Here is a 72089-nt window from a genome sequence, read left to right on the forward strand (position 1 = left end):
GCAATTGAAGCAGCCGGACCAAAACATCAGCATTTCCTTAACTCTTAATGATCTCATCATATGTGCGATTACATACGAAGAGGAGTGAGTCATCTACAAGTTTTTGCCTATCACTTGGCTCACAAAATTACGTTGAACTTAGAAACCCTTTTTCTTATTCTTATATAACAACCAGCAAAGGAGTTTACACTTTTATGATGTATTATAATAACAACTACCTCCCCTGCATGTCAAATGCAGCATACATCTATCACAACATGGCAAAATCATGCTATAATCAAGCTTTTCAGTACCGTTGAATATTCAATAGAATGGAGAGCGAAGTTACAAGAACAAAACCATAAATTAATGAAGAACTTCCTTTATGTGCTGTAGATGAAGTTGAAGACATTGCTGTTGTATTACCTGTCACAGTTTTGTTATTGCCTCTGCACACAGAGAGAAAACCCAAATGCCGCATTAGAATTTGAATAATAACTAGCAATTACATACACAATTTTCTGAGTGTTAGTAAGAAACATGTATCTAACTTACCCAGCTCTCATGTAGATGCAGTTGTCATAGCCTGCAGAATTGAACACAAGTACTTGTTCATAACTTCAATGACAAAGGAAAAATAGAGTATGCCAGACAATTTGACAAAGCACAGCTTTCGGCAAGATATATAATTTAATCAACCACGCTTTCATTCAACAACTCGCACATAAAGCATACCCATCTAGAAAGTACACTTCCTCAACTAAAATGATTTTCATGTTTATAAGCTTTTTTCAAAGCATACCTAGCTTGTTCAGAGTCGGTCACAGTTAACATGAATAACTTTGAACATCCAGGATTACTACCAAAACAGTTTCAACTACTAAGGTCCTAATTTTTTTTTTCCGATTTGAGATCTTTCAATTAATTCGCAATCAATGGTTATGTATCCAATAGTTAATGAATAAACTAGTATATATGATAAGAGAAAAGGCAAATAAAAATAAAACCGATGATGAGTTGTAACGAACATACTTGGATCCTTATCAACCTTAACACCTGTCCCTCCAAAGCTACAGGCAACATCAGAAGCCCCATTTTGCTGGTAATAGCTATTAAAAGCGTATGAAGCATGCGAGACAAGGTTATCTGGCTCATAACAAGGTTGGCTAGGCTGAATGGCCGTACAATCCACATTGCCAGGACCACAAGCCCAATCTACAGCATTCTGCAAGTCCATTTGTGAGGCTTTACTTGAAGCAATGCACCATGTTGTTCCATTTGATCTGGTTATATTAGCCGAGGTAGTCATGTCAACAGCACCTCTTCCAGTGAAATCCAGGTTATACACACTTGTCTGGTCTGGATAAAATAATCCCCAGTTCCTTTCGGATTCTAAACCAGGCTTCCTATTTTCATTGAACAATGAAAAAATGTAGACATCTAGTTCCTGCCCAGGCTTTGCAGGGGTGCCAGTGTTGTTGATAACATGCCTTATCAGATTAGCATTATATCTCTGTGCATTATCAGGAGTTGCAGCCGTCTCCTTAGGCGACCCTTTGGAAGGCCAACCTGTTTCAGTCACCATGATCTTAATCGTTCGGAAGTTTAGGGCCGTCAGCGCAAAGTAAATAGCATCAATCTGTGCATCAAACATACTTGTGTACAGCAAACCAGTGTTTGGATCAATAACTTCAGAGGATGCCTCAAATAGTGCATAGTCTAAAGGCACTTTCTTTGGGGAATCTCGGTAAGCATAATAAGGATACATATCAATCATAAACGGTGACTGGTTTTCAGCAAGAAATTCTAGCATTGGCTTTAGGAAATATGCATGGCTGCTATTAAAAGCTCCAGCCGAAGGTGGAAACGATCGGGACAGAACTCCCAGAGAATGGGTACTGGATACCCTTATCTTTTTGTGCAGCCCAACTTTCTTGAGTGCTGTAAGGACATTGGTCATGGCAGGCACTACAAACATAGAGGCGTTATTGGGACTTTCGGTGACTTCGGCACCTACAGTAATGTATGTGATCTTTGTGGCCGGATAGTAAGGAAGGATGCTGTTTCTGAGCCAAGTATCTGCATTAGACTGGAACTGGGAGAGTGAGAGCAAATCAGAATTGGGAACCCCTACCATAAGCTCAACAGGGGTGTTTGCAAAGGCCTTGAGGACCTGTATGTTGGAATCATAAATCCTGACATATTTGATCTTATGAAGCTGAACCAACTGAGACACCTTATCAGGTGTAGGGAGGTCATCAGCATTTCTTCCATAGCAGATCCCAATAAAGCTCCCAGAGCAGCAATCTGACACAGATTTGCATCAACATTAAAAGGGAACACAGAAATGAGCAGATTGAAGCGGTTCAGTTTAAATTTGAGAAAGGAGAAAATAACAATCCATGACTTTGTTGTTCAATCTAAATGGCACAAGGTGTGTCACATTATAACATGAAGTAGGTAGATACCACCAAGTCCCCACACATTAAGTTTCAAACTAAAAACAGAGCGACATGTGATTCTAGCAACAAGTAATAACACTGGGTTTTGGAAGCTAAGAAAGAACCACCAACTGCATGCACATAAAAAATAAGGTTGAGAAGCACCGACATTCTTTGAAGCAAATTAAAGCTGGAAAAATTGAAGGTTCTGTCACTCAATTAAAAAAAAGGAAGAAAGAGAAAGAAACAGGGGGAATGGTGATGTGAGTGCAGAGTGAAGAAGAGCAAAAGACGAACCTGGAAGAAGCATAAGGAAAAGCGAAGCCGCAAAGATGATGAGAGCGAAGCGAGTGGCCGCCATGTGCAGCTGCCTCTGCGGCTCTGCCCCCAACTTTACTTGTAACTAACAACGAGAGGTGAAGCTGAAGCTGAAGCTTCTACTTCTTCTTCTTCGTTGTTGAAGCTTTGACCTCCTCACCTAACGTTCCGATGCGCAGAAAAAGTAACGACGGCTCCTTCTCTTTCTCTGTCGGAGCTAACACAGTCACATTACAGTGTGATGATTTTTTTTAAGAGCTTCAACTTCACTCAGACACACTCTACTTTACTTCTCTTACATCTCCTCACATTATTATAAAAAAAAAAAAACGAAGTATAATCTAATTTTAAAAAGTATATACCTAAAAAAATTACATGTAACCGCAACTTTATTTAATAATAATAAAAAAAAAAAAACAAATTCAGCTTTATCTACCTAGTTCAAGTAATTATTCCATAATGATCAAATTTATATAAATATGAGAATGAAATAATATAACATTAAACTGTTATATGAGAGACATGGCTACTAATCATATGTTTAAATTGATAAATGTTTTACTTGTATAAAATTCTTAGAAGTTAGAATCTTTTTGAGTACTTGATCAAATGATCAAATTTTGTGTCCATCTGAATTTGAATTTACTCTACCTGAATTATTGTAGAATTTTATTTCTAAATGATTAGTATTTAATTTATTTATTGTGTTGAATGTATAGCGGGCGAGGAGAAGACACCAACAACACATAATAAAGCCAAAAAAAAAAAAAAAACCCAACATTGCTGCCCGTTGGAGTGTGTCAGGGTAAAAGCGTGCCACTCCACTCACACCTCATTTTCATTTTACACGTCTTTCTCAATTCCCAACCTTTCTAAAAAAAATAAAAAAATATTTTTCACTTCAATCTTTATTTTCAAGTTCGTTGTAAATGTCATCAGAACTTCACCATGGGTTATGCGATCTTATGCCCTGAATAATGAAATTGGCAAAAGATAAAATGAACTTCAAACGCTATTTATAGAATTTGGTAACTTTAATTTCGTTCACTCACTCACTCACTCACTCACTCACTTGATAGCAAATTTGAGAAAGAACGTTTCCTTCCTCTAAGCCAGCAAAATTCCCACACATTCGTTCCTTTAAACTAGCGAACAAAATTGTCAGATAATACTTATAATTTATAAATATAAATAATGGTGTATTTATATATAATTATAATTTGTAAATAATGAATTTTTTTATTTATTTAAAATGGCCTATTTGTGGACCATAACCTAGATTCATTTGGGCTCGTCAACATCATTCCCATGCTTTTATGTTTGTCATTCGGCTCTTTGCCTAATTGCCCTGCATTAATAATTGACTAAGTAAACACCAAAAAATAATAATAATAATTGACTAGTAATTTTTTTATGAAAAGTAAGTTTGTGTTAACGTGATTTATATTTGATAATCGTTATATTAAAATGGATTATAGTTAAATAAATATTGTTTGGATTATATTACTCAAAATCACTTTTAGATAAAAAATTATTAAAAAAATATCAATTTAAATAATTTTTTATATTATCCTATCATTTTACTTTAGATATTTGAATAGATTCTATTTACAAATTTTATAAAGTCGAATAAAAAATGAAAAAATTTCATACAAAACGAAAATAAAATACAGTAAAAAATAGAAAAAAAACTCATACAAATAAGAAATAATAAAAATTTTATAAAATCAATAATATATATCATATGAACAAAAAAATTACCATAAAAGATAAATAAAATGTATATTAATAAAACCAAATAAAAAATTAAAAAATTTTATACATAACATAAATATAGTACAGTAAAAGATAAAAAAAAAGAATTTATATTAACAAAAAATAATAAAAATACCATAAAAATTAATAAAAATAAGAATTTATATCAACAATATTTGTTATATGAATAAAAAATACAATAAAATAAATAAAAAATCATATGAATAAAACCAAATAAAAATTAAAAAAATTATATAAAAAAATATACATATAAAAAATAGTATAGTAAATGATAAAAAAAACTCATAAACTAAAAGTAGTATAAACTCTAAAAATATAAAATAATAACACTAAAAAAGTAATATAAAAAATATTTATCATATGAATAAAAAATAATAAAAAATATAAAAATCAAAATATGAAAGAGAATACTAAAAATAATAAAAAAAATTAAAATATTTACCTTAGCAGTGATCGAAACAAATCTAAAAGATCTTGATAAAAAAAAATTAGAACGAAGAACCACAAAGAACTAATGTAAAAGTATATGGTTACTTGTATCTTTTTTATAGAAGAAAATAAAAGATAGGGTTGGTAGAAAAGAAATAAATTTCTCACATAATTTCTCAATGGTAACCAGCTACCATCAACGTGAATGCAGAAGCTACAATTTTTAGCTTCACGTGAACGTGTGTTCAGAGGTGAAAGCACTTCTGTGTTCAGAAGTTCCCAAAGTTGCCAAACATAAAAATGAAGCGTTACAGATATTCAAACGCGCTTCTCTCTTCCCCCACGTAAACCTCAAACACATCATCCTAAGTATGTGTAGTAGCAACTGAAGTCTAGTTGAAATGATATATTAGTATGCCTCTTAATATGCTATATCTAGATTCGAATCTTGGATTGGGAGCTATTCAATCCATCCGACAAAAAAAATTGTGTAATAATTTAAAGTTAATAGCGAACAATAATCTAAATTTTTTATTTAAATTAATATTTAAAATAGCTATTTGCATAAAAAGAAACAACAAAAATCATGAGCGAAGAGAGCAGTGGGAGCGGGGTTGTTCGGAGTGACAAAAGTGGGAAGCATGATGAAGTTTTCGGTGAATCTAAGTTAAGGTTATCTCATAAAAGTTTGGATCCTAACATTATTCATGATAAGGACACTAAGATGAAGTCGCTGGTAGAACCTTATATTGGATGCTATAGTGGTTAAGGTGTTAGAAAAACATTATAGCTACACTGCCTTGTACTAGAAACTTAGGGCGGTCTGAAAAATCATGGGAGGTTATGAAATACTCAACATTGGAATTGGATATTTCTTAGTAAAGTTTGATTCCATGGAAGATAGAATTATAGGAACAAAGTGATGCTTGGGGACCTTGGTTGATCAAGAGTAACTATGTAGCTGCCAAACTATGGAAATTGAAATTCGGATTATGTAAGGTTTCTTTTGGCTCCACATTGGTATGGATCCGTATATCTGGATTACCTATCTGGTGCTATCAAGAAGGAGCAATGTTGCGAGTTACGACTGCAGTTGAAATTCCTATCAAAGTAGACTTGGCTATAAAGTCGGCAGAGAAAGAAAAATATGTCCGAGCTTATATCCAAATTGATTTAAACTTATTAGATACAAAGAAGATAACAGTGGATAGTTTCGACTAAGAAGTAGAATATGAGAGCTTGCAACTCATTTGTGGGTCTTGCTCATGTTATAGTCATATGGCGAGAGAATGCAAGGAAGCGTCTATTTCGAACTGCAACCATACAGTTACCGTAAGAAATGAGGAGTTATCTCAACAAGGTATGAAAAAAGACAACGACATGGTGAAACTAAACTCCTCGGCGGTAAATTCCAATCGGGATGGAAAATTAAAAAGAGAAAATGTATAAATTTGACATAATTAATTGAGAAGATCAAGAGAAGAAATCAATCCCGAATTATGTGGACGACAAGGTGCATGAAGATCACGCAACTGATCATGCTCATGTAGAGGATATTAGTTGGACACAAGCAGTGAGAAAAGAAAAAGTAAAAAATAATTTCTTACTATTTCATTGTCCCATAAAAAAAGGCCCCAAACTCCATACAAGAAAACTCCTCAAGCCAAGAACTATATGAAAAAAGGTATTTCCATTAAGCTAATGACTAACAAAGCCAATCAATCTCATCACAGTGGCACTTCCATCCAAGGAGGACGACTAACATTCCAAAGAATCAATACACTGGGGCTTTACCTCAGCCTCTCTTTGTTGGAACAGTAAGGAAGCGTCGTTATCCAGCCTCCCTTCATGGATTGCCATTGGATAAAACAAGTAGTGTAGAACCGCTAGAGAGCTTGCAGCTCCAGGAGAACAAGTCCAAGATAAGGAAGCGGCAAGATCTTTATCCTAATGTCCTTGTCTCTCTTTTTATTCTTCTTTATTTTTATGGACAAGTTTAATATTATAGTTTAGAATGTGAGGAGTGCATCTAACAAAATGACCCGGATACACTATAAAAATCTAGTAAGAATTTATCAACCTTTTTTATTCATTCTTGTAGAAACTAACTCAATTCGAAAATTTAAAAAAAATTGGAAAAATTTAGGGTGCATTTAGTTTGCGTTTTCATTTTTTGTTTTTATTTTCAGTGTTTTTTGTTTCTTGAAATTTTTGAAGGAAAAAAGTGGAACAATAAATTCCTATTTTTAGTTTTTACCTCCTATTTTCACTATTTTCTTCACAAAATTCAAAAAATAAAAAACACTGAAAATAAAAACAAAAAATAAAAATGCAAACCAAACGCACCCTTGATATTGTTGAGGCTCTAGAACATAAATGTGGTATTTGGTTTCTTTTTTCTTTATCTAATATCAACTACAATGTTATTGAGCTCTTTGGACCGTGTGTAATTGTAAAAGTGAATATGTGATGCACTTTCTGATGCTGCAGTGCTATTTAAGACAGTCCTCAATTCAACAGAAGAATTCATCTCTGGGATCATTTATCTCAGCTTGCCTCTCAATATGACAAACCTTGGTTTATCTTTGAAAGATTTTAATAAAATTCTGAGTTCAACACATAATAATGGTTGTTCTTTCTCTACTAATAGAGCTGGATTTTTTTCTTATACTATTGATAATTGTGGTTTTTTGGAACTCAAGACCATTGAGAGAAATTACACTTGGTACAGACATATCCAGAATGGTCGAGACATAGCCAAAAAGATAGATATAGTCTTCTCTAATAAACTGTGAATTACTCAATTTCTTGAAGCATATTCTAAAAATCTAAGCAGATTACATTCTGACCACTACCATTTCCTTGTGCATGGCTATGGAACCTCTAAGAAAAAATGTAAAATTCCATAAATTAATAAATAATTAATTAATAAATTAATTATGAGTCAAGGATATTAGAAAATTAAATTTTATAATTTAAAAAATAAAAATATTTAAAAAATAAATTTTAACACTAATTTTAAAGATTTTGGCCCAAAGTTAGACTAACAGATCGAATCGATTGAACCGAACCCGTATTGGGCTCAAGGTCCAACGTATATATGATGAACTTAGTCACCCCCCTTTCTTCATTACAAATCACGCTAAAGGAGAAGAGAGAACTTAGAACCCTAACCCCTTTTTCACTCCCAACTTTATCTCCTCATAATTTTCAATCCGGAGCTCCGATTGATGAGCCGTATGTGGTCACGCGTTCGTCTAAAGACCCTCTTCAATCTTATCTGAATAAAGTGGTAAGAAACTTTGTATTTCATGCCCAGTTTTCTCTTCCTTTTTGAATTCGCGTTTTGGTTAAGGGTATTGAGTGATTTTGATGATTTTGGTGGTTTAGGTGTAATCTAGACTTGTATAATTGTTGGATTTTATCCCAATCATCAATGGGTAAAGGTAAGAACCATTAACCCTTTAAATCTTCCAATTTTATAAGATTAGGGTTTTAAAATTGTAAATGTGTATGAAATTAGATTGAATATATATAAAGTTGACATCAAATTAGTGAAGTGGAGTGTTTGAATTGGAACTCTAGGGGTTAGAAGCTTGGCAAGTGGACTTTGGAGGCTTGAAAACTGGTGGAAACGAGGTCTTGAGGTGTTTTTTGGCTTGAAAAAAATCGGTCAAGGTATGATTTCGATTTCTTGTAGTTAACATATAATGTTGCGTAAAAACATAGGCTAGTTGCCTTAGAATAGGTTTGAATAATGTGAATTTGGTTAATTTGATTGATTAGATATGGTATGTGCATGTAATGTGAATTTTTGATGTTCAAATATTGAAATTTTTGGAAGAACTGTGAAATTGAGTTGACAATATATTGGATATCGAATATTGATAATTGAATGTGTATATATGTGATGTATGAGGAGTATGATGATGAGTTGATGTTCAATATTGGTATTTATTGAATGGATTGGAGGATTTATGTGTTGATATATTTGTGGAGTGATTGAGAGGTATGTGACAATGGTTAGGAGTAATTAGCATTGATTTGGTTGTGATTTGGATGTAATTATGAATGAAATTGTTGAATATATAAATTGGTGAAGTTGGTTGACTTATGTGTGAAAATAAATTGAATGGATTGATGAATTTATGTGTTGGAATAATTATAAAATGGATAAAGAGTATGTGTTAGTGTATATGAGTAAATAGAAATGATTTTGTTATGATTTGGTTGGTTTTGGATTGAGAATTTTGGAAAACAAAATGTTTTGAATCTTTGGAAAAAAACTGATTTTTAATCAACTTTGGCGGGTCATAATTTGGCCCTTGGAATTTGGAATTGAGTGAATTTTATCTTAAATCGAATATGATTATAAGATCTTTAAAACGGTTTAAAGATAAAGAAAAATGGAGTTTTGTAGATAAAGTTATGAACATTGGAAGTTAGGTATAAAAAACTGAATTTTGAGAGTTTGCAGAAAACCAGAATTTCTGGTTTATGTGCCCACACACCCTATCGTGCACACGCACAGAACAGGACGTGTGATGAGACTCTGGTGCGTATACACGAGGGGTGTGCGTATGCACGAGGGGTGTGCGTATACACAGGCTGAAAATTCACTCTGGTGCGTGAGTACGCATAAGCCCTGTTTTTCACACAAAATTCTGTTTTAACTGTTTGACCTTTCTGACAAGCTTGTAAACTTCTACAACCCCTGTTTAAGGTCCGATAGATAGTTTTTAGATTTCGGAATAAGAGCGAACATATTGAGGGTGTTGAATTGATATTGAAGAAAAATGAATAAAGTGTAATGAGAGTTATGATGAGGTTAAATGATTTTTGATTGGGACATGATGAAAATGATTATGATGTTGAGATGTTGAGTTACGACAGAAATAATTATGATAATGAGAATGATTGATTGTGATTATGAGAATAATGTAAATGATGATGAGACTGAGATATGATAATGGCGTGATTATGATTACGAGTGGAGTTGATTAAGTGATAAGGAATTAAGGTTAACGATTGAAACACCTGGACAATACGCAAGGGTTGTGGTTCGACCTAGTTTCTCTAGGTTGAGTTTGTAAATACCCGCCTGGGTAGTACGCAGTAGTAGTGGTTCATTCCACTTGCTCTGGATTAAGCGGGTAGTATGCAAGGATTGTGGCTTAGTCCCACTTGCTCCGCGAGGTGGTGTTTCTGTCCAGGGTTCGCTACTTGATATGTAGGATTTTGGCTATATAACTGACAGATGATATCATTGCCAAAGGGTAGACATGCATCGTGTGTATTTGAATGATTTGTTTGAGTATGCATTTGTTTGGCTTGCCTAATTGCTTATTTGTAACTAACTACTATTTGATCTAATTGCTGTATCTGTTACTATAATTATATTTTCCTTATCTGTCTTGTTTGTGTTTGTTTTCTGAGAGATCCCTTATGCTGGTGGAGGAGATGCTGAGGGTCGTTCTACATGTTAAAATGGAGGTTTGTAGAGAATGAGAAGTGAGGAGTTAGATTAGATTCCTTAGATATAGTTATCATATTCTGGAACATTATTTATTATATATGTGGGCACCGTTACCATACTAAAAACCTCCGGTTCTCATTTCATACGTATTTTTTGTTTTTCAGATACAGGACGTGAGGCACCATGCTGAGCGTACTGGAGACTCTTACAGAAGCGAAGATATACTTTTGGGGTTTTCATTATATATATATATATATATATATATATATATATATATATATATATATATATATTCTAGCCAGTATATGCTTCGCAGGTCGAATCTAGAACTTGATTATACTTATCCGTTAGAGCTCTATATATATTTGTCTTTTAGTTTTCTGTATAAGCTTTCTGCCTTATCATTTTTCGTGAGCGATACATCTTCGGTTTTGTTTTGATCATACTCTTTTCTTCCAAGGCTGCTAGATATATTATCCTTGTTATATATGTATGTATTTCACTTTTAGAGGTCGTAACGCCTCACCACCTCTAATTTAGGTCCTAGGCGTAAAGCTTTGTGTGGTAAGGTGTTACAAAAAAAGGTGCTCATCCCTTTTGGTTCCAAGCTATGTGGTCCACCCATCCGGCCTATAAAAATGTTGTGCAACAAGCTTGGTGCTGTGAGGATCGTTGTATAACTCCTAGATTAAGGAAGGTCAAAAAGGTATCTCTTGATTTTAACTCCAATACCTTTGGTAACATTTGAGGAAAAGATCCCTTGAATGCCACATCAATGATATTCAAAAGCAATTGGAAGTTAGAGATGTTCCTTTTCTCATAGCAAAAGAAAGAGCATTAAATGAGGACTATAATAGAGTTTTGCCTCAAGAGGAATTATTTTGGTATAAAAAATTTAGAGAACAATGAGTAAAGTATGGCAAGAGAATCACCAAATTCTTTCATCTTCAGACTTTAGTGCGGATGAAATACAAAAAAATTCATAATCTATTTGTAAGTGATAGATCTTGGTCAACCGACCCTATTACTTTACTGTAGGAAGCTCTCAACTATTATAAGAATCTCTTTTATTCTACTGACAACATAAAGATGAATTTTATTGGTGACAATCCTCTTTCCATTCTTAGCAGAGAAGCTTGTGAAACTCTCATTGCTCCTATCACTTTGGAAGAGGTGAAGAATGCTATTTTTAGTATGAGTCCTTCTAAGGTACCTGAACCAGATGGTTTGCAAGCCTTTTCTTTAAAAAAATTTGGGAGATTACTGATATTGATATTTGGAGTGTGGTTCAAAGGGTCTTATTAGGAGAGCTGTTCAAGCCTAGTATGAAGGAAATGTTAATTGTTCTTATCCCAAAGGTTAACTATCCAACCTTTATGAAAGATTTTAGGCCAATCAGTCTATGCATTGTTGTTTATAAAGTTACTACTAGAGTGTTGGTTACTTGCCTTTGGTCTTTTATCACTGAGATTATGAGGCCTAAGGGGGTTTATTCCTGGTAAAGGTGCCCTAGAAAATATCATCATAGTTCAAGTTATCCTATACTTTATGAAACAAACAAATCTCGAAAGGTACCTTGGCTTTCAAAATAATTTGGAAAAAGCTTATGATATGGTGGATTGGAAGTTTTTGAAAAACACTTTGTTTTTAAATTTGGCTTTCTTGAGGTTACCATTAACTTGATAATCTCTAAAATGGTAGTAGGTTTGTTTGTTCTCTGCATGAAGTGCTTTCCTTGTCAAATATCTCATCAGGTTGATATTGGACTTTAAGAGTCAGTTGCAATTTTTAAGGAAATCCCACTTAATGTTTGCTGATGATTTACTTTTTCTCTATAAAGCTTCAAACACTCAAGTTCAAAAGGTGATGAATACTTTGAATTCCTTTCGCAAAGCCTCAGGAATGAAGGTCAATCTTAAAAAATCTAGGACCTTGTTCTAAAAATGTCTCTAACCGTAGGAAGGATGTCTTTATGGAATCTCATCGTTAAAATTTACTCATGATTTAGGTAAATACTTAGGGATAAACTTGAATCATGCCCGTACTTCTAGAATGACTTTCCAAAATATTTTGGAGAAAATTAGGAGTCATCTTGCAAATTTAGAATGGGAGGCTTTTAAATAGAGCAGGAAGACTATACCATATTAATTTTGTTGCTGCTGTCGTTTCAACTTATAAAATGCTAGTTTTCTTTTTTTCTAACTGGGTGAACAAGAAGATTCCTCAATGATGTGCCACTTCCTATGGAATGGTCAAACTGAAGGTCGTTGTTGTGACATTTAAGAAATATGGGAGATTGGGATTTTGGAGCCTTTTTTGTGCAAACATATCTTTATTGGGTACACTTCTTTGGCAATTATTCTATTATACCCATAAACCTTGGGTGCAGTTTCTTACAGCAAAATATTTGACAAACACTAATGCCTTCAACATGCCACTACTCAATAATTATTCTTGGACTTAGAAGAGTATACACAAAGCTTATGTGCACTTAAAAGATGGAGTCTCTTGGTGCATTAGTCCTCTAAACCAATCTTTTTGGTTTCATAGTTAGCGTAGTGATGATTGCTTGGAAGGGTATACACAAAGCTTCCTTTTGTTCATATTTCAAGCACAAAGCTCACCATTGGAGATGTTTGGCATGAAAAACTGAAAATTTTAGAGATTATTGACTATTATTTCCAACCATATTGTCCAAACTCCAAAGTCTCATATCCTATAATCCTAGTTCTCAAGCCAGAGAGGGATGTGGTTGATTTTGGAACGGATCCTCTTTTGATATCTTTTCTGTGAGAAGCAGATATTCTTGGCTTTGTAAAAGGGCCTTTGGCTGGGAGGACACTTGCAACTGGATGTGGATTTGGCGTCTTTTAGTTCTTGAAAAATATAAAATCTTAATCTGGCTCTGTATCCATGATGCGCTTCTAACTGCAATCTCGAGGTTTAATAGATGTTTGTCTGATTTTAATTTATACCCACGTTGCTTGCTTGCTCCGGAAACCATTCTTCATTGCCTTAAGAACTTTCCTAAAGCTATTGTTATTTGAAATCATTTAAATCTTGTCTTACCTCTCCTGGACCTTCTTATGTGGCTTCATAAAGATAAAAGTGGCAATCTTTTTCTTTTTTTTTTCTTCTAGTATTTGGTAGATTTGGCGTGATAAGAACAATGAGTGTTTAATCCGAATGAGTTTTGAAGTTTCAATAAAGTGGTGAATCTTATTAAAGGTATTCCTAAAGAATTGCACTTTGATGCTAGTATTAATGAGGCTACTACAAAAGCGGGTTTTAGTTGCTTTTGCGCAATTCTAATGGTGGATAGTTGAAGGGTTACAGTAGTGTTCTTTCTTTATGGAGTATCTTCAAATATGAGCTGCATAACATCTAGAGAGGGTTAATTTTGACTTGGGAGTGTGGTTACAAAAAAATGATTTATAAAACCGATTGTTTGGAAGCTTACAATTTGATCCTTAACAGAGATACATGATATCCTGGCCGTGATTGTGATCTGATTCAAAGAATTCAAGACATGGTGCAACTTCATTGGCAGGTTAATTTTGCTTTAGTTCAAAGAACATCAAATAACATTGCTGATATGATGGCTAAATTTTCTATCATGGATAGTAAATGCTATGCAAAGTGGCTTTTCCCATAGACAGGGCTTCAAGTCATCCTCTCTGATGATTTGGTTATTGATAAACCCATATTTTATGATATATATTGTGCTCAATTTAGGTGATTTATTCAATCCTTCACTCACTTATTCATGTAAATTGCATGGTTTTACTCTCCCTTCCTTATTATGTGATATATGTGAAATACATATTTCCTATGCTTTGAAATTATTTATTTTAATTACCCTTTATTACCATTCGATGCCGTGATTTGTGTGTTGAGAAGTTTCAGATCTTCTAAGACAGGAATGACTTAAAGGATGGAAAAGAAACATACAAAAATGGAAGGAAAGCACAAAATGGAGTTATTGAAGAAACTGGCAGCGACGCGAATGCATGGACGACGCGGCCGCATGCCTAGCGCGAAAAGGCAGTGACGCAAATGCATGACTAACGTGGACGTGCGCTGATGAGCGGATAATTTATACACTTTTTGGCACTGTTTTTAGTATGTTTTTAGTAGAATCTGGTTACTTTTAGGGATGTTTTCATTAGTTTTTATGTTAAATTCACATTTTTGGACTTTACTATGAGTTTGTGTGTTTTTCTGTGATTTCAGGTATTTTCTGGCTGAAATTGAGGGACTTGAGCAAAAATCAGATTCAGAGGTTGAAGAAGGACTGCTGATGCTGTTGGATTCTGACCTTCCTGCACTCAAAGTGGATTTTCTGGAGCTACAGAACTCAAAATGGCGCGCTTTCAATTGCGTTGGAATGTAGACATCCAGGGCTTTCCAGCAATATATAATAGTCTATACTTTGGCTGAGTTTAGATGATGTAAAAGGGCGTTGAACGCCAGTTCTACGCTGCTGTCTAGAGTTAAACGCCAGAAACACGTCACAAGCCAGAGTTGAACGCCAGAAATACGTTACAAACTGGCGTTCAACTCCAAGATTGACCTCTACATGTGTAACATTCAAGCTCAGCCCAAGCACACACCAAGTGGGCCCCGGAAGTGGATTTATGCATCAATTACTTACTTCTGTAAACCTTAGTAACTAGTTTAGTATAAATAGGACTTTTTACTATTGTATTAGACATCTTTGATCAGTTTTATGCTATCTTAGACTTTCATGGGGGCTGGCCATTCGGCCATGCCTGAACCATTATCACTTATGTATTTTCATACGGTAGAGTTTCTGCACTCCATAGATTAAGGTGTGGAGCTCTGCTGTTCCTCAAAGATTAATGCAAAGTACTACTGTTTTTCTATTCAATTCAACTTATTCTGCTTCTAAGATATTCATTCGCACTTCAACCTGAATGTGATGATCGTGACAATCATCATCATTCCCCCACGAACGCGTGCCTGACAACCACTTCCGTTCCACCTTAGATTGAATGAGTATCTCTTGGATCTCTTAATTAGAATCTTCGCGGTATAAGCTAGATTGATGGAGGCATTCATGAGAGTCCGAAAAGTCTAAACCTTGTCTGTGGTATTTCGAGTAGGACTCTGGGATTGAATGACTGTGACGAACTTCAAACTCGCGAGTGCTGGGCGTAGTGACAGACGCAAAAGGAGGGTGAATCCTATTCCAGTATGATCGAGAACCTCAGATGATTAGCCGTGCTGTGACAGAGCATTTGGACCATTTTCACAAGAGAATGGGATGTAGCCTTGACAAGGGTGATGCCTCCAGACGATTAGCCATGCAGTGACAGCGCATCGGACCATTTTCCAGAGAGGATGAAAAGTAGCCATTGACAACGGTGATGTCCTTACATAAAGCCAACCATGGAAAGGAGTAAGATTGATTGGATGAAGACAGCAGGAAAGCAGAGGTTCAGAGGAACGAATGCATCTCTATACGCTTATCTGAAATTCTAACCAATGAATTACATAAGTATTTCTATCCTTATTTTCTATTTATTATTAATATTCGAAAACTCCATAACTATTTGATATCCGCCTGACTGAGATTTACAAGGTGACCATAGCTTGCTTCAAGCCGACAATCTCCGTGGGATCGACCCTTACTCACGTAAGGTTTATTACTTGGACGACCCAGTGCACTTGCTGGTTAGTTGTATCGAAGTTGTGAATGAAAAACGATTTATTAAGACGTGCGTACAGAGTTTCTGGCGCCGTTGCCTGAGATCACAATTTCGTGCACCAAGTTTTTGGCGCCGTTACCGGGGATTGTTCGAGTTTGAACAACTGACGGTTCATCTTGTTACTCAGATTAGGTAATTTTCTTTTTGTTTTATTTTCAAAAATTTTTCAAAAACCTTTCAAAAATTTCTCATCTGTTTTCGAAAAAAAAATCTTTTCAAAAATATATTTTTCTTCAGAATTTTTAAGAATGAATTCTAAAGTTTCATGAAGCATGTTGAAGCCTAGCTGGCTGTAAAGCCATGTCTAATTCTTTTGGATAGGGGCTTCCAACCATCAGCATAGAAGCAAGTTAATTGGAATGTCAGCCGTGGCATGTCTGAGTTACATACTAAAGCTTGGCTGGCTATTAAGCCATGCCTAACCCTCGGATTGGAGCTTTAGACTAAGAATACAAGATTCCTGAAATTCATATTAAAAATTTTTGAAATCCTTATTTTCTTTTTCCTATATTTTTTTTCGAAAAAAATATACAAAAATCCAAAAAAAAATCATAAGAATAAAAAATATTTCATGTTTCTTGTTTGAGTCTTGAGTCAAGTTGAAAGTTTGGTGTCAATTGCATATTCATCTTACATTTTTCGAAAAATTCATGCATTCATAGTGTTCTTCATGATCTTCAAGTTGTTCTTGGTAAGTCTTCTTGTTTGATCTTGATGTTTTCATGTTTTGTGTCTTTTCTTATTTTTCATATGCATTCTTGCATTCATAGTGTCTATACATGAAAAATTTTTAAGTTTGGTGTCTTGCATGTTTTCTTTGCATTAAAAATTTTTCAAAAATAAGTTCTTGATGTTCATCTTGACATTCAAAGTGTTCTTGGTGTTCATCTTGACATTCATAGCATTCTTGCATGCATTCATTGTTTTGATCCAAAATTTTCATGCATTGAGTCTTTTTCATATTTTTCCCTCTCATCATTAAAAATTCAAAAAAAAAATATCTTTCCCTTTTTCACTCATAAATTTCGAAAATTTGAGTTGACTTTTTCAAAACTTTTTAAAATCTAGTTGTTTTTATGAGTCAAATCAAATTTTCAATTTAAAAATCTTATCTTTTTCAAAAATCAAATCTTTTTCATTTTTCTTATTTATTTTTGAAAATTTTAAAAATATTTTTCAAAAATCTTTTTCTTATCTTTATCTCCTAATTTTCGAAAATAACATCATTAATTAATGTTTTGATTCAAAAATTTCAAGTTTGTTACTTGCTTGTTAAGAAAGATTCAAACTTTGAGTTCTAGAATCATATCTTGTGATTTCTTGTGAATCAAGTCATTAATTGTGATTTTAAAAATCAAATCTTTTTCAAAACTAATTTCAATCATATCTTTTCAAAAATATCTCTTTATCTTATCTTTTTCAAAATTTGATTTTAAAATATCCTTTCTAACTTCTTATCTTCTTATCTTTTCAAAATTGATTTTCAAATTTGTTTCAACTAACTAACTAAATTTTTGTTTGTTTCTTATCTTTTTCAAAACTACCTAACTAACTTTCTCTCTCTAATTTTCAAAAATATCTCCCCTCTTTTTCAAAATTTCTTTTTAATTAACTAATTATTTTAATTTTTTATTTTAATTCTCGAAAATTACTAACCTTTTTCAAAAACTATTTTCGAAAATCACTAACTCTTTTTCAAAAATTATTTTCGAAAATTCTCTCTCTCTTTCTCTTATCTCCTTCTATTTATTTATTCATCTACTAACACTTCATATCACCCAAATTCGAACACCCTCTTCCATCTGTGTTCGAATTTTTTCTTCTTCTTTTCTTCTACTCACACAGGGACCTCTATACTGTGGTAAAAAGGACCCCTATTATTATTATTTTTCTGTCCCTCTTTTTCATATGAGCAGGAGCAAGGACAAGAACATTCTTGTTGAAGCAGATCCAGAACCTGAAAGAACTCTGAAGAGGAAACTAAGAGAAGCTAAATTACAACAATCCAGCAAGCACCTTTCAGAAATTTTTGAACAAGAAGAGGAGATGGCAGCCGAAAATAATAATAATGCAAGGAGGATGCTTGGTGACTTTACTGTACCTAATTACAATTTACATGGAAGAAGCATCTCCATTTCTGCCATTGGAGCAAACAATTTTGAGCTGAAACCTCAATTAGTTTCTTTGATGCAGCAGAACTGTAAGTTTCATGGACTTCCATCTGAAGATCCTTTTCAGTTCTTAACTGAATTCTTGCAGATCTGTGATACTGTTAAGACTAATGGAGTAGATCCTGAAGTCTATAGGCTCATGCTTTTTCCTTTTGCTGTGAGAGACAGAGCTAGAATATGGTTGGACTCTCAACCTAAGGATAGCCTGAACTCTTGGGATAAGCTGGTCAAGGCTTTCTTAACCATGTTCTTTCCTCCTCAAAAGCTGAGTAAGCTTAGAGTGGATGTTCAGACCTTCAGACAGAAAGAAGGTGAATCCCTCTATGAAGCTTGGGAGAGATACAAAGAACTGACCAAAAAGTGTCCTTCTGACATGCTTTCAGAATGGACCATCCTGGACAATTCTATGATGGTCTGTCTGAATTAGCTAAAATGTCATTGGATACCTCTGCAGGTGGATCCATTCACTTAAAGAAAACGCCTGCAGAAGCTCAAGAACTCATTGACATGGTTGCTAATAACCAGTTCATGTACACTTCTGAGAGGAATCCTGTGAGTAATGGGATGCCTATGAAGAAGGGAGTTCTTGAAATTGATACTCTGAATGCCATATTGGCTCAGAATAAAATATTGACTCAGCAAGTCAATATGATTTCTCAGAGTCTGAATGGAATGCAAGCTGCATCCAACAGTACTCAAAAGGCATCTTCTGAAGAAGAAGCTTATGATCCTGAAAACCCTGCAATAGCAGAGGTGAATTACATGGGTGAACCTTATGGAAACACCTATAACCCCTCATGGAGAAATCACCCAAATCTCTCATGGAAGGATCAACAAAAGCCTCAACAAGGCTTTAATAATGGTGGAAGAAATAGGTTTAACAATAGTAAAACTTTTCTATCATCCACTCAGCAACAGACAGAGAACTCTGAACAAAATACCTCTAATTTAGCAAACTTAGTCTCTGATCTATCTAAGGCCACTGTAAGTTTCATGAATGAAACAAGGTCCTCCATCAGAAATTTGGAGGCACAAGTGGGCCAGCTGAGTAAAAGGATCACTGAAATCCCTTCTAGTACTCTCCCAAGCAATACAGAAGAAAATCCAAAAGGAGAGTGCAAGGCCATTGACATAGTCAACACGGCCGAACCTGGAGAGGAAGGGGAGGACGTAAATCCTAGTGAGGAAGACCTCCTGGGACGTCCAGTGATCAATAAGGAGTTTTCCTTTGAGGAACCAAAGGAATCTGAGACTCATCTAGAGACCATAGAGATTCCATTGAACCTCCTTATGCCCTTCATGAGCTCTGACGAGTATTCATCTTCTGAAGAGAATGAGGATGTTACTGAAGAGCAAGTTACCAAGTACCTTGGTACAATCATGAAGCTGAATGCCAAATTATTTGGTATTGAGACTTGGGAAGATGAACCTTCCTTGTTCACCAATGAACTAAGTGATCTGGATCAACTGACATTGCCTCAGAAGAAACAGGATCCTGGAAAGTTCGTAATACTTTGTACCATAGGCAACATGATCTTTGAAAAGGCTCTGTGTGACCTTGGTTCAGGGATAAACCTCATGCCCCTCTCTGTAATAGAGAAACTGGGAATCTTTGGGGTGCAAGCTACTAAAATCTCATTAGAGATGGCAGACAATTCAAGAAAACAGGCTTATGGACAAGTAGAGGACGTGTTAGTAAAGGTTGAAGGCCTTTACATCCCTGCTGATTTCATAATCCTTGATACTGGGAAGGATGAGGATGAATCCATCATCCTTGGAAGACCTTTCCTAGCCACAGCAAGAGCTGTGATTGATGTTGACAAAGGTGAATTAGTCCTTCAATTGAATGAGGACTCCCTTGTGTTTACAACTCAAGGTTACCCTTCTGTAAATATGGAAAAGAGGCACAGTAAGCTTCTCTCAAAACAGAGTCAACCAGAGCCCCCACAGTCAAACTCTAAGTTTGGTGTTGGGAGGCCACAACCAAACTCTAAGTTTGGTGTTGAACTCCTATATCCAAACTCTAAGTTTGGTGTTGGGAAGTCTCAACAATGCTCTGAACATCTGTGAGGCTCCATGAGAGCCCACTGTCAAGCTATTGACATTAAAGAAGCGCTTGTTGGGAGGCAACCCAATTTTTATTTATCTAATTTTATTTTTCTTGTTCTTTCATGTTTTATTAGGTTCATGATCATGTGGAGTCACAAAATAAATATAAAAATTAAAAACGGAATCAAAAACAGTAGAAGAAAAATCACACCCTGGAGAAAGACCTTACTAGCGTTTAAATGCCAATAAGAAGCATCTGGCTGGCGTTCAACGCCAGAACAGAGCATGGTTCTGGAACTGAACGCCCAAAATGGCTAGCATCTGGGCGTTTGAACGCCAGAATTGCACCCTGGAGAAGAGCTGGCGCTGAACGCCCAGAACAAGCATGGTTCTGGTGTTCAACGCCAGAAATGGGCAACAAATGGGCGTTCAACGCCCAGAACAAGCACCAATCTAGCGCTGAATGCCCAGAGTTGTGTGCAAGGGCATTTTGCATGCCTAATTTGGTGCAAGGTTGTAAATCCTTGAACACCTCAGGATCTGTGGACCCCACAGGATCACCTTAGTATCTGTGGACCCCATAGGATCCCCACCTACCTCCACTCACTTCTTCTCACCCCACTTTCACACAATCCCATAAACATTTTTCCTCAAAACTCTTCACCAATCACCTCAATCTCTCTTCCCTATAACCACTTCACCACTCACATCCATCCACTCTTCCCCATAAACCTACCTCATAAACCCTACCTACCTTCAAAATTCAAAATCAATTTCCCACCCTTATGGCCGAACCTTACCCCCCCTCCATTCCCTATATAAAGCCCTCCATTCTTCTTCATTTTCACACAACACAACCCTCTCTTCCCCTTCTTGGCCGAATACACCCCTCCCCCTCTCATCCATATTTTCTTCTTCTTCTTCATCTATTCTTTCTTCTCTTTCTCGAGGGCGAGCAATATTCTAAGTTTGGTGTGGTAAAAGCATAAGCTTTTTGTTTTTCCATTACCATTGATGGCACCCAAGACCGGAGAATCCTCTAGAAAAGGGAAAGGGAAGACAAAAGCTTCCACCTCCGAGTCATGGGAGATGGAAAGATTCATCTCCAAAGCTCATCAAGACCACTTCTATGATGTTGTGGCCAAGAAGAAGGTGATCCCCGAGGTCCCTTTCAAGCTCAAGAAGAATGAGTATCCGGAGATCCGACATGAAATCCAAAGAAGAGGTTGGGAAGTTCTAACAAACCCCATCCAACAAGTCGGCATCCTAATGGTTCAAGAGTTCTATGCCAATGCATGGATCACTAGGAACCATGATCAAAGTAAGAACCCAAACCCAAAGAATTATATTACAATGGTTCGGGGAAAATACTTAGATTTTAGTCCGAAAAATATGAGGTTGGCGTTTAACTTGCCTATGATGCAAGGAGATGCATGCCCCTACACTAGAAGGGTCAACTTTAATCAAAGGTTGGACCAAGTCCTCATGGACATATGTGTGGAAGGAGCTCAATGGAAGATTGACTCCAAAGGCAAACCGGTTCAATTAAGAAGACTGGACCTTAAGCCTGTGGCTAGAGGATGGTTGGAATTCATCCAACGCTCCATCATCCCCACTAGCAACCGATCTGAAGTTATTGTGGATCGGGCTATCATGATTCATAGCATCATGATTGGAGAGGAAGTAGAAGTTCATGAAGTCATTTCACTTGAATTCTACAAAATAGCCGAAAAGCCCTCTCCTGGGGCAAGGCTAGCTTTTCCTCATCTTATTTGCCATCTATGTTACTCAGCTGGAGCTTTCATAGAAGGAGACATTCCCATTGAGGAAGAGAAGCCCATCACTAAGAAAAGGATGGAGCAAGCAAGAGAGTCCATTCATGGATCTCAAGAGACGCATGAAGCTCATCACCATGAGATCCCGGAGATGTCTCAAATGCATTTTCCTCCACAAAACTATTGGGAGCAAATCAACACCTCCCTAGGAGAATTAAGTTCCAACATGGGACAATTAAGGGTGGAATATCAAGAGCACTCCATCATCCTTCATGAAATAAGAGAAGATCAAAAAGCAATGAGGGAGGAGCAACAAAGACAAGGAAGAGACATAGAAGAGCTCAAGGACATCATTGGTTCCTCAAGAAGGAAACGCCACCATCACTAAGGTGGACTCATTCCTTGTTCTTATTTTCTGTTTTTCGTTTTCTTAATGTTAAGTGCTTATCCATGTTTGTGTCTTATTACATGATCATTAGTAGTTAGTAACTATGTCTTAAAGTTATGAATGTCCTATGAACCCATCACCTCTCTTAAATGAAAACTGTTTTAATTCAAAAGAACAAGAAGTACATGAGTTTCGAATTTATCCTTGAACTTAGTTTAATTATATTGATGTGGTGACAATGCTTCTTGTTTTCTGAATGAATGCTTGAACAGTGCATATGTCTTTTGAAATTGTTGTTTAAGAATGTTAAATATGTTGGCTCTTGAAAGAATGATGATAAGGAGACATGTTATTTGATAATCTGAAAAATCATAAAAATGATTCTTGAAGCAAGAAAAAGCAGCAAAGAACAAAAGCTTGCAGAAAAAAAAATAGCGAAAAAATAGAAAGAAAAAAAAAAGAGAAAAAGCAAGCAGAAAAAGCCAAAAGCTCTTAAAACCAAGAGGCAAGAGCAAAAAGCCAATAACCCTTAAAACCAAAAGGCAAGGATAAATAAAAAGGATCCCAAGACTTTGAGCATCAGTGGATAGGAGGGCCTAAAGGAATAAAATCCTGGCCTAAGCGGCTAAACCAAGTTGTCCCTAACCATGTGCTTGTGGCGTGAAGGTGTCAAGTGAAAACTTGAGACTGAGCGGTTAAAGTCAAGGTTCAAAGCAAAAGAAGAGTGTGCTTAAGAACTCTGGACACCTCTAATTGGGGACTTTAGCAAAGCTGAGTCACAATCTGAAAAGGTTCACCCAATTATGTGTCTGTGGCATTTATGTATCCGGTGGTAATACTGGAAAATAAAGTGCTTAGGGCCACAGCCAAGACTCATAAAATAGCTGTGTTCAAGAATCATCATATTGAACTAGGAGAATCAATAACACTATCTGAACTCTGAGTTCCTATAGATGCCAATCATTCTGAACTTCAATGGATAAAGTGAAATGCCAAAACTATTCAAGAGGCAAAAAGCTACAAGTCCCGCTCATTTAATTGGAGCTATGTTTCATTGATAGTTTAGAATTTATAGTATATTCTCTTATTTTTATCCTATTTGATTTTCAGTTGCTTGGGGACAAGCAACAATTTAAGTTTGGTGTTGTGATGAGCTGATAATTTATACGCTTTTTGGCACTATTTTTAGTATGTTTTTAGTAGAATCTGGTTACTTTTAGGGATGTTTTCATTAGTTTTTATGTTAAATTCACATTTCTGGACTTTACTGTGAGTTTGTGTGTTTTTTTGTGATTTCAGGTATTTTCTGGCTGAAATTGAGGGACTTGAGCAAAAATCATATTCAGAGGTTGAAGAAGAACTGCTGATGCTGTTGGATTCTGACCTCCCTACACTCAAAGTGGATTTTCTGGAGCTACAGAACTCAAAATGGCGCGCTTCCAATTGCGTTGGAAAGTAGACATCCAGGGCTTTCCAGAAATATATAATAGTCCATACTTTAGCCGAGTTTAGACGACGTAAAAGGGCGTTGAACTCCAGTTCTATGCTGCTGTCTGGAGTTAAACGCCAGAAACACGTCACAAGCCAGAGTTGAACGCCAGAAATACGTTACAAACTGGCGTTCAACTCCAAGATTGACCTCTACACGTGTAACATTCAAGCTCAACCCAAGCACACACCAAGTGGGCCCCGGAAGTGGATTTATGCATCAATTACTTACTTCTGTAAACCCTAGTAACAAGTTTAGTATAAATAGGACTTTTTACTATTGTATTAGACATCTTTGATCAGTTTTATGCTATCTTAGACTTTCATGGGGGCTGGCCATTCGGCCATGCTTGAACCATTATCACTTATGTATTTTCATACGGTAGAGTTTCTGCACTCCATAGATTAAGGTGTGGAGCTCTGCTGTTCCTCAAAGATTAATGCAAAGTACTACTGTTTTTCTATTCAATTCAACTTATTCTGCTTCTAAGATATTCATTCGCACTTCAACCTGAATGTGATGAACGTGACAATCATCATCATTCCCCCACGAACGCGTGCCTGACAACCACTTCCGTTCCACCTTAGATTGAATGAGTATCTCTTGGATCTCTTAATCAGAATCTTCGTGGTATAAGCTAGATTGATGGCGGCATTCATGAGAGTTCGGAAAGTCTAAACTTTGTCTGTGGTATTCCGAGTAGGACTCTGGGATTGAATGATTGTGACGAACTTCAAACTTGCGAGTGCTGGGCGTAGTGACAGACGCAAAAGGAGGGTGAATCTTATTCCAGTATGATCGAGAACCTCAGATGATTAGCCATGCTGTGACAGAGCATTTGGACCATTTTCACAAGAGGATGGGATGCAGCCATTGACAAGGGTGATGCCTCCAGACGATTAGCCATGCAGTGACAGCGCATCGGACCATTTTCCAGAGAGGATAAAAAGTAGCCATTGACAACGGTGATGTCCTTACATAAAGCCATCCATGGAAAGGAGTAAGATTGATTGGATGAAGACAGCAGGAAAGCAAAGGTTCAGAGGAACGAATGCATCTCTATACGCTTATCTGAAATTCTAACCAATGAATTACATAAGTATTTCTATCCTTATTTTCTATTATATATTAATATTCGAAAACTCCATTACTATTTGATATCCGCCTGACTGAGATTTACAAGGTGACCATAGCTTGCTTCAAGCCGACAATCTCCGTGGGATCGACCCTTACTCACGTAAGGTTTATTACTTGGACGACCCAGTGCACTTGCTGGTTAGTTGTATCGAAGTTGTGAATGAAAAACGATTTATTAAGACGTGCGTACAGAGTTTCTGGCACCGTTGCCTGAGATCACAATTTCGTGCACCATGCGCTATGAGCAGAACACAGATGACGCAGATGCATGGCTGAAGCGAACATGTGATAAGGAAAACTCCAGATGACGCGACCGCGTGACCCACGCGGACGCGTGACAGACGCCGCGCACCAGAAATCACAGAAAACGCTCCCAGCGATTTCTGAAACCCTTTTTGGCCCAGATCCAAGTCCAGAAGGCACAGATTAGAGGTTATAAAGTGGGGGAATGCATCCATTCAAAGGAGAGTCTCCAATTATTCACTTTTCAGAATTTAGATGTAGTTTTTAGAGAGAGAAGTTCTCTCCTCTCTCTTAGGATTTAGTTTTAGGATTTAGGATTATTTCTTCTTCATCAAAGGTTCAATGATCCTTTAATTTATTTTTCTACTTTTATTTTATTACTTTAATTGATATTTATCTTTCCAATTTAGCTTATGCTACATTCATGTTATGATTTTCTTAATTAAGGTTATTTGAGGTATTTCAGTCTATGACTGCTTTCTTTTATTTATGTTACTGTTGCTTCCAATCTGAAGACATTTTTATTCGTAAGTTTACTTTTCCCCTTTTGGCTTGGTTAAGTAATTGGTAACACTTGAGTTGTCAAACTCAGCAGTGGTTGAAATTGGCAGATTACTAATTGATCTAGATCGCTCTAAAGCTAGTCTTCCCACAGGGATTGACTAGGGCTTGAGGATCAAGCTAATTAGTCCACTTGACTTAACTAAGTGGGATTAAAACCCAATTCTCATCACACCTGATAAGGATAACTAGGATAGAAATTCCAAATTCTAATACCTTGCCAAGAGATTTTATTATTATTAATTTATTTTTCTTGTCATTTAAATTACTTGCTCCTTATTTCAAAAACCCCCAATTTACAAAACTCATAACCAATAATAAGAACATACCTCCCTACAATTCCTTGAGAAGACGACCCGAGGTTTAAATACTTCGGTTATCAATTTTAAAGGGGTTTGTTACTTGTGACAACCAAAACGTTTGTAAGAAAGGACTTTTGTTGGTTTAGAAGCTATACTTGCAACGTGAATTTATTTTGAATTCTAGACCACGCAAAAGTTCTCTCTTCAAAATGGCGCTGTTGCCGGGGAATTGCAAACGTGTGCCTTATTATTGGTTATTGTAAATATTTTTTCTTTTATTTGTTTATTTGTTTTTGTTTTCTCCTTTTATTTCCATTAGCTACTATGAATTCTCACCCCTCTCGCTTTGAGTTTGGTTCTAATATTGTTGAAGGAAACGGAAGTTATAGCAGGAACATGCATCAAGGTCAGAACAATCAAAGATGGATGGAGCCACGAGGACTTGATCAACCCTTTAGGCAACAACACCCTCCACAGTATCACAGACGAGGACCACTTTACAATGCATACCAAGCTAATAGATATGGTGGACAACCTTGTAACTACCAATAAGCCCCACCCTGTGCCTATAGACCATCCTTTCAACATAACTTTGAACCACCACACTCACAAGCTCCTTTTCACCATTCACCACCATACGATCCTTATTTACCCCAATTCCAATCCAATTACTCCCAAACACCACCACTTCCCTATGTACCATGTCCAAATCCATCACCTCGAGAATCACAGGCTCGCCTCAAGAAAACAATAGACCAACTTCATACAACCCTTCATCAGCTGGAGCAAGCAATACATCAATTATCTTCCAGACGTTTAGACCCTCAAGGAACTCCAATAGCTTTATGTGGAGAATCTAAAGACGAACGTAGCATGAAGGAGACACTTGAAACCCCAGTGGGCAGTAATGAGCATAACTTTGTTATGGAACAATGGAGGAAGCTCAAATTATCCAAGAAGAAGAAGTACTGATTGAAGATAATAACCCAAGACGCACGTTTCCTTGATGATGATAGTCTCAAGTCAAGTTCTCCTAGTAATGAACTTGCATCCGCAACCGAATTCTCTGAGATCGAAGAATCTTTCCCAAGTGAATACGAAGATGATGCGGAGGTAGATTTCTCTCAACCTCCAGCTTATAACTTAAGTGATGAGGAAGACATAGAAGACTTTGATCAAGACGTGGTTGCATTTGAAGAAGTTTGCAAGGAAGTGGAGGAATTCGCAGAAGATTACAAGGGAGTAGAACTTACAAAGCCACTGGAAACTCCTATCCCAAGGCCATTACCACCCAATATAAGCTTCAAGTGGGTACAATCCTTAACCTTTAACTTTATTTTTCCACTTGAATATGGTTTGCTTGAAATAGATGGCCAGCTCAGAGCTCTCTGCGGCTTTAAGAGTAAGAGGGAAATGGCTCATACTCAGAGCTGGTGCACAAGGTTCAATAAGGTTCCACGCTTCAATTCGAAGTGCACGGATTGGTATCATGTTCAATCGAATGGATCTTGGAAAACGTTTAGTCATCTTGGTGAGAATTTAATTTCTAAACCGCCCGGATGGAAAAATATAGATCAAGACGAAGGCTGATTTAAAAGCAAAGTTTGGGATCCTGAAAAATATTCTGATATTCGTCACCCCGGAAGCCTGAAAATCTATTTGAAGCTGCTCAGAAGCTTTACATGCCTAGTTTGGGACCCCAGAGGCTGTTGGCATTCCAAACATTGGTGGAGATTTCTAGATGAATTTAAGCATAAGCTGCCATAACAGGAAGCTCATCCAATGTCCAACTTAAGGACTTTAACTAAAAGTGCTAGGTGGGAGACAACCCACCATTGTATGGTCGTTCTTTTTCAATTTTTATTTCGTACTATTTGATTTTATGTTATATTATTTTTATTGAACCTGGATGTTATTCATAGCATTTGCATTAGCATTGCATATTGCATAATTGCATACTCGCATATAAAACAAAAGAGAGGAAGGCGCGCGACGCGACTGCATCGCTAAAGCGTTCGCGTCAGTTGCGAAAAACACCTCCCACGCGTCCACGTCATTCACGCGGCCGCGTGATCTGGAAATCGACGTAAAATCCAACGCCCAGAAATCTGGGCTAGAATCGTGTGGCTGTTGTGCGTTTAGCACAAAAGGGCCCACGCGTTCGCGTCCATCACGCGAACGCGTCACTTGCAAAACACCCATCCCACGCAAAAGCGTGAGCGACGCGTTCGCGTCGCGTGGATCGCACAACACCCCAAAGGAGACAGAGAGTTGCGCTGAAACAACGCTGGAATTGTGTGTTTAGCACAATTTCCAGCGACGCGGTCGCATGCCTCACGCGACCGCATCATTCATCCTTTTACCCATTCCATGCGATCGCGTCACTCACGCGATTGCGTCTACCGCCCGTCCACCCTAGCCACGCGACCGCGTGCCCCACGCGTTCGCGTGGATTCAAATTCACTAACCCCCAGTGACGCGAAACCCTACCCGTCGCGCCCCCAATTCCCCTTCTTCTCCCTTCCTTCTCTGCAACCCACCCCCTCACCACCCACCACTCCCAGCCGATCACCTCCGACCGCCACAGCACCCTCAACCACCCAACCACGACCGCGACACCACCGACACCCCCCTCCTTCTCGCCTCTTCCTTCCCCTCCCTTTTCTCTTCCCCCCCTCCGCCACTGCCCCCCCCATCGCGCCCTCACCGCCGCGCCTCCCGCCACCAACGCCCACCCCCCTCCCTTCCTTCCCCCTTAACCTTAACTCCCTGCACCCCAGCCCTAACCCAACACCACAAAACCATCCCTGCCGCCACCAAGGTTTGCCGCCGCGCCACCCTACGCCACCGCTGCACTGCCGCCAACACCACCCCACTCCCACCACCTCTCGTCATTCCATACTTGTGCCTCTAACCACCAGGTTCCGCCGAACGCTGCTTTTCTTTCATTCGTAGTTAGTTGCATATTTCTCAGTTTATGTTTAAATTTAGGATAGTTAGATATGTATGTTGTAGTGGATTCTAGGTGGTTCGGTAGCTAGGATGTGGTTAGTGGATTTAGGCCTGATTCATTGCGCTGTTCTTGCTACTTGTTTTCTAATTTTCGCAATTCTGCTGTTGCTGTGATGTTAGTTTTGTTAATATGATGTTCTTACTGTTCATGCTACTATTGCGACTGCTCTTTCATGTTCATATTATTTATGCCTATTTGCAGATCTGTTTTAATTTATATGAACTATTCTGCTTGCTGTTTATTACCCGGGAACATCCAATTTTAGCTGGAATGCTGTCCAATTTTCTGTAAATTGTTTTGATATTCATTCATATTTTGGTTTTGGCAATTTAAATTTGGCACTCCTCAACTTTTACCAAACCAATTCATGAATGCACGGGCCAACATTCCTATTCATCTGTTTTCCCGGTTAATAAATCGCTTTATTGATGATTAGATTTTAATTTTTGCTATTTTTATATCTATATGAATCATCAACAACTTGATTTCCTTGCTTGAATATGAGTTGTCTGTTGCTTAAAATTGTGAAATTCTTGTTACTTAGAAACCAATCATCATGCCACTTACTCTGACTTTCTTTTTACTAACTCACTAATTTTCGCTTTCTAACCTCTTTTTCAATTTTACCCACTTTTAACTTTCTAACTTCCCCCTCTGCTTTTAAACTAACTCTTTCAACTTTTTCACTCATGGCATGATTATTGTTGCTCCTACTCAACAAGTATTCCACTCATAAAATATTGTGGATTGTTATTTTTCATCCCCGATTTTTAACTCCGAAACAATCCAAAATACACAATTATTCAACTCATTTCATAATTCTGCTGCTCCTTTGCCACTATGTGCTTATCTTGTTATTTGCCTACTTGTTTTCCTGTTTTTATTATATCCTAGATTTCTATTTTTCAGGATGTATGACCCTCAAAGAAAAGGAAAAGGCAAGGCTACCACTGGCAAACGGAAAAGAGGTGAATCCTCTATGTCTATCCTGGAGATTATGCATGATGACTCCTGGCGGGAAAAGCACTTTACCCCGCAGGAGAAGGCTGACCAGCTCCTCCCTGCCAATGATCCAATTAAGTTTGCAAACCGATACTGTGAGCTGAAGTATCCAGTGTTTGCTACCTCCAGAAATATGTACCTGGAGCGGACTTTGAAAATTCCAGAAGAACTACAGCAGTACACCTCCGATCAGATCAAATAGAGAGGCTGGTTCTTCTTGGAAAGAAATCTGACTGAGGTCAATGCTTCCTGGGTAAGAGAGTTTTACTGCAATTATTTCAAGACTTCCCTGGATGTAGTGCACCTCAGAGGGAAACAGATACTGGTCACTGAAGAGGCCATTGAGGATATTCTGCGCTTTCAGCCTAAGCCCGATCAGCCTGACGGTTACCAAAAGGCTGAAGAGGACATGCGCTTTCTAAGATTCGACTGGGATGCTGTCAAAGAGAGGATAGCCCTTGACCCTACTGTCCCCTGGGTCATGGGTAAGAACACCACAATGCCTAAAGGAATCAAGCTTATGTATCTGAATGATGAGGCTCGGCTCTGGCACCAGATCCTGAGCAACTTTGTTATGCCGAGCACTCATGAGACGGAGCTGCCTGCTACTATGATCACCCTTCTATGGTGTGTACTGGAGGGTAAGGACCTGTATTTGCCACGATTCATCTGGCACTTTATGGCCAGGGTCTATATCAGAGGCACCCTTCCTTTCCCTTACCTGGTTACCCAGCTAGGCCGTCGTGCTGACGTACCTTGGGAGGATGCTGATGAAAAGCCACCTGCTGCGGACTGCAAGAAGATTATCCCTCACAGCAGAAAGTTTTGGGCTTTAGGCTATACACCTCCATTCCTCACCACTTCTGCTTAGACAGCCACGCCTTCAGCTGCCCCCTCTTCTTCCACTGCTGCACCAGCCCCACCCACTGCACCTCCACCTGCTCCTGAGCCTATTTACCATTTGGTGCATCGACTCTTCGCCCGTTTGGACCGTATGGAGAGTCGCAACAAGCGACGCTATGAGCACCTCAAGTTGATGATCCGATCCGGCGGCGACATCCCCTCCGAGCCGAACACCCCTTCTAACACATCTGAGGCAGAGGCGAGCGTTCATGAGGAGGAGACACATGCCCAGGCTGCACAAGCAGAACCGGAGCAGGCTGCGCCACAGCAGGAGGAGCCACACCAGATACAGGCCGCAGACCCCGAGATTTCCATCCAGTCAGAGCCTCCACTGCAGCAAACTGATCCTCGTACCCTCATCCAGTCTGCAGATCCTCAGGTCACCACCGAGACTCCAGCAGCCCATCCTTCCAGTGATGACACTCCTTCACACCCGGTTTGAGTGAGCATCGAGGACGATGCTTTATTTTAAGTGTGGGGAGGTCGCCATCTCTGGCGTATCTTTTTGGTGAACCACTACAGACTCTTTCTATCTTATTTTGTTTATTTTTCTGTATTTTTATCTTTATTTTCATTTTTATCTTTCAATACTTGCACACTGTTGTTTTGCTGTATTTTTACTCTATTTTCGTATTTTGCACTTTAGTTTATATTTTAGCCATTTAATTTAGTTGCAATTCTAAAATTATTAGTTATAGAATATGTGGATTAATTAATATAGTTTACCCCTTTTAGCATATGATAGTTTGGTTTAAATTGAAAATAAAAAGGAAGTAAACTAGAGACTTTAACATAATAAAAAACAATCCACACACCTTGTATATAGAACATAACATGTTAGTTAGTTAACAACATTTCATCAAGGAGGAACACTAAAACTTTAAAGCCACCAAAAAAAAAATTTTACATTGAGAATAATGGGAATTCTTAAATTCTACTTGCATGACATGTGTAACTGATATATGATTTTTGAGCTAGAAAACACACAGCCTATGAGTTTTGAGCATAATTGTATGGTTGCATTCAAACCATAATTTTTATTCCTGTGTGTTTCGCCCTTCTTTTTATTCTGATATTCTTTGCTTTGTTTTAATCTATATGTCCAATATAGAGTATAGATACATACTAAGAGATGATTGAGGCCATTGCTTGAAATATTTGCTCACTTATCCCAAATTAGCCTACCTTTTACATCACCCTTGTTAGCCCCCTTGAGCTTTTTAATCCCCTCTTGTTCTATAAACCACATTACTAGCCTTAAGCAAAAAAAAAAAAAAAAAAAAACAAAATAAAAATCTCAAGTTGAATCCTTGGTTAGCTTAAGATAGAAATTGTGTATTGTTTAAGTGTGGGGAACTTTATGGGAACATGGATGATAGAAATAAAGGTGGAAAGATAAAAAGAATAAAGATGTTTCAAAAATTTGAGAAGCACACTCATGCGAATTCAAAACAATTGAATTACCATGTGCATTAAAAAAAATTATTTTCGGTATTTAATTAAGGGGACACAAAAAAATCCCCAACTGCAAAATAAGAAAGAATCAATGCACATGGGATAAAATTAAAGTTAATGCATGAGCTTGCAGTACAAAGTGAGAAAAGTTAGGCAAATAGGTTAAGAAACTTTGAATTACAAAATATGTATGTTAGGTGAGATCTTAGACTAATCAAGGATTCACTTATTAGCTCACTTAGCCTTATACATATACCCTTACCTTTACCTTGGCCCCATTACAACCTTGAAAAAGACCTCGTGATTTTTGTATGTCTGTATTCTATAATTGTTGATTGGTTAGATGAAGAACAAAGTTATAGAAAGTAAGGATAAAAAGAGGAATAGAGTGATTAACCCAATAAACACTGAGTGACTAGAGAGTAAACACAAAATCCAGTGAGGGTTCAATAGCTCATCACCATATATCTCTACGTAAATTGTTAATTGTCTTGCAAGTTTGAAAAATATTTTTACCCATCTCAATTGTAAAAGTGCTTTAACATTATCTAAGGTTGGCTATGCATATATGATTCCTTGAGAATGTGAATTAATTTAACTACATGTAAGTTTTATATACAAGTGAATAACAATTAGAATTGTATGATTCATTTAGGTAGTTGCATTTAGGATAGATTGCACTGCATGTGATTCCACCACTTTAACTTTACCTTACTCTTTATCTTGGACTTAGCATGAGGACATGCTATTGTTTAAGTGTGGGGAGGTTGATAAACCTATATTTTATGATATATATTGTGCTCAATTTAGGTGATTTATTCAATCCTTCACTCACTTATTCATGTAAATTGCATGGTTTTACTCTCCCTTCCTTATTATGTGATATATGTGAAATACATGTTTCCTATGCTTTGAAATTATTTATTTTAATTACCCTTTATTACCATTCGATGCCGTGATTTGTGTGTTGAGAAGTTTCAGATCTTCTAAGGCAGGAATGACTTAAAGGATGGAAAGGAAACATACAAAAATGGAAGGAAAGCACAAAATGGAGTTATTGAAGAAACTGGTAGCGACGCGAACGCATGGACGACGTGGCCGCATGCCTAGCGCGAAAAGACAGTGACGCGAACGCATGACTGACGCGGACGCGCGCCATGAGCAGAACACAGATGACGCGGACGCATGGCCGAAGCGAACGCGTGATAAGGAAAACTCCAGATGACGCGACCGCGTGACCCACGCGAACGCGTGACAGACGCCACGCACAAGAAATCACAGAAAACGCTCCCAGCGATTTCTGAAACCCTTTTTGGCCCAGATCCAAGTCCAGAAGGCACAGATTAGAGGTTATAAAGTGGGGGAATGCATCCATTCAAAGAAGAGTCTCCAATTATTCTCTTTTCAGAATTTAGATGTAGTTTTTAGAGAGAGAGGTTATCTCCTCTCTCTTAGGATTTAGTTTTAGGATTTAGGATTATTTCTTCTTCATCAAAGGTTCAATGATCCTTTAATTTATTTTTCTACTTTTATTTTATTACTTTAATTGATATTTATCTTTCCAATTTAGCTTATGCTACATTCATGTTATGATTTTCTTAATTAAGGTTATTTGAGGTATTTCAGTCTATGACTGCTTTCTTTTATTTATGTTACTGTTGCTTCCAATCTGAAGACATTTTTATTCGAGTAAGTTTACTTTTCCCCTTTTGGCTTGGTTAAGTAATTGGTAACACTTGAGTTGTCAAACTCAGCAGTGGTTGAAATTGGCAGATTACTAATTGATCTAGATCGCTCTAAAGCTAGTCTTTCCACGGGGATTGACTAGGACTTGAGGATCAAGCTAGTTAGTCCACTTGACTTAACTAAGTGGGATTAAAACCCAATTCTCATCACACTTGATAAGGATAACTAGGATAGAAATTCTAAATTCTAATACCTTGTCAAGAGATTTTATTATTATTAATTTATTTTTCTTGTCATTTAAATTACTTGCTCCTTATTTCAAAAACCCCCAATTTACAAAACTCATAACCAATAATAAGAACATACCTCCCTACAATTCCTTGAGAAGACGACCCGATGTTTAAATACTTCGGTTATCAATTTTAAAGGGGTTTATTACTTGTGACAACCAAAACGTTTGTAAGAAAGAACTTTTATTGGTTTAGAAGCTATACTTGCAATAAAAATTTATTCTAAATTCTAGACCACGCAAAAATTCGGCTTAGTTTTTCTTTGTTTTGTTGTTCCTTTTTTTTTTTGTTTTTTTTTTATATCACCAAAGGAATTAATATTTAAAATTTTATGCATATAATATTTGGTAAATTCTATCTAATCCCTCTTAAAATAACATGTAAAAATGACGTCAAGCTCCATTGCTTTCTTGTTAACAATGACATCGAACTCCACCAGCGGGGCAAACCAATCAAATGTGTTGCCATCATTGTTAGCTCCCATCTTAGTAAGATAATCAGAATATAAATCCGAAACATAAAGCTAAATTACTATGCAATTACTAAGATTAATGATTAATCCAATAAATCCTAAACATAATAAAAAAACAAATATTTTTTTTGCACAATCAAAACACATAATTAGAATTTATTTGCACAATCATTTTTTTAGCATAATCAATAAGTAGCATCAAGCGCAATAAGCAAAAAGCAGAACAACATAATTGAAAAATTTTAATATTCTCTCTTCACCGAATCAATCATCATCTTCAACTTCACGAAGCAAGTCTTTTGAAAGCTCGAGACAGTGGCGGCGAGCAGCGGCCTCTCACTCCAAAACTCCTACCCTGCGGCGACATCAAAGTAGTCATGCACTCATACCTCCTCCTCTGTCAAGCACACACCAACTCTCTTCTTTGCAACTTCGCCATCAAAATCAGATTCACCATCGCAAAATTGCAATCACATATTCGTTGTCGATTGTTCGCTCACAGTTGCTCATCGTGTCTAGGTTCTGGACTAGTTATGTTTTTACTTGTTGCTGTTCATAATTACAAAGAGGGATGAACCTAAGAAGAGAATTGGGAAAATAAACTGTTGGCACTAGCAATTTTTAACAATTTTAATCAACCTGTTGCGCCTTTTTTTTATTTTAACAGGTTTAAAATCTCCGCTTTTTAATTTGTACATCGAAGCCTAGTTGGTGTTGCACTCGGTTATGAGAAGGAGGGGGGCTTCACATTGGTGTGGTGTCAGGGTGGAATGAAAATCAGACTCTGCGAATTTATAAAAAAATTACACACTACTAATAACACGGAGGGTCCGATTACCACCTTCCGAAAATTCAAAATTTCACCAGCTCCAAATCGGACCCTCCAATTTGTGGAGCCAAATTTGAAATTTAATGAACTCGCACGGTCCGAGTTCTTGGATCTGACACTAACAAAAAATCTGCCCCACAGATTGGTCTGGTACCCCATGATTCCATATCTGGAGAAGACATACACACCCTTCCATATCGAAAAAATTGAATCTAAAATCTCAGCTAACCTGCTTTTTTTGTGATTTTGATAGGGGTGGCAAAGCGTTGAGCATATATACAAAATTGTAAAATAAAATAAATAAAGTTAATAACTAAAAGAAGAATAAAAACAAAAAAATAAAAAAAAGTGTTTAAAAATTCTATAATTATTAATTTTATAATAGTAATCACACTTTTATGTAATAAAAAAAAGAAAAATAAAAATCTTCGACTCGGCGGACCGGTCCGCCCCGCCCCGCCAAAACCCGCTAATTTGGCGGTGCGAGTTTGGCGGATTTTTTTAATTTGGCGGGTTCCAAATCCTAGCCCGACCTGCCTTTTTTAGCGAATTTAGCGGATCGGCCCGACAGACTTGACCCGTTTTACTACCCCTAGATTTTGACAAGTTAATATGATAAGTTCGACTCATTTTATCACCCCTAATATTAAAACATTTATTTTGGTTAAGTTGGATCCTTGTGCATTTAGGGCATAAATTGCCATATCCAAAATATGGGCTTTCGTAGCACATTTTTTCTTCAACAATAATTATCAACACCAATATTGGTTCACTTAATTCTAGGTTCATTCTTTGGTTTAAATTTCAATTGCATCGTTAAGACTTAAAGAAGTGTTGGAATATTTTATAGGTATCTACTTATATAAAGATACTTTTATATAAAAATTATATAAATATATTAAATCATCTAATAATTCACAATATCATCTATACGTAAAGGTGTAAGAATATAAAAATATTTTTATAAAAATAAATACCGATTTTATACTCTCAGGAATAATATTGTTGTTATGCTAATAATAATACACTATTTTATCCGGCTGCTCTCAAAATCTTAATAATTGTGTTTTCTATTATTAGAAATTCATCCATAACCAACACTTAGCATATATGCAATAATATTTGTGATCGAGCTACGCGTCCGGGAATATACATGGATCTCTTCCTTTAATTCAAATTGAGATCTTCACCTGGCCACCTATCTGTATGGATCGGATGATCAGTTACTCATGAAATAAAATAAAATAAAATAAAATAAAATATTAGTTAAATTCTTAAAAAACAGAGGAAAGAGGAGGTAGAGAATAGAGATGAACCCACAGGCCAGAGAAAATAATTGGAGGTAAATAAGGGATGAGATTGTGATTGCGTCTGTGGGGGCGTTTTCGTGACAAGAATGGATGGTGTTAACTGTTGAGGGAACAACTCACGAGGCCCTTAAATCAATGGGTTTTAGGTATCGACGCATATCAATTATATATCATTTAATTTAATTTCATTTGTGACGAGGCCTAGCTACTTGCATGGCCATTAATTCTCTAATACAGTCATGCTTATTTATTAACTAAATCAACCTTCTTATCCTTATATCCTCACGTCATATCCTTCTCGTACAAATCCGATCCACTTCAGCTTCATCTTAATTTGTGATACATCAACATAGTACATAGTAACATTCTCGTTTATGCATAGTATATTAGCTTTAGGGGTCATGTAAACCAATGCTGCCAAACTCATATTGCTGACTTGCTGTGTTAACATCCAATTAGAATATGCCAACTGGCAAGGGTTGAATAGTCTGCTAAGGAAACCAAGCAGGCACCATACGATATGACAAAGAGATCGAGCTAGCTACCCAACATTTATTTTGGTGTTAAATTTATTGAATTTACTTTATAGAATAAATATCAAATACTCAAAATTTATTAGTTTTTGTATTTTTTAAATTAAATATTGATTATTTAATATTTTGACAAATTCAGTATCCAATAACACTAGAACAAGAACCATGAACAATTCTTCAAATAAACAGAGCCTTCTTACAAAAGTGATGGAATGATGTTTATCGTGCTCACTCACTTTGCATATAAGGTCAAAGCTTAGTTTTTCAAAATGAAACTAGGTTTAATTTGTTTGGACGGAGAAAAATTCAACTACACTAGTTGCTTAACTTGTATTTTTTAAACGAAAAATTCGCTATTGCATTAGATTACTTTTTTACAAAAATTTTGCTCAGTATATCTTGTAGAATAAGGATAACAATAATATGTGGCACCTTACTTGGTTCAAATTTGAAGATTACGTTTTCAGAAATAATAACATTGATTTGGAATATATAGTTTTCAATTTTGGAGGTATGTTTTTTTTATTATTCTGTTTGATCTTTTCTCAACTTACATTCAACAACTCTTATCATTCTCTTTATCTCTAATTTCAATTATGCTAATGAATTACTTTGTTTAGCAATCACATCTGTTAATTATTTAGGCATTCGCATTACTACTCGTCGGTTGGGGTGAAAAACGTTTTTGTATTTGAAACGAATATTGTGTTTTGTCATGGGTTTAAGAAGCAAAACAGAGTATATGAGGGGCCAGTGCTAATCTCACGCCTCAAAAATTATATTAAACAAGTTAAGACGGTGGCTCAGGATATGGCTGTCTCCAATTTTTAGTCCTTATCCTCTGCCTATCCCCTAATAACAAGTGTGCCACAAGCTATACTTACCATGACAAAATGTAATGTGATGTACCACCGTCTACATACATTTATTATTTATTTTTAAATAAATAATAAAAAAAAGTCTATCTTGTCCTACAATTCATACCTAAGTAATATAAAAACACCCAACCATGCTGTTGTCCAAATCTCCAAATTTCCATTGGTTGTCTTTTCTTTTACATACAATACAAGACAACACCAATGTTGTTACTATGAGGAATGATTGCCATATCATATCTTTTGTAATCAAGTGATCTTAAATTCTTAGTTCGTCCCCCTAGCTCCTGTGTTCCATATATAGTTACCATAAAAGCACCATCTTACTTCCTTCTTCTTCTTTATGATCATGGATGGTAACAATAATAACTGGGTTGTTAAGGATGGTGATCACGATGATGATATATGTGACGCTTCAATATCCACGGGATCCATCTCATCAGAAGATTCAATGAACTCCGCGTGTTCATCTTCTTCAACAGATGATGAGTTCGCTGAGGATGCATCCTCCTCGTCATCGTCATCGAATTCAAACGGCCCTCTATACAAGCTGTCAGAACTCATGAACCATCTCCCGATAAAGTAAGCCATTTCCTTCATGCATATGCATGCCCTTTTAATTAACTTGGATTCTAGTTGCTAACTTCTACCTAGCTAATTTAAAATTAAAATGATATCTGATACAAATGTATGTGTATGCAGGAGAGGGTTGTCCATGTTTTACCAAGGGAAAGCAGAATCTTTCACTTGTTTAGAGAGGGTGCAGAGCATAGAAAATCTTGCTAAGAAAGAAAATGGTAGCAGCCGTTACAGAAACAGAAACAGAATAATGAAATCATGGAGAGGCTTGGATACTAGTAACAGAAGAATGATGAGAATATCATCTTCGTACACTAGTCCCAAGGCAAAAATATCAAAGAAGCCACCGTCAAGGGGATCTTCTTTTGCTTCTCTAGTAACTAATAAACAGAGACTCAGCATTAGTAGTAGTAGTTCTCTCTTTGGAGCATCTACGCGTTCTAATGTACACAAGAATTTTTAATTTGAAATCCATTATATTATTGGCCAGGATTTTGAATTCCACCATTTTACTTTTTGGGTCTACAATCGTCAATTTTGTTGCTTGGCTATTTATGTTGTTCTAGTCTTAGCCAATCGTTATCAAAAATTCTCAACTACAAACAATTTTAACATTTAAGTTTATGTAAGTCATTTGAGTTATCTGCTATTTTTTTTTATTCTTCTTCTTCTTCTCTTTCCTTTTAATTTATTAGAACAATAATAAGTAGTTGTGTTAGAGTAATAAATAAGTAGTTGAGAGTTAGTAGTTGATAGCTAAATATTTATGAGGTTAGTTTAAAATATCTTTATAAATAGCATGACTCTGTATCATGTAAACAACAACTTTAATACATATCTTTTATTTTCTTGTTATGGTATTAGAGCTCAAAAAAGAACTCTGTTGGTACCCATAGTGAAAACTTCAAACCCAAATAATCAGTCTCCATTATCTTCTTCTCCTCTAACGGTAGAATTATCTTCTAACGTAGCACAAGATCCCACTAACCTCTTCTATATTCATTCTAGTGAAAATCCAACATCTGTCCTTGTTACTCCTGTCCTTACTAGCAATAACTATCACTCTTGGTGTCGATTCTTTTCTATGGCCATCATCCCCAAAAACAAATATGGCTTTCTCACTGGTTCTATTCCTTCTCCTCTAACTGATGATTCTTTGTTTTCAATATAGGAGCGTTGCAATAATCTAGTGTTGTCTTTGCTATTTCATTCTCTCTCTTCCTCTATTACTCAAAGTGTTGTTTATTTTTCTACTGCCTCTTCTGTATGGACTGACCTTAAAGAGCGTTTTTTTCAAAGTGATCTTCTTCGTATTGCAGAATTACAAGAAGAAATTTATGCTCTTAGACAAGAAAATCAGTCAGTAACAAAATTTTATACCTCTTTGAAGACATTGTGGAAAGAGCTTGATATCTCACGTCTTCTTTCCGTCTGTAATTGCCCAGCCAAAACACATCGCACACAAGATTTTATCATTCGACTCCTTAAAGGTCTTGATGAGCATTTTTCTGTAGTTCGATCACAAGTTCTTCTTCTTGATCCTCTTCCGCTTGTCACCAGGGTGTTCGCTCTTGTCGTTCAACACGAACGTCAACTTCAAAATGCATCTGGAATTTTGGACGATCAACGAACTATTGCTACTGCCATAGAAGCTCGTCGTCCTCCTCTTGGCCGTGGTCGTGGGTATGCTTCTTCAAACCCAGGACGCGGCAGCAGCGGTTCTTCGAAGGTTTGCTCTTACTGTGTTAAAGGGGACACACCGTGGATGTTTGTTATAACAAACATGGCTACCCTCTCGGCCACCCGCGTCATCCAAGGAGACCACGATTCTTTGATCGTGCCTCTGCCTCTGCTAATGCCAGCTTTGTGTGGACACCGCCTCCTGACTCTCCCACGCCGCCAGTTTCCTCTCATGCCCTAGTTCATGAAGAAATAACTCCTCAGAGAACACACACAGAGCAGGCTTTGGGCCTCACTCCAGCCAACACAACATCCTTTTGGCATTTTTGAAAAAGGCTGAATCTCAATCTTCAGACAGCAAGGATAAAAGCCTCTCATCCTCCAACCAAATTGGGTTTCTTCCTGACCCAACTTTGGGTACCCATTATTTGTGTTCATTTCACACTTATTCTATTTTAAATAATTTTACTGCACAAAATAAATTTACAGGCACTTGGATCATTGATTCTGGTGCCACGGATCATATTACTTCCAATTTATCTTGGTTCATATCTTTTTCTAAAATTGATCCAGTTATTGTTCATATGCCTAATGGTTCTAAAGTTACTTCTTTTTATAAAGGTGTTGTTAAATTTTCAACTTCATTAACTCTTCATGATGTTCTTTACCTACCTCACTTCAATTTTAATATTATTTCTATTTCAAAAATAACTTCAATAATCAATTGTCAACTTACTTTTTCACACTCTTCTTGTTTCTTACAGGACAACAATTTGAAGATGATTGGTTTGGGTAGCATGAAAGAAGGGTTGTATGTCCTTGAAACCTCCATCACAACAAATAATCAATTTCCTACTCATACAATAAACACCACTCATTCAACACCCATTACACCTTTCAATTTATGGCATTTTCGTTTAGGACATCTTTCTAGACAAAGATTAAAATTTTTACATAGACAATTTCCCTTTATTTCTATGCCTCATGATGAGCCTTGTGATGTTTGTCATTTTTCTAAGTAAAAGAAACTTTCATTCTCTCCAAGTTTTAATAAAGCTAATATAATTTTTGAATTATTGCATTTTGATATATGGGGACCATTTCAACAAAATTCAATCCATAATCATAAATATTTTTTAACTATTGTTGATTATTTCAACCGTTTCACTTGGGTAGTTTTATTGCAATAAAAAAGCGAAGTACAAAATCATATCAAGAATTTTCTTGCATTGGTCGAAACACAATTTAACTCCAAAGTTAAGTATATACGTTCCGACAATGGACCGGAATTTCTCTTACATAATTTTTTTCTTCAAAAGGCATAATTCATCAACGTAGTTGTGTTGAAACACCTGAACAAAATGGGAGAGTGGAACGTAAGCACCAACATATTTTAAATGTGGCTCGTGCTCTCATGTTTCAATCTAATTTATATCTATCATTTTGGTCCTATGCTATCAATCATGCAGTTTATCTAATTAACCGAGTCCCTTCTTCTGTAAATAATTTTAAAACTCCTTTTAAAATTTTATTTAATAAATCTCCTAATTATAATGATATAAAGGTTTTTGGTTGCTTATGCTATGTATCAACTCTCATGGCTAATCGTTCTAAATTTGATCCAAGGGCGAAGAAAGCTGTTTTTCTTGGTTTTAAGAATAGAATTAAAGGGTACGTTGTTTACATTTTGGAAAATAAAAAGTTTGAAATGTCCAGAAACATTGTTTTCTATGAAATGGTAATACCTTTTGCCACTAGTACTAAATCTATTTTAAACATACCAAACCCATACATGTCCGAAACAGAAACACCAACCAAACAACCCATTTCCCTTTCCATTGGGCCTGAACCATTACCCATTGACCCACCCATACTTCATCATCAACCTAATACACCTCAGTTCATCTTTTTCCCTCCTTCACAATCCTTAACCTCGTCTCCTGCTTCCAAATCAAACATAATCTCTCCTACACCGTCCTCAACCATTCATCCTACCATCTGTCATAGTCTCCGTCAAAGACATCCCCCAATTGTCTCGCTGACTACATTTGCGGATCTTCTCTCACTACTCCAACTCCATCATCTTCAACTTGTAGGTATCCTATTTCTTCTGTTCTGTCTCTGTCTCTGACCTCCCTTTCCCCTTCTCATCAAAAATTCATTTTATCCTTGCATTTTGAAATTGAGCCAAAGTCTTTTCAAGACGCTAATAAATATTCTCATTGGCGCAATGCTATGAAAGATGAACTTGTTGTGGATTGTCCTCCTGGTGTAATTATCGGATCAAGCGTCGCCCTGATGGTTCTGTGGAACGCTATAAGGCTCGTCTTGTAGCAAAAGGATTCTCACAAACAGAAGGGGTGGATTTCTTGGAGACTTTTTCTCCGGTAGTAAAACCAGCTACAATTCGACTTGTATTAGCTCTGGCTTCCATGAAGAGGTGGCCTATCCATCAACTAGATGTTAACAATACTTTTTTGCACGGAGATTTATCTGAAGATGTATACATGACCTTGCCTCCTGGAATCAGTTCTAGTCATCCAAATCAGTGTTATAAACTGCTGAAATCACTGTACGGTTTGCGCCAATAAAGTCGTATGTGGTATGAAAAATTATCCAAACTTTTAATTTCTTGTGGGTACCAGCATACTCTATCTGATTACAGTCTTTTTGTCAAATTTATTGGTGCTGAAGTTTCTGTCTTATTGGAGTATATTGATGATATTGTTCTCACTGCCAATTCTATTTCTGAGATGGCTACCATGAAATCTATTTTAAATAAGCATTTCAAAATCAAAGATTTGGGTACCCTTAAATACTTTTTGGGTATTGAAGTTGCTCATTCTGCTCAAGAAATTTCTTTATCTCAAAGAAAGTATTGTGTTGATTTATTGGAAGATTCTGGCTTGTTGGGTGCTAAACCAGCATCTGTTCCCATGGACAGTTCTACAAAGTTACATCAGGACAATAGTCCTTTGCTTCCTAATCCTTTAATTTATCGTCATCTTGTTGGCCGCCTCCTCTGCCTTACTACTACCCGGCCTGACATTACATATGCTACATAGCAGCTTAGCCAATTCATGGCTTCTCCTACTGAATCTCATATTCGTGCAGTAAATCGGGTTTTGAGATACTTGAAGTCTAATCCAGGCAGAGGTCTTTTCTTTCCCCGTGACTCTTCTGTTCATATATGTGGATTCAGCAATTCTAACTGGGCAGGTTGTCCAGATACTTGTCGTTCTTTAACTGGTTATTGTTTCTTTTTGGGAAAAGCTCTGATCTCTTAGACAACAAAAAAGCAATCCACTGTTGCCAGGTCTTCAACAGAAGCAGAATATAGGGCTCTTGCAAACACCACCTGTGAGCTCCAATGGGTGATCAATATGCTGCATTTTCTTCAAATTCCAACTTATCGCACTCCTATTCTTTTTGTGATAATCAGAGTGCTCTACACATTGCAGCAAATCCTATTTTTTATGAGCAAACTAAACACTCGGAAGTTGATTGTCATGTGGTCCGTCAAAAGGCTCAAGCTGGAATGATGAAACTTCTTCCTGTCTCTTCTTCAGGACAATTGGCTGATATCTTTACTAAGCCATTGTCCCCTCATCTCTTTCACCTTAATCTATCAAAACTAGGAGTTCTTGATATTTTTCATCCTCCAGCTTGTGGGGGCGTATTAGAACAATAATAAGTAGTTGTGTTAGAGTAATAAATAAGTAGTTGAGAGTTAGTAGTTGGTAGCTAAATATTTATGAGGTTAGTTTAAAATATCCTTATAAATAGCATGACTCTTTATTATGTAAACAACAACTTTAATACATATCTTTTATTTTCATATTTTTATTTTCTTGTTATTATTATTTTTCAATTTCGCTATCATCGTCACCAACAATACCTCCTCCTCCTCTTCTTATTGGAATTTCGTCTCATCCTTTCTTTTCATCCTTTTCCTCCATCATCATCATCATCATCATCATTGTCTTCTTTTAATACGTATCGTTGTTATCGTTATCATCAAATTTTTGTCAAATTAATGACATTGTCTGATTCAAAATTGATTTGGATGTATTTTTTTTCAAAATTGACTTGTTTCTGAATTTGAATTTTTATAATGGACCATTTTCGATTCATTTGATATTATACAATGGTTTTGTTTTGATAATATTTTCGGTTCATTTGAAACACAAGTGTTTCTGAATTCAAATTTATATAATGGACAATTTTCGGTTTATTTAGTATTATACAATTGTTTCATTTTGATAATATTTTTAGTTCTGGAATTATTTAATGATGTCACCACAGAGAATTAGAATCAATAAAGATGTTAGTAAAATGTTGATATTATTGGTGATGACGATAATGATGACGGAGGAGGAAGAAGAAAATGAAAAAAGAGATCAAAGAAATTCAAAAAAAAAAAAAGAAACAAGAAGAAGAGAAAAAAAAAGAGGAGAAAATGAATATGGCGGTGACGATAACAATAATAAAAAAAGATGAAAAAAAAGAGAAAGAAAAAAAAGAAAAGGAAAAAAAAAAACGAAACTCCAAGTATTGTAAACTAAATGACTTAGTTGCTTGATTGCATAAATCGCTTGGATATATAGCGGAACTCAATCGTTATATCCCTGCTTTTTTACGTGAATTATTGGTGTTTTATTTCAGTAGTATGATTCCTGTGATTGTTGAGAAAAAGAAAGTAGATGAAAAGGAGCTACGAACTTGTTTTACCCGATTGTTGAGAAATAAGAACGCGATTGGTTTGTATTTTATTTTTTGTTTTTATATTTTTTATTTTATAAAAAAAGTAAAAACATAAAATAAAAATAAAAAATAAAATTTTACTGTTGTTAGTGTTTTCATTTTTTTCATAAAACTCAAAAAATAAAAATAAAAAATAAAAACGTAAACTAAATCCATCCTAATATTTTTATGGGCAATTGTTTCTTTCAAAAGAATATTTTTTAACCCATATTTATTAAAATATAATATCTAAGATGTATTTTCTGTAAGATTAATTAAATTTAATCCTTCAAATGATAGTGTAAAGATATACCGTAAATTTGTTATTATGTGTAACTCGGTTTTTATTTTAGTTTTTCTTAATTTCTTATTAATTTATTGTAAATTTAATTTATTAAATTTTTTTTTAAGTTAAGAATGAGATTCAAACTCATAATTTTTAGGTGAGTATAAAAAAATTATATTATTTGAGTTATAGTTCATTAACTTATTTAAAAATGGTTTAAGTACTCTTTTAGTCTCTATAGTTTTACGAAATTTTTAATTAGGTCTCTGTACTTTTTTTTCCTTTCAATTGAGTACTTATACTAATTTTTTTTTTAATTGGGTCTCTATATTTTTTTTTCTTTTATTTAGGTCTCTGCACCAATTTTTTTTAGTTAGGTCCCTATAAAATTAAGTCAATTACTGTCAAGAGGGACCTAATGAAAAAAAAATAGTCCAGGAACCCAATTAAAAGAAAAAAAAAATATAGGGATCTAATTGAAAATTTCACGAAATTATAGGGACTAACAGAATAATTAAACCTTTAAAAATTTGTTGTTAGTTAATAAATTACTTTATGCATAAGGCGGATTAATTAGACAATGGGTTAATCACTCAACCAACTTATTAATTTTATGTTATTTTTATAAATATACTAAAATAAACGCATAGAATTTATGTTCGTTTCAAGAAAAAAAGATGGTAAAATTGTTCAAAGAGTAAATAACTATTTCTGATAATAAAAGATTCGAATAGTGACAAAATTAACCATAAAAAATTAAAACCAATATCATATTTATAAAAAATTAGTCTCGTTTGAAAAAAAAATAACAAATTGATATATTTTGTTAATTCTATTAAAAAATTAGTTAAAATACTCAAATTACTCCCGATCTATTTTATTATCTTCTACTTTTCAAACTATTTTTTTTTTTTAAAATTCTAAACATCACTACCTTATACTACCACTATACTGCCAACACAGCAAAAATAAAACACAGAATGAATTCATTAATACATGCACACAAGAAAGAAAGAGAGAAGAAAGTTCGCTGATGAAGACAAAATCGTCGTGCGGCCAATACTAAAAAGAAGACCGAAGAGAGAAACACAAAACGAAGGAGAGAGAGATGAGCGAGAAAGAGAGAAAAACTAAGGCAATCAAGTAAGAAAAGAAAAACAAAGAAGATAAAGGGGAAGGAGGGTACGATGACGAGGAAGTTTGCTGTTGGGCTCGATGGGAGGAGAGAGAAAGAGATTGCAAGGCCCTGTGCGCATGAGAGAGAGATGCTGTCATCGCAGTCGTTGTTGTAGATGTTGTCGTCAGCGAGCTGCTCTGCCGCTGCGGTGGTTGGAGAAGACTGTCGAGTTTCGCAGAGTTGCTGCGCTGTTATACCGGTCCTGTTTTGCCTTTTTTCTTTCTGTCCAGTGTTGACAGCGACAGCGGCTCTTAACCTCTCTCTCTCCCCAAACCATGTTTTCTACTTTAATATTTTTACTATTTTTTCCTTTTAACTTGTTCATGCTTTTTATTTGCTGGAAATAGAAAATTTTGTTTTTTTAAATTATTTGTTAGTTTATGAAGCAGTAAGAGCTAGAAAGTATTGAAAAAAAAAGTTAATCCAGAAAAGGGATGCAAAGATAAAGATTAATAATAGTGGTATCAAATATGAAGGTAAAAGAGGTGGAACATAATAGGATAAAAGTAATTTGAGTATTTTAATTAATTTTTTAACAAGACCAACAAAAATTAACTATTGGTTATTTTTGTTAAATGAAACTAATCTTTGATGGTACAATATTTATTTGAATATTTTATGGTCAATTTTGTGAGCGTTTAAATTTTTTATGGTAAAAAATGATTATTTATTATTTTATTCATTTTTTTGTCGACTTCAACAGATAGCGTCAAAATGAGTTTATAGTAAAATCTCATTTGGAAAGCAGATACGATTCCTCTCTCAAAAAGATGAGTTTGACCCGAGATTTACTTAATCTGCATCTGTTAGATCAATAGCTTGCAAAGTTTCAATCGATGAACTTAATGCAAACGAAGGACTCGATTATAATATGAAATAACCAATAAAATTAACAATAATAAAATGAAAAAATGAATGATAAAATAAATTTCAATAAAAAAAAATCATAAAACAAACGAAAAGAAAGAAAAAAAAAACAGAAAATAAAAGAAAAGTGATGACATTCAACACTCACATGCACATACATTTCATTCTTCTCTGTGTCAGTGTAACTAAAAATTTTGCAGAATTTTAGTGTGGCTTGAAGTAGATTGTAATGCATGCCTATATTGATTTCAATATTCTTATTTATAGAGACAACCCTTGATAGTTATTCCTTTTTCTTTTCATATTTATCCTTCACCTTGTTCCCTAAAATTTGCACCATATTTTCACTCTCAGCCTGAGAGTTACGTAAAAATTTTGATGTTCAAGTCAAAGTAATCACTAGTCAACCTTTTTCATACATCGTCTCTGATTTCGATTCTCTCCACAATCGACTTAATTTTCAGTCAAGGCTCATTCTAATTGGGGAACTCATTTTTAATACCAACATTTATTCTTGTTCAAATTATAGAAAGATAAAAGGTAGATAACAAAAGTGCAAATATTTGTAAAACAATCCTGCTACATTTACACTAAAATCAATTATTATTATAAAATATATATTAAAATATAAAATACAAAATACATATTAAAAACGAGTTAAATAACACGTGTATTTATGTAGCTAATTTTAATGACTAATTTTTATAGTTATCAAAATTGGACTAGACCGATCGGTTCAACTGAAAAATCAGTAGACCAGACCTCCAATCAGTCCAGTCCAGTCTTAAGACCGCTAAAGGTTGAAAACCAGTTAAAATCGGTCAAAACCGATCCAACCAAACTCTTCTGATGAAAATTTTAAAATTGAAGAAAATATCATTTGAACTCGGGTCCTCCTTGTTACTTCATACTCCTTTTGTCACAAGTTATGTTGTTCCTTATTATTTTATATATTAATTATTAATTATATAATAAAAACGTACAATAATTTTATTAGATATTATTTTAATTTATACTCACTTATATCTAAATTAATTATATTTTTATTAATTATAATATAATTATTTTTATGATTATATAATATTTATTAATATTATTTTTTAATAAATATATATAGTATATAATAATATAATAAATATAAAATAATTAGTAAGTTATTAAAATAAAAAATAGTTACTTTAATATAAAAAATAAAATAAAAAATTATTATAAAATACTAAAATTTTATATAATTATTTAATAATAGTCGAATTATAATTTATTGAGACTTGATTATTCTTAAAAATATTAGTGAAGATATGTATTTTAAATTTTAATTTTAAATTTTAAATTATTTTATATTTTTTATTTATATGAGACCAATTTTATCAATTTAACTAATAATTTATCTGTTGAGTCAGTAAATTAATGAACCAATAATTTGACTGATTTAACTACCAATTCGATTCTGACCACTATGCTAATTCTAATATACAAATAATATTTTTATTTGGTGTTTTCTTCTAAACCCATGGTAATTTTGTGGGTAATTTACCCTTGCATATGTGTCATCATCTCATCCATTGATCAAGTAAAATTTTCAACCTTGCATTAATGCATTCAATAAATGTGTTCACACTACATTGTATTTTATAGTATTTACGTTATACCACATAACGTATTTATACTGTGTGTAATGTACAAATAGTTGATTTTACAAATCCCTTCCCAAATACCAAAGAAATCAAAATCTTCCCCAAATACCATTTGAATGTCTACAGTTTCTTCTTCTACCTCTCAAAATACACTTGGAAGGAACTGCTTCTTCTTCAACCTCACTGCTTCTTCTCCCCTACTGACCACTGCTCCTTCTTCTCTACCCTTCCTGTAGGTGATGGGTGTGATTTTTTCGGCGACCCACTCGCAAAACCTTCCCTAAATACCCCTGTAATGTCCACTTCCTCTTCTTCTACTACCTCACTGCTTCCTCTACCCTTCCTATAGGTGACGGGTTTGATTTTTCCAGCGACCCACTCGTAAAACCTTCCCCAAATACCCGTGTAATGTCCAGAGCTTCCTCTTCTACCTTGTTGTTCCTCCAACCGTTCCTGTAGTTGAAGCGTTTGATTTTTCTGGTGACCCACTCGCAAAACCTTCTCCCAAATACCCGTATAATGTCAATAGCCTCTTCTTCTACCTTATTCCTCTGATTTCTTTGGTGACTTATCGTTAGTGACAGATTTGTTCGAACCCCGTCGAAGACCCTGCCTACTGCTTCTTCGTCTAGGATTACGCGGTTGTCCTTTTCTGTGACTCACAGGCGGAGTGAAGTATTTCCGAAACCGTCGAAGAACGTAACTCATCCCCTTGCCGGGAATGGTTCTGTCGACCCACGTCGAAAACCCTCTCGAAAAATCATTGTAAGGCCTACTGCTTCTTCTTATAGCTGATTCGTTTCTTTTTGTTGTTGATTTTCACAACCAATTTTGCGTGATTTGTTCTGTTATTCACTTTTTTTAATCATCATTGATCAAAGCAGATTGTTTTAATTTTGAATGCAATAGTTGATAATAGTTGTTCATGGTGGTGTTTAATGTTAATCAGATTGATGGCCAGTGATGCATGCTCCTCAAACATGAGACGAGGCAGAGGCGAAGCCGGCGGACAACAGGAACTGATAGCTGGATATGCAAGTTCAAGTTCACTGCAACCTGTGGATGTAACAGATGGTGTTGCCCCAAAATGCTTCTGCGAAAAATATGCTATCTGTTACATGTCAAAGACAGGCAGCAACCCGAATAGGCTAATTTTTGGATGCCCATTGTTAAAGGTAAGCACCCAATTCTTCATGTATGATCACTAAGTTTATGCTAAAATTGGCTAAATTTTGAATTTTTGGAATGGAGGTTTAGAATATAGACTTTGGTTATTTTTTTCTAGCTCAAGTTGTTGTGGATGTGATTTTTAGTTGTTTAGAATGGCATGCCTATTGGTTATGAAAATGATTTGATTTTGTAAGCGATATGCTGTTAAATTGGGTTGATATTGTATATAATTTGATATTGGTGCTGGTTAATTATGAAGAATGATTGAGAACTGGGAAAAAGTTAATTTCTTGAAAATAGATGTACCTAGATTAAAAATGTTGATTTTGACATGAATTCACATGGAACCTAATTTGATATAAAAATGGCTTTAAAATTTGAAAGAATTTTTAATATTTAGCCTTTAGGGATTAATTACATTCACATATGTGTATTAGATTGAATTGGAGTGTTTTGTACCATCATACATTCATTGTGTTCTATTTGATATAGGTGACAGAAGCACACTGCAAATTCTTTCTCTGGGTTGATGACCACATTATAAGGGTCAGAGCGGGGGAGGCTACAAGGAGATCGGGTGATGGAAAACAGAATCATGTTGAAGAACATTTGGGAATGGATAACCTGATAGCACATGTAGAGGAAAGAATAGTAAACCCAGAGAAGCTGCTGAACAAGAAAAGTATACAAGCAGAGTTGAGGAAGAAGACTAGAGAAGCAGCTGCAAGAGAGATGGAGGCTTCATCAACAAAGTCTAACGATTAGATGAAAACTAGAACCTGAAGCACCTCTATTAGGTTCAGAAACTTAAGAATAATTGCATTCTTTCTGAATTTTTATACTAGAATGTAGATACACAATTGCTTGAATCTTTTAAATGAAAAAGTGTCGATGACTTTTTTTTTATATGGGCAACATGGTTGGAAGTTGATTATGTTTTACCTATACATACGTATATATTTTATGGTATTTATTTTTGTGAGTTAGTTATCAAATTTTCCTACTAATTTCAGTAGCATATGAAGGCTAATATGTTGTAGTAAGTCAGTTCGAATACCAGAAAATAACAACCTTTTTATTAGTGACATGAATGCTTAAGATTGCAGCCATGTTATAACTAAATCTTCGGCAATTCTGTAAGAGTAGGAAGGAGAAAGGCCTGACAATATAGACTGATGATTTGGTGACTTCCATGACAAATCATGCAGCCACCACAATAGATAATTGACAAGATCTGTTTTTCTTCTTATATACTAGTGTGCAGCATAAATTTCAACAAATGAGAGAATGAAGAAGCTGAAAATCAAGTAGAATGTTATGTTAGGCTTGGGAAAATTAGTGAATTGCAACGTGTTAGTCAAGTTTAATTGTTTTCCTTTCAGAAATTTTCCTGCATAGGTTTTCAAATTACTATTCCATTGAACCTAAGTAAATCTTATCACTTGTAGTTTATCTGACCATGATTAAAGGCCACTACTTTGTTCTAATATACATCAATTGTTCAGCAAAAAGTGGAATGCTATTTTTTTATTAACTCTCAGGTTTTGTAACTTTGATGATTTTTAATTTTTCATTGTAGATTATGTTGTGTATGTCATAGACTGGGGTAAAGCAACGGAGACCAGCTATGATGCTTTAACTAAGCTATCCTATCTGTAAACGTAATGGATTTCAAAGGCTTCAGCTCATCAGGTATTGAAGTTGTAGATCATCATCTTTATCCCCTTGCAGATGGTGTATAATGCTCCAAATGAAAGATCTGATTTTTCAAAAAACCGTAGCTTGCCATTACTGCTGAATCCTTTACAATTGTACTCCTGATAGGTCATATTTTTGGTCGAATTATAGGTCGAATTTTGTATGCATGTGTCGATTAACGATCATCCCGGTTGAGTTCTGGTTAGGTATTAAGGTTTAACATAGTAGATGATCAAATGTCATCGATATTTTTTTCCGGTGATAGTTAGTTTAAATAACTGAATATTTAGTCTTTCTGACACACTTGGGATTGGGCTCAGTCAACTAACCTGGAAAAACTTTTATTTTTTCGTAGTTCAAGTCTCTCTAAAAGTAAAGTGGGCTACCAATCAAATTGGGCCAGCCACAAAAACAATTAGTAGATAATTCAGCTGAGGATTAATGCAGCAAGTAGCTTGAAACCGGTTAAGCCCAAGTTTCTCCGGAATTTTAAGGCAAAACAACTTTTTTCAGGTAACTATTTATTCCATTCATGTGTCTGTCTACCCTTATCTTGCTCAATCTTTTTTTGGAATAGGATATTTTGATTGAATATTCTCGTAAAATTGTTAGTAGGTTAACTGATTAGTCACATAATCTCTATACTAAGATGGTTAGAAATAGAATAATACCATTATAAAAATCTCCTATACATGAGGAACACTACATGACACATCAAATTAGATAGAATGAAGTTGTTATGCAATCATTTCTCTTAATTTTGGGCTTTTCAAACCAAAGTAAAACATACACAAGTAAGATAATCTGAAATAAAAAAATATTAGCATTAACCAACAGCATAACAATCAACTGGGGTTTTTTTTTACCAAAAAAAAAAAATAAAGAACATCAACCGAATACTAAACATAGATGTTCAACAAAGTTCCACATAACATTTAGTCGGAGTAGATCTAAATGTCAATTATTTCTAGACAGGAAATAACCCTGCAAAATACTTGAGTATAGACCTAATTGTGATCGGGTGTGGCATTCCTGGGTCTCGCCATGCTCTCCTCACCAATAGATTTCTAGTGCCATTTTCAATGTCATATTCCATCAACAGAAGCTCTCTGTACCTATAACTGACGAGTAACTCTCTTTCCTTCGAATTGTTAACCAACAAAATTAGGTTATTGTCCACGAATAGTATTGAATTTTCTCTTATGCTTCGACTTGCAAACCTGCAGTGTTGCTCTAATATTTTGTTTCCATCAATGTCCTGATTCAAGTGCCAAATTGATGTGACATAACCAAATTCATTGTGTGTCTGAGCGAGGAGTGCAACCTTGTCCTTGTGGGTTACTAAATTGTGAATGGTATATATTTCACCTACTGGAATAGAAACCTCGCTAAAAGATTCATCTTCAACACTGTAACATAAAACAGACTTGGGTGTATGATGAGCGGATAATTTATACGCTTTTTGGCATTGTTTTTAGTATGTTTTTAGTAGAATCTAGTTACTTTTAGGGATGTTTTTATTAGTTTTTATGTTAAATTCACATTTATGGACTTTACTATGAGTTTGTGTGTTTTTATGTGATTTCAGGTATTTTCTGGCTGAAATTAAGGGACTTGAGCAAAAATCAAATTCAGAGGTTGAAGAAGGACTGTTGATGCTGTTGGATTCTGACCTCCCTGCACTCAAAGTGGATTTTCTGGAGCTACAGAACTCCAAATGGCGCGCTTCTAATTGAGTTGGAAAGTAGACATCCAGGGCTTTCCAGCAATATATAATAGTCCATACTTTGGCCGAGTTTAGATGACGCAAAAGGGCATTGAACGCCAGTTCTACGCTGCTGTCTAGAGTTAAACGCCAGAAACACGTCACAAACCAGAGTTGAACGCCAAAAACACGTTACAACTTGGCGTTCAACTCCAGAAAGAGCCTCTGCACGTATAACATTCAAGCTCAGCCCAAGCACACACCAAGTAGGCCCCGGAAATGGATTTATGCATCAATTACTTACTTCTGTAAACCCTAGTAACTAGTTTAGTATAAATAGGACTTTTTACTATTGTATTAGACATCTTATGATTTTTAGTTCATCTTAGGATCATATTGATCACATTTGGGGGCTGGCCATTCGGCCATGCCTGAACCTTTCACTTATGTATTTTCAAACGGTAGAGTTTCTACACTCCATAGATTAAGGTGTGGAGCTCTGCTGCTCCTCATGAATTAATGCAAAGTACTACTATTTTTCTATTCAATTCAACTTATTCCGCTTCTAAGATATTCATTCTCACTTCAACATGAATGTGATGAACGTGACAATCATCATCATTCCCCCACGAACGCGTGCCTGACAACCACTTCCGTTCCACCTTAGATTGGATGATTATCTCTTGGATCTCTTAATCAGAATCTTCGTGGTATAAGCTAGATTGATGGTGGCATTCATGAGAATCTGGAAAGTCTAAACCTTGTCTGTGGTATTCCGAGTAGGATTCTGGGATTGAATGACTGTGACGAACTTCAAACTCGCGAGTGCTGGGCGTAGTGACAGACGCAAAAGGAGGGTGAATCCTATTCCAGTATGATCGAGAACCTCAGATGATTAGCCGTGCTGTGACAGAGCATTTGGACCATTTTCACAAGATGATAGGATGCAGCCATTGACCACAGTGATGCCTCTAGATGATTAGCCATGCAGTGACAGCGCATCGGACCATTTTCACAGAGAGGATAAAAAGTAGCCATTGACAATGGTGATGTCCTTACATAAAGCCAGCCATAGAAAGGAGTAGGATTGATTGGATGAAGACAGCAGGAAAGCAGAAGTTCAGAGGAACGAACGCATCTCTATACGCTTATCTGAAATTCCCACCAATGAATTACATAAGTATTTCTATCTTTATTTTCTGTCTATTTATTATTTATTTTTGAAAACTCCATAATCAATTATTATCCGCCTGACTGAGATTTACAAGATGACCATAGCTTGCTTCATACCAACAATCTCCGTGGGATCGACCCTTACTCACGTAAGGTTTTATTACTTGGACGACCCAGTGCACTTGCTGGTTAGTTGTATCGAAGTTGTGAATGAAAAATAATTTATTAAGACGTGCGTACAGAGTTTTTGGCGCCGTTGCCTGAGATCACAATTTCGTGCACCAGTGTAGCATAACTATCTCCTGTACTAGTAATCCAATATGCATGACCATTAAGAAAAACAGAATTAGGGTCAATTTTTTCCACACCAGGGAGACAATCAACACAGTGAAACCATGTAGAACGCCTTGAACAATATCTAGAGAAAAAAATGTAGGCATCAGTTATGTCCCTTTTGCACATATGTATGATGGTGTATGCATCTGTGTTTGGGACATGACCGAAACCATATACTGGGAAATATGATCTACCGTGGTCCCTGTGGGGGTTGGAAATTTCTCTAGAGCATTGTGTTGTTGGATTCCATACCAAAAGTCTTGTGTCGTCTTGTCCACGGGAGAACTTGAAACATATGTTCCCGTTTGACACTCCCACAATACAAAACCAACCATGAATGCCAACTCCGAAAGGTTGCTAAACATGCACTTCTTCTCCTGAAGCAGCATTCATTATATATAGTGAATCCGAACCCATTAACAGTAGTGAGTATCCAACATGAAACATGACATGTTGATCTAACACTTTCTGCCTTCGTATGTGTTCTATGCATGTCTCTGGTTGGCGTAGGCATCGGTTCTAGAATTTATTCAAGCACATACATCTCCCTACAACTTTGGCACTACTTCGCAGAAAGATTTCTTGCAGAAGTTCATCAGGTATAACCGGCAACGGAAGATAAATTAGTTTGCATTTAGTCATTTTTCTAGAGGAATGTTTGGTAGTCTTGGTTTTGGGTAGGTTTATGCTGTAGTCTTTGTTTAGTTGAAGTCTCTTGTTCGCTTATCAAGTAATGAACTTATACTTTCTCTAACTTATTAATTGTGTGAGATATTGCATCCAATGAGAATTGATATAACAGAATATTGTATTTACCGGTGTTAATTATAACCAGTTTGAACTAGGTATTGCGTACCATTAAACTTGTCTCGTCTACCAAAGTTTTGGGGTGTCTGGTATGCGAAATCGTGATCTTCAACAATGGTGCCAATGGCTTGGTGCTCTCAAATGTGAATCACACTTTGTCACAATTCCGCACAACTAACCAGCAAGTGCACTGGGTCGTCCAAGTAATAAACCTTATGTGAGTAAGGATTGATCCCACGGAGATTGTCGGCCTGAAGCAAGCTATGGTCACCTTGTAAATCTCAGTCAGGCGGATTCAAATGGTTATGGTGAATTGATAATAAAAACATAAATAAAATATAAACTAGGATAGAGATACTTATGTAATTCATTGGTGAGAATTTCAGATAAGCGTATAGAGATGCTTTCGTTCCTCTGAACCTCTACTTTTCTGCTGTCTTCATCCAATCATTCCTACTCCTTTCCATGGCAAGCTTTATGTAGGGCATCACCGTTGTCAATGGCTACATCCCGTCCTCTCTGTGAAAATGATCCAATGCACTGTCACTGCATGGCTAATCATCTGTTGGTTCTCGATCATACTGGAATAGGATTTACTATCCTTTTGCGTCTGTCACTACGCCCAGCACTCGCGAGTTTGAAGCTCGTCACAGCCATCCCTTCCCAGATCCTACTTGGAATACCACAGACAAGGTTTAGACTTTTCGGATCTCAAGAATGGCCGTCCATGGGTTCTAACTTATACCACGAAGACTCTAATATCTCGGACTCGGTCCTCTGTATTAGATATCTAAGAGATACTCATTCTAGCTTGTTTGCATGTAGAACGGAAGTGTTTGTCAGGCACGCGTTCATAAGTGAGAATGATGATGAGCGTCACATAATCATCACATTCATCATGTTCTTGGGCGCGAATGGATATCTTAGAATGGGAATAAGCTTGAATTGAATAAAAAAACAGTAGTACTTTGCATTAATCTGTGAGGAACAGCAGAGCTCCACACCTTAATCTATGGTGTGTAGAAACTCTACCGTTGAAAATACATAAGTGATGAAGGTCCAGGCATGGCCAAATGGCCAGCCCCCTAAACGTGATCAAAGGATCAAAATATAATCCAAAGATGAAACTAAAGATAAAACTGAAGATATAAATACAATAGTAAAAAGTCCTATTTATACTAAACTAGTTACTAGGGTTTACAGAAATGAGTAAATGATGCAGAAATCCACTTCCGGGCCCACTTGGTATGTGCTTGGGCTGAGCATTGAAGCTTTCACGTGTAGAGGTCTTTCTTGGAGTTAAACGCCAGTTTGTAACCTGTTTCTGGCGTTTAACTCCACTTTGCAACCTGTTTCTGGCGTTTAACTCCAGAATGCAGCATGGAACTGGCGTTGAACGCCAGTTTGCGTCGTCTAAACTCGGGCAAAGTATGGACTATTATATATTGATGGAAAGCCCTGGATGTCTAATTTCCAACGCAATTAAGAGCGCGCCATTTGGAGTTTTGTAGCTCTATAAAATCCACTTTGAGTGCAGGGAGGTCAGAATCCAACAGCATCTGTAGTCCTTCTTCAACCTCTGAATCTGATTTTTGCTCAAGCCCCTCAATTTCAGCCAGAAATTACCTGAAATCACAGAAAAATACACAAACTCATAGTAAAGTCTAGAAATGTGAATTTTAATTAAAAACTAATAAAAATATACTAAAAACTAATTAAATCATACTGAAAACTATGTAAAAACAATGCCAAAAAGCGTATAAATTATCCGCTCATCACAACACCAAACTTAAATTGTTGCTTGTCCCCAAGCAACTGAAAATCAAATAGGATAAAAAGAAGAGAATATACTATAAATTCCAAAATATCAGTGAAACTTAGCTCCAATCAGATGAGCGGGACTTGTAGCTTTTTGCCTCTTGAATAGTTTTGGCATCTCACTTTATCCATTGAAGTTCAGAATGATTGGCATCTATAGGAACTTAGAATTCAGATAGTGTTATTGATTCTCCTAGTTCAGTATGTTGATTCTTGAACACAGCTACTTTATGAGTCTTGGTCATGGCCCTAAGCACTTTGTTTTCCAGTATTACCACCGGATACATAAATGCTACAAACACATAACTGGGTGAACCTTTTCAGATTGTGACTCAGCTTTGCTAAAGTCCCCAATTAGAGGTGTCCAGGGTTCTTAAGTACACTCTGTTTTTGCTTTGGACCTCGACTTTAACCGCTCAGTCTCAAGTTTTCACTTGACACCTTCACGCCACAAGCACATGGTTACGGACAGCTTGGTTTAGCCGCTTAGGCCAGGATTTTATTCCTTTAGGCCCTCCTATCCATTAATGCTCAAAGCCTTGGATCCTTTTTATTACCCTTTCCTTTTGGTTTTAAGGGCTATTGGCTTTTTTTGCTCTTGCCTTTTGGTTTAAATAGCTTTTGGCTTTTTCTGCTTGCTTTTTATTTTTCTTTTTTTTTTCGCTATACTTTTTTTTTTATTTTTTTCGCAAGCTTTTGTATTCACTGCTTTTTCTTGCTTCAAGAATCATTTTTATGATTTTTCAGATTATCAAATAACACCTCTCCTTTTTCCTTATTCTTCAAGAGCCAACATATTTAACATTCATAAACATCAACTTCAAAAAGACATATGCACTGTTCAAGCATTTATTCATAAAACAAAAAGTATTGTCACCACATCAAAATAATTAAACTAGTTTCAAGGATGAATTCGAAACCATGTACTTCTTTTTCTTTTGTAATTAAAACATTTTTTATTCAAGAGAGGTGATGGATTCATATTCATAACTTTAAGGCATAGACACTTAGACACTAATGATCATGTAGTAAAGGCACAAACATAAATAACACATAAGGCTCAAAAATCGAAAAATATAAAATAAATAGACAAGGAGATTAAGGAATGAGTCCACCTTAGTGAGGGTGGCGTCTTCCTCTTCTTGAAGAACCAATGGTGCTCTTGAGCTCCTCTATGTCTCTTCCTTGTCTTTCTTGCTCCTCCCTCATAGATCTTTGATCTTCTCTAATTTCATGGAGGATGATGGAGTGCTCTTGGTGCTCCACCCTTAGTTGTCCCATGTTGGAACTTAATTCTCCTAGGGAAGTGTTGATTTGCTCCCAATAATTCTGTGGAGGAAAGTGCATCCCCTGAGGTATCTCAGGGATTTCATGGTGAGGAATTTCCTCATGCTCATGTTGAGGTCCATGATCTCTTATTTGCTCCATCCTTTTCTTAGTGATAGGCTTGTCTTCTTCAATGAGGATGTCTCCCTCTATGTCAATTCCATCCGAATTGCAGAGGTGGCAAATGAGATGAGGAAAGGCTAACTTTGCCCAAGTGGGGGACTTGTCAGCCACCTTGTAAAGTTCTTGAGGTATAATCTCATGAACTTCCACCTCCTCTCCAATCATGATACTATGGATCATGATGGCCCGGTCTATAGTAACTTCAGACCGGTTACTAGTAGGAATGATTGAGCGTTGAATGAACTCTAGCCATCCCCTAGCCACTGGTTTGAGGTCATGCCTTCTTAATTGAACCGGCTTGCCTCTTGAGTCAATTTTCCATTGAGCTCCTTCCTCACATATGTCTATGAGGACTTGGTCCAACCTTTGATCAAAGTTGACCCTTCTTGTGTAGGGGCGTGCGTTCTCTTCCATCATTGGCAAGTTAAACGCTAGCCTTACATTTTCTGGACTAAAATCTAAGTATTTTCCCCGAACCATGGTAAGCCAATGCTTTGGATTCGAGTTCACACTTTGATCATGGTTCCTAGTGACCCATGCGTTTGAATGGGGTTGGTGAGAACTTCCCAACCTCTTCTTTGAATCTCAAGTCGGATCTCCGGATACTCATTCTTTTTTAGCTTGAAAGGAACCTCAAGAATCACTTTCTTCTTGGCCACAACTTCATAGAAGTGGTCTTGATGGACCTTTGAGATAAATCTCTCCATCTCCCATGACTCAGAGGTGGAAGCAATTGCCTTCCCTTTTCTCTTTCTAGAGGTTTCTCTGGCCTTAGGTGCCACAAATGGTTATAGAAAAATAAAAAACTATGCTTTTACCACACCAAACTTAAAATATTTGCTCGTCCCTGAGCAAAAGAAGAAAGAAAGTAGTAGAAGAAGAAGAAAATAGAAGAGATGGGGAGAGAGGTGTTTTCAGCCAAGGGGTGAAGAGATGGTTGTGTTGTGTGAAAATGAAGAAGGAGTGAGTGGTTTATATAGGAGTGAGGGGGTGTGTAGGGTTTGGCCACTAGGGTTGGGTTTGGGGGGGGGAAATTAGTTTGAATTTGAAGGTAGGTGGGGTCTTTTGGGGAAGAGAGGATGGATGTGAGTGGTGAAGAAGTGATGGGAAAGAGTGATTGGGGTTATTGGTGAAGGGTATTTGGGGAAGAGAGTTATGAAAAGGTGTGAAGAGGAGAGAAGAAAATGTGGGGATCCTGTGGGGTCCACAGATTAAGTGGGGTCAAGGACTTAATATCCCTGCTCCAATTAGGCGTGTAAAACGCCCTTGCTGTGCAATCCTGGCATTTAACGCCAGATTGCTGCTTGTTTCTGGCGTTAAACGCCCAAATGTAGCCTGTTTCTGGCGTTTAACGCCAGAAAGATGCTTGTTTCTGGCGTTAAACGCCAGCTTGGTGCCTGTTTCTGGCGTTAAATGCCAGACAGATGCTTGTTTCTGGCGTTTAAACGGTAGATTGCTCTCCTCCAGGGTGTGCTGTTTTCAATGCTGTTTTTCATTCTATTTTTGATTTTTCAGTAGTTTTTGTGACTCCACATTATCATCAACCTAATAAAACACGAAATAACAAAGAGAAAATAAAATAGATATGATTAAATAACATTGGGTTGCCTCCCAACAAGTGCTTCTTTAATGTCAATAGCTTGACAGTGAGCTCTCACGGAGCCTCACAGATAATCAGAGCAAGGTTAGAACCTCCCAACACCAAACTTAGAGTTTGAATGTGGTGGTTTAACACCAAACTTAGAGTTTGGTTGTGGCCTCCCAACACCAAACTTAGAGTTTGACTGTGGGGGCTTTGGTTGACTCTGTAGTGAGAGAGGCTTTTCATGCTTCCTCTCCATGGTTACAGAAGGAGATCCTTAAGTTTCAAACACAAGGTTGTCCTCATTCAGTTGGAGGACCAACTCTCCTCTGTCCACATCAATCACAGCTCTTGCTGTGGCTAGGAAGGGTTTTCCAAGGATGATGGATTCATCCTCTTCCTTCCCAGTGTCTAGGATTATAAAATCAGCAGGGATGTAAAGGCCTTTAACCTTTACTAACACGTCCTCTACTTGCCTATAAGCCTATTTTCTTGAGTTGTCTGCCATCTCTAATGAGATTCTGGCAGCTTGCACCTCAAAGATCCCAAGTTTCTCCATTACAGAGAGTGGCATTAAATTTATTCCTGACCCTAGGTCACACAGAGCCTTCTCAAAGGTCATGGTGCCTATGTTACAGGGAATTAGGAATTTGCCAGGATCCTGTTTCTTTTGAGGTAATTTCTGCCTATCCAATGCATTCAGTTCATTGGTGAGCAAGGGAGGTTCATCTTCCCAAGTCTCATTACCAAATAATTTGGCATTCAGCTTCATGATTGCACCAAGGTACTTAGCAACTTGCTCTTCAGTAACATCTTCATTCTCTTCAGAAGAAGAATATTCATCAGAGCTCATGAAGGGCAGAAGAAGGTTTAATGGAATCTCTATGGTCTCTAGGTGAGCCTCAGATTCCTTTGGTTCCTCAAAGAGAAACTCCTTATTGATCACTGAATGTGCCAGGAGGTCTTCCTCACTGGGATTTGCGTCCTCTCCCTCCCTTGTAGGTTCGGCCATGATGGTTAAATCAATGGCCTTGCACTCTCTTTTTGGATTCTCTTCTGTATTGCTTGGGAGAGTACTAGGAGGGATTTCAGTGACTCTTTTACTTAGCTGGCCTACTTGTATCTCCAGATTTCTAATGGAGGACCTTGTTTCATTCATGAAACTTAAAGTGGCCTTAGATAGATCAGAGACTATATTTGCTAAGCTAGATAGATTCTGCTCAGAATTCTCTGTCTGTTGCTGAGTGGATGATGGAAAAGGCTTGCTACTGCTAAACCTGTTTCTTCCACCATTATTAAAGCCTTGTTGAGGCTTTTGGTGATCCTTCCATGAGAAATTTGGATGATTTCTCCATGAGGGATTATAGGTGTTTCCATAGGGTTCACCCATGTAATTCACCTCTGCCATTGTAGGGTTCTCAGGATCATAAGCTTCTTCTTCAGAAGATGCCTCTTTAGTATTGTTGGATGATTCCTTCAATCCATTCAGACTCTGAGAGATCATATTGACTTGCTGAGTCAATATTTTATTCTGAGCCAATATGGCATTCAGAGTATCAATTTCAAGAACTCCCTTCCTCATAGGTGTCCTATTATTCACAGGATTCCTTTCAAAAGTGTACATGAACTGGTTATTTGCAACCATGTCAATAAGTTCTTGCGCTTCTGCAGGCATTTTCTTTAGGTGAATGGATCCACCTGCAGAATGGTCCATTGACATCTTTGATAGCTCAGACAGACCATCATAGAATATATCCAGGATGGTCCATTCTGAAAGCATGTCAGAAGGACACTTTTTGGTCAGTTCCTTGTATCTCTCCCAAGCTTCATAGAGGGATTCACCTTCTTTCTATTTGAAGGTTTGAACATCCACTCTAAGCTTACTAAGCTTTTGAGGAGGAAAGAACTTGGCTAAGAAAGCCGTGACCAGCTTATCCCAAGAGTTCAGGCTATCTTTAGGTTGAGAGTCCAACCATACTCTAGCTCTATCTCTTACAGCAAACGGGAAAAGCATAAGCCTGTAGACCTCGGGATCAACCCCATTGGTCTTAACAGTATCACAGATTTGCAAGAATTCAGTTAAGAACTGAAAAGGATCTTTTGATGGAAGTCCATGGAACTTGCAGTTCTGTTGCATCAGAGAAACTAATTGAGGTTTAAGCTCAAAATTATTTGCTCCAATGGCAGGATTGAGATGCTTCTTCCATGTAAATTGGAATTTGGTGCAGTGAAGTCACCAAGCAACTTCCTTGCATTGTTATTATTTTCGGCCATGTCTCTTTCTTTTTCGAAAATTTCTGTCAGATTTTCTCCAGAGAGTTGTGCTTTAGCTTCCCTTAGCTTCCTCTTTAGAGTCCTTTCAGGTTCAGGATCAACTTCAACAAGAATGTTCTTATCCTTGTTCCTGCTCATATGAAAAAGAAGAAAACAGAAAAGAAAATATGGAATCCTCTATGTCACAGTATAGAGATTTCTTTATGTGAGTAGAAGAAGAAAAGAAATTCGAACACCAGGAAGAAGAGAGGGTTCGAATTTTTAGGTGGAAGAGAAGTGTTAATAGATAAATAAATAAATAGAAGGAGATGAAGAAGAGAAGAACTCGAAAATTAAACAAAATAGAATAAAAATATTTAAAATTAATTTTAAAATTTGAAAATTAAAATTAAATTAAATTAAATTAAATTTTTAAAATAATTAATTAATTAAAAAGGAATTTTTGAAAAAGAGGGAAGGGATTTTCGAAAATTAGAGAGAGAATTAGTTAGGTAGTTTTGAAAAAGGTAAGAATCAATTAAAAAGTCAAGTGGTTAGTTGAAAAAGATTTGAAAATCAAATTTGAAAAGATAAGAAGTTAGAAAAGATTTTGAAATTGATTTTGAAAAAGATGTGATTGAAATTTATTTTGAAAAAGATTTGAAAAAGAAATTTAAAAAGATTTGATTTTGAAAATTAAAGTTGATTACTTGACTAACAAGAAACTAAAAAGATATGATTCTAGAGTTTAAAGATTGAACCTTTCTTACTAGGCAAGTAACAAACTTTAAAATTTTTGAATCAATCACATTAATTGTTAGCATTAATTTTGAAAATATGAAATGGAAATAAGAAAAAGATTTTTAAAAATCATTTTGAAAATTTCGAAAATCATAAAAGAAAAATGGAAAAGATTTGATTTTTGAAAAAGATAGAATTTTTAAATTGAAAATTTGATTTGACTCATAAAAAACAACTAGATTTTAAAAATTTTTGAAAAAATCAACCCAAATTTTCAAAATTTATGAGTGAAATAAGAGAAAGATATTTTTTTATTTTTGAATTTTTAATGAAGAAAGAAAAAAACAACAAAAAAGACTCAAAACATGAAAATTATGAATCAAAACACACAATGCATGCAATAACACTTTGAATGTCAAGATGAATACCAAGAACACTTTGAAGATCAAGATGAATATCAAGACTTATTTTTGAAAATTTTCAAGAAAAGAGAGACGTGCAAGACACCAAACTTAGAAATTTTCAAACTTTAGACACTAACAAATTGAAAATGCATATGAAAAACTAGAAAAGATACAAAACAAGAAAATATGATGATCAAACAAGAAGACTGGCCAAGAACAACTTGAAGATCATGAAGAATGCAATGCATGGATTTTTGAAAATAATTTTTAGAAAATTAAAAAGATGCAATTGACACCAAACTTAAAACTTGATTCTAGACTCAAACAAGAAACATTAAATATTTTTGGTTTTATGATTTTATTAATTTTTTTTTAATTTTTCGAAAATTAATTGGGAAAAAGCGAAAAAGTAATTTTTTTTTCGAAAATAAGAAATAAAAAGCTTAAAATTAAAATAAAATTACCTAATCTGAGCAACCAGATGAACCGTCAGTTGTCCAAACTCGAACAATCCCCGGCAACGGCGCCAAAAACTTGGTATGCAAAATCGTGATCTTCAACAATGGCGCCAATGGCTTGGTGCTCTCAAATGTGAATCACACTTTGTCACAATTCCGCACAACTAACCAGCAAGTGCACTGGGTCGTCCAAGTAATAAACCTTACGTGAGTAAGGGTCGATCCCACGGAGATTGTCGGCCTGAAGCAAGCTATGGTCACCTTGTAAATCTCAGTTAGGAGGATTCAAATAGTTATGGTGAATTGATAATAAAAACATAAATAAAATATAAACTAGGATAGAGATACTTATGTAATTCATTGGTGAGAATTTCAGATAAGCGTATAGAGATGCTTTCGTTCCTCTGAACCTCTGCTTTCCTGCTGTCTTCATCCAATCATTCCTACTCCTTTCCATGGCAAGATTTATGTAGGGCATCACCGTTGTCAATGGCTACATCCCGTCCTCTCTGTGAAAATGGTCCAATGCGCTGTCACTGCATGGCTAATCATCTATCGGTTCTCGATCATACTGGAATAGGATTTACTATCCTTTTGCGTCTGTCACTACGCCCAACACTCGCGAGTTTGAAGCTCGTCACAGCCATCCCTTCCCAGATCCTACTCGGAATACCACAGACAAGGTTTAGACTTTCCGGATCTCAAGAATGGCCGTCCATGAGTTCTAACTTATACCACGAAGACTCTAATATCTCGGACTCGGTCCTCTGTATTAGATATCTAAGAGATACTCATTCCAGCTTGTTTGCATGTAGAACGGAAGTGTTTGTCAGGCACGCATTCATAAGTGAGAATGATGATGAGCATCACATAATCATCACATTCATCATGTTCTTGGTCGCGAATGGATATCTTAGAATGGGAATAAGCTTGAATTGAATAGAAAAACAGTAGTACTTTGCATTAATCTGTGAGGAACAACAGAGCTCCACACCTTAATCTATGGTGTGTAGATACTCTACCGTTGAAAATACATAAGTGATGAAGGTCCAGACATGGCCGAATGGCCAGCCCCCTAAACGTGATCAAAGGATCAAAAGATAATCCAAAGATGAAACTAAAGATAAAACTAAAGATATAAATACAATAGTAAAAAGTCCTATTTATACTAAACTAGTTACTAGGGTTTACAGAAATGAGTAAATGATGTAGAAATCTACTTCCGGTCCCACTTGGTGTGTGCTTGGGCTGAGCATTGAAGCTTTCACGTGTAGAGGTCTTTCTTGGAGTTAAATGCCTGTTTGTAACCTGTTTCTGGCGTTTAACTCCAGAATGCAGCATGGAACTGGCGTTGAACGCCAGTTTGCGTCATCTAAACTCGGGCAAAGTATGGACTATTATATATTTCTGGAAAACCATGGATGTCTACTTTCCAACGCAATTGAGAGCGCACCATTTGGAGTTCTGTAGCTCCAGAAAATCTACTTTGAGTGCAGGGAGGTCAAAATCCAATAGCATCTGCAGTCCTTCTTCAACCTCTGAATCTGATTTTTGCTCAAGTCCCTCAATTTCAGCCAAAAATTACCTGAAATCACGGAAAAACACACAAACTCATAGTAAAGTCCAGAAATGTGAATTTTAATTAAAAACTAATAAAAATATACTAAAAACTAATTAAATCATACTGAAAACTATGTAAAAACAATGCCAAAAAGCGTATAAATTATCCGCTCATCAGTGTCGATGCTTGCAAATAAATTATGTGGGAGTTCCAACATACTAGTTTAAGTTTTCTCTGACTTTTTGTTAATTTAGTTTGAAATTAGAAGCAGCCTCCAATTTTTCCTTCTAGAATGGAAATAGTTGCTAACCAAATCCATGTGTTCTGCATGTGTATTTACGTTATCTTTCTAAGTTTTATGTTTCTAAGAACACCATCTCACTTCCAATTTAATCATTTCCGCAGATTCTTCATAAAATATTTCCAATCACTAATTAGGATGTTACCACTGCCACACCCTCATCCATGTAGCCACATAAAAACAACAATCTAAGTATTCCACATGAAAAATCTTTTGTTACCAAAATAATTACTGGAGTAAAAAAATTCTACAAGAGGTAGAATTGTGTGACAATTAATAAAAAATAAAACCGATAGATTATGCTGTATATATGACCCACATATATATTGACAAAATAACAATTTCCAACAGGATAATTTACATTAAGAAAATCAAAGTTATTATACAGAATACTAATCGAAGATGTCCACAAAAGTAAATATGTACATATACACATGGCCACCGAAAATTATTACAAAAGATAAGTGCACCATAAAAGCAAAAACTAATAACGTTGCCATGTTCTGTCCTACGAGTATGGTGTTCTCTGGTTCACAGACGAGTCAGAAGAGTCAGACGACGAGGTTCTTCGATACCTCCTACTAGGTCCTGCCACTGCCCCTCCCCCCTGTTGATGGCGGTTGATCCTGTAATATTTTTGGAAAATTTATTATACAGAAATTAATATAAAAAGACTGTGAATATAATTTCCTAACTAAACGAATTATTGTTACCTTGACTCCTGGGAACGCAGTGGTGAACCTTGTTGCCTCCGACGCTGCAAGCGTAATAACCTTTCGGTCTCGAACGCAGCCAGCTGTTCTTCCTTGTTAAAGTGTACCTTGCATCGGCCTGCCAGCCAATGAATGATTTGGTCAGGCAACACGGTGGCCGCGTATATGTTGTCAACCGCTCTGGGCTTTTCCTCCGCATGAGAATGGTCCCATGCAAGCATGTAGAAGATCCCCCAACCTACGTAACTCAGTTGCACAATAAGCAACGGAGTTGGTCGATAGAGCGATCTTATCCTCCCTATGTTTGATGCTTTGATCGAGTACTTATCACCCTGTCTCTTTGGGTTGATATGGAGACAGTTGTCTTGTCTGTCTATGAAGTAGAGATCAGTGGTTGTGAAGAAAGAGAAGCTCCATACAATGTGTGGTGGAAACTATATATCTTCCTATTGTCACAGAAACAAAATTACATGTCACACTGATGTTGCAAAAAGTTTAGATACAGAAAAGAAAAAGAAGAAACGTCTGTGGCGTTGGCCATAAACTTACATCTGCTGCGAATAGGTTTAAGACAAAAGTCTGGTCAGGGCATCTTCTTACGTTCGTAAATGCATTCACGTAACTAGCCAACCCGAACCAAAAATTGAATAGGCAGCAACGTTAATAAGAACAAACCATGCAATCACACAACCAAAAAATTGTAAAATCATAAAAGTTGTAAAACACAATCGATGCAAAGACAGACGGTCATGTGTGTGGAAAAAAAAACATGATGAAAAAGCAGATAACAGTTAGATGCTTACCGGAATTGTGGCTCCATCTTTGTTTGCTACAATTTGTTAGTAGTTGCTGCAGGTAATAGGCGCGGTGAGTGATTTAGAAGAGGGTTTAAAATGTTGTTATCAAATGAGTTTTGGAGGAACTCAAGATTAACTTTTAAAGGGAGTTAAACCAAACGTCGCACCGGTTGTATAGGAGGGTTAAATAAATATCTTGAAGCCATCCATTTGGATTCAAACGCCATTAGTTATCAAACCTTTTCGAAAATGAAAACTGAATAATAAATACATACACTAAACTCTCTTTGAATGGTATTCCTCTTTTTTGGAAAATGTAAATGAAGTTTAATAACCCTTCGTTGGTCTGCGTATCACTAAATGAATACACATATTAAAGATAACCAAGGTTACACAAAGGAGAATAAAAAAATATTATAATAAGTATAATCTTGTGTTTATAGTTAGTTAAATTATTGAAATCATTTTTAGTTAATTGATTTACAAAATATCAGAACTAATTCAAATGATTTTCTCATTAACATAGCAAGATGCGGTATTCTATTATAAAATGGACTAAAATATCCCATTAATTAATATATAAATATCATAATATCAGGAAAACATTTTTTTGGTTTTTTTAAAAAGGGTTCGGGCAAACTAGTTCGATTTTATTATGACCCAGTAGTTTTTTCTCAATCAATATGCGCAATATAAAACCTAAATTCATAATTAGTGTAAAGTATGGCGAATAACATAATCCTAATAAGTTGTTGCAAGCATTAAAGGATTAAAAGTCTAAGCAATTAACACAATTATTTCAATGCCTTGGGTATAAATAACTCAGAGCATATTTCCTATCCCCTGAATCAATCGCTCTTCCTTTTTATATATTTCATTGTAGTATGTTTTTGCTGCGTGAAGGACTTCCTGGAATTTTAAATTGAACGGATTCATGACCAGATCAATAGCCAGCCGCAATCTTGTGCTTTCATTTACCTAAGCGCAAAAAAAAAAAAAAGTCAGAATGTCAGCATACATTAGATTAACATTTTAAGAGAATATAGGAAACCGTGAAAGGAAACTTATTGTATAATTACCTTAATATTGTAATTATTCCTCCATTGGCACTCTCTCATCCAGGTTATCACCTAAACTCCACAATCATTCCTTCCATATTAAAAAAAAGTTTGTTATAGTATATACCCAACTTAATTTCTTAGGGTACATGATCATAGCAGATGGAATGGTACTGTAAAAAATTTTATCATCCTTAAGCAATGCTGGAAGGAAAATCAGTGTATAGCACAATAACAACATCAATAAATATCTTAGCGGTCTCTTGAAGTTGTGCAAAAGCAAAAATTTTCTTCACATGTTAGCAACATCATTGATGTCTGAGTGTAATTTAGAATTCAACTTGCAACGACAATTTTTACAGTTTCTTACGAGTCATCATTTTGCTCGCCAATCTCTGCAGGGTGTATTATAGAATATTCTGAAATTACTGGTCTGTGTGTTGTGTGGTTAGCATAGAAGGTTGAGTCATCAGGCATCTCCTCAATAAACAGTGCCTGTAATCATAGTAAAATTTATTTCATGTGTCAATTCCACTGCGTGTTCAAGTAATTTAGAGGGTGATATTTCTGAGTCTTATAAATTTTAAAACACTACCATTAGCTTGGCACAACGACGGCGCCTGTTTCTGCTCGAGACGCATGGTTTAGAATCTAGTAATATCAGGTGTCTTTTTTCAATGTCAATTACAAGCAGGTACCAGTGCATGTTATCCTCATTCATTGGAACGAAAATGTAACAAAAAATACACAAATAAGTTATATTGGAATAAGTATTCTTTACTGACATTAACATATACTGTGATACGTAAAGTAGAAACTTACCTTGCATAACGATTCAAACTCTCCCATGTATTCCTCAGCGTAATAATGTTTCAAAGTCTTTGGCGAGTGAGTCCAATTAAGGGCAAATTACTGAAATTTCAGTTTAGGGGAACATGTATAAGATCAATGGAAACCATGCGATGGACAATCTGTTAAATGTTTTTTGACTCACCGAAAATGTAGTGGGTAAAAATCACAAGCAGGGAAACGTGGTGTCCTTGCGTGCATCACACATGAGCATGCTTGATGTCAGGTTTATGATCTGCTTTATCGTTCGTTGTTTGATGAACAATAAGAACAAATATATACAGATATTCCATTAATAGAACTATTTTAGATGTTTGAAATTTCATTTATAAAAGTAACAAATGCTCATGACTTAACAATTCATACCTCGTCCACTAATGGTTTGTTTGGTAGTAGAGTATACATGACTCTCCTATTAGCGTGCCACAAGTTTGTTTGTGAGATTACCTCCGATTTAAATTCTTCGTCCTCCAGATTTGAACCAAATACGTAGGTCACGATTGAAACTTCGTCCTTGCACAATGCCATATCACCTGGGGGACGAAACAGAACAGGCATCCACTGATAAAATGAAAAGTTACGCGTTAGTTATTAATACTTAATTAGAACAACAAATATTTAACAATTCCTTAACAGTAGATAAACCACCGCAGGTATCTTTGCGGATTCCTTCGTTAGTGGCAACTTTCTGTCAGCCGGGTTGAAGTAGCTAACATATACCGCCTTGTCTAAGCTACTCGGTATAACTGGTTCTGTATTTGTCTTCTTTCCAGTACCATCATCACTGAACAAATTGCGGCGAATAACATAATCAACTGGCGTTGTTTGTTCACACTTCGGAGACATTGAACAACACTTTGTATTTTTATGCGAAATTGAATCCGCGGCTTGATGAATACTGGACATGTTGGATCTAATCTTCTTGGATGAATCTAGATTCCTATCAAGAGTACCCGATGGCATGCTGAATCCGCTCATGATCACAGGCATTACTGTATGGTTGAAGTTATCGGGCGGACCATTCCGAAGATTAATAGTCTGTGGCATTGTTCCAAACACGGGATAACACGTTTTGGTCTGGGAAGCAATCAGGTTTGAAAGTATATTCATCATTGTCGACATTTGCGTTACCACATCTTTTAGGGACCCTTCTAGTACTGTTGCTTTACCCAAGTCCTCGCCAATTTCTTTACCGGCTCCACCATTAAAATTTACATGTAGTCGCTGGTCATTCATGGTGCTTCCGCGGAGACTATGAAAAACAAAACATAAAATATGAATAAAATGTATTCGGAATCGATTTAAAAGTACACTCACAAATTGTTAACAGATAAGGCTGCATCCTTTTTTTTATGACTCGAAGTCTCTATCTGTTGGAACTAATTGAAGTTGTCCAGCTCAATACATTACTTGATTTACATTCTTGTAGTCAAATCTAAATTTTTCTAGTAACTGACTATATTTTCGTAAAGCCAGTTAGTTACTAAAGGATTTCTTTTGATTTTCGCAATTAATGCTTGTCTCCATGAATCAATCAATTGACTTAATTCTCATAATACTATACTCATAACAGAATTGTCTTTGTTGCTATCTCTCATTATCACACACCCGGTCAA

At 36.1% G+C, this 72089-nt stretch overlaps 2 protein-coding genes, 1 long non-coding RNA gene and 2 other non-coding genes across 5 annotated transcripts; 2 read left to right on the forward strand and 3 right to left on the reverse strand.

Annotated features, from left to right (window-relative positions):
- Nucleotides 1-132: 132 nt before the first annotated feature.
- LOC112738021 (glucan endo-1,3-beta-glucosidase 13) lies at nt 133-3345 on the reverse strand. The gene is made up of 4 exons (XM_025788243.3): nt 2718-3345; nt 1012-2286; nt 535-565; nt 133-428 (listed from the first exon to the last, which is right to left on the reverse strand). Exons 1-4 carry the CDS (start codon nt 2779-2781, stop codon nt 287-289), a joined length of 1512 nt encoding a protein of 503 aa, XP_025644028.1. The 5' UTR covers nt 2782-3345; the 3' UTR covers nt 133-286.
- A 15248-nt stretch (nt 3346-18593) lies between these two features.
- Nucleotides 18594-18701, reverse strand: LOC112740026 (small nucleolar RNA R71). The gene has a single exon (XR_003170962.1). It is a non-coding gene; the product is annotated as a small nucleolar RNA R71 (small nucleolar RNA).
- An 18173-nt stretch (nt 18702-36874) lies between these two features.
- Nucleotides 36875-37349, reverse strand: LOC140177923 (uncharacterized). Its single transcript, XR_011869577.1, has 2 exons — nt 37237-37349; nt 36875-37118 (listed from the first exon to the last, which is right to left on the reverse strand). It is a non-coding gene; the product is annotated as an uncharacterized lncRNA (long non-coding RNA).
- A 1172-nt stretch (nt 37350-38521) lies between these two features.
- Nucleotides 38522-41962, forward strand: LOC112738023 (uncharacterized). Its single transcript, XM_025788245.3, has 3 exons — nt 38522-39216; nt 39337-39658; nt 40533-41962. Exons 1-3 carry the CDS (start codon nt 38978-38980, stop codon nt 40578-40580), a joined length of 609 nt encoding a protein of 202 aa, XP_025644030.2. The 5' UTR covers nt 38522-38977; the 3' UTR covers nt 40581-41962.
- A 21150-nt stretch (nt 41963-63112) lies between these two features.
- Nucleotides 63113-63220, forward strand: LOC112739936 (small nucleolar RNA R71). The gene has a single exon (XR_003170870.1). It is a non-coding gene; the product is annotated as a small nucleolar RNA R71 (small nucleolar RNA).
- Nucleotides 63221-72089: the final 8869 nt, after the last annotated feature.

This window comes from Arachis hypogaea, chromosome 13, assembly GCF_003086295.3.
Source record: "Arachis hypogaea cultivar Tifrunner chromosome 13, arahy.Tifrunner.gnm2.J5K5, whole genome shotgun sequence".
NCBI lineage: Eukaryota > Viridiplantae > Streptophyta > Magnoliopsida > Fabales > Fabaceae > Arachis > Arachis hypogaea.

Bases quoted from the DNA above. Each gene is read 5' to 3' on its own strand.
- LOC112738021 (XM_025788243.3), bottom strand. From the start codon at position 2,781: ATGGCGGCCACTCGCTTCGCTCTCATCATCTTTGCGGCTTCGCTTTTC. The intron at 566-1,011 runs GTATGTTCGTTA...TCAATTCTGCAG, and splicing joins TAAGGTTGATAAGGATCCAA to GCTATGACAACTGCATCTAC. The intron at 429-534 runs GTAAGTTAGATA...CTCTGTGTGCAG, and splicing joins TGCATCTACATGAGAGCTGG to AGGCAATAACAAAACTGTGA.
- LOC112738023 (XM_025788245.3), top strand. From the start codon at position 38,978: ATGATCATGGATGGTAACAATAATAACTGGGTTGTTAAGGATGGTGAT. The intron at 39,217-39,336 runs GTAAGCCATTTC...ATGTGTATGCAG, and splicing joins ATGAACCATCTCCCGATAAA to GAGAGGGTTGTCCATGTTTT. The intron at 39,659-40,532 runs GTACACAAGAAT...TTCGTATTGCAG, and splicing joins GAGCATCTACGCGTTCTAAT to AATTACAAGAAGAAATTTAT.